This window comes from Symphalangus syndactylus, chromosome 2 (assembly GCF_028878055.3).
Source record: "Symphalangus syndactylus isolate Jambi chromosome 2, NHGRI_mSymSyn1-v2.1_pri, whole genome shotgun sequence".
Taxonomy (NCBI): Eukaryota; Metazoa; Chordata; class Mammalia; order Primates; family Hylobatidae; genus Symphalangus; species Symphalangus syndactylus.
Window position 1 is genome coordinate 8,180,070 of NC_072424.2, and position 67,573 is coordinate 8,247,642.

The 67,573-nt window shown below is 49.0% G+C and overlaps 1 long non-coding RNA gene across 1 annotated transcript; it reads left to right on the forward strand.

The window, feature by feature from the left end:
* Window positions 1-44,983: 44,983 nt before the first annotated feature.
* Window positions 44,984-54,706, forward strand: LOC129462500 (uncharacterized). Its single transcript, XR_008650865.2, has 3 exons — window positions 44,984-45,081; window positions 45,870-46,217; window positions 54,479-54,706. It is a non-coding gene; the product is annotated as an uncharacterized lncRNA (long non-coding RNA).
* Window positions 54,707-67,573: the final 12,867 nt, after the last annotated feature.

Sequence of the window (67,573 nt, forward strand, 5' to 3'; positions counted from 1 at the left end):
ATATTTTTACCAAATATTTTATTCTTCAGGAAGAGATCCACTTAATAATGGGGAAAATACAGGTTTGAGCTTTTGTCGAAATTGTTTCCTTTGGGCTTCATTATAAATTTCTCTGCCTCATTTGAAGCTCAGAGAACGTGGTATAAAATGACCCTATTTCCCCTCTAAAGTCTATGTGGCCACATCAAAGTTCAAATTACTTTTCCGAAGATCTTATTGCTTTTTCAGTTTTTCTGTGCTGTATTAATAATGTATGGGGTGTGTACATGACTTTCCTTCCAGTTGTTTCCTCACTGGAATAATTTGTAAACAACATGGAGGCCTTTAGGGCAGATGGTCAAAGACAGACACAGAACTCAGAGCTTACATGAGATCTATGCACGTACTTTCCACAGTTCCCACAGGGTGACTGATGGCTTAGCAGCCACACCTACACACACGTGCAGGCCTGTGCACACACGCAGATCTGCACACACATACAGAGACAGGAGCAGCATCCACACCATTTTCCACAGAACCCTCGCTTCCAGCCACGGTGCCCTGCTCCAGAGCTGGAAAATCACTAGAGCAGGGTGAACACAGCGCCTGGGGGTAGAATCTGGCTCTGTCACTCCCAAGGTATGACCCCAAGAGGACATCCAGACCCCCCTGGGCCTCAGTTGCTTGTCTGTGAATCGGGAAGTTACCCAGTCCGAGGCCGTGAAGCCCCCATCCTCAGTGAGGGTCCCACACCTTCCCCAACACACATCAGTCAAGTGTCTCCTTTCTCTGGAAAATAGCCTCGGACCATTGTCCTTCAAGGGCAAAAGAAGTAGGGCAACACTTATTGAATATTAATTATGTGCTAGTCAGTGCCCACGGGAACTACCTCTTATTTCATTTGAAACACAGTATAAGACACACAAAACACTAGTAGTTTAAAGTCATTTAAATTCTAAAGAGAAACCATTTCTAACACTCATTTTTCAAAGCATCAACAAAACCATCAAATAAGCCCTCAATAGAAGGCTGTGGTGACCAGCTGTCCTGATGGCCAAGAACAGGAAAGGGCCCCCTGGTGTGGTGTGTGTGGCGCTGTGAACAGGCACCCATACATGGGGATGTTCTCTTTGGAGAGCACTGTGGCAAGATCCACCAGTACTGTAAGTGCACCTGGCCTCGGATCCAGCGATTTCAGTCCTTGGACTGAATATCATGGAAACAATCACCTGCAGGCACCAAGATGTGGGCACCATTATGCTGACTGCCTGGTGGTTTGAAATAGCCAGCTATAGAAACTGCCACTAGGGTACTTGTTAAACAAATCATGGTTGCATCCATTTACTGTGAATCTAGGCAGCCTGTTAGTAGAAGGGTGTAGATCTCCAAGTGCAAATATGGAACAATTTACAAGACACATCCGGCGGATAATGCAAGCGGCAGAAAAGGAATGTGTGTTCATGTTCTCGTTAGCTTACATACGTGTGTAAGCGTGTGTGCCTTTGTATGCTGCCATGTATCTGGAATGACACCCACGGACCACAGACTGTGCTTGCCTCTCAGGAGATGCTACAAGTCTGCAATGGGAGGGAGGCTTTATACTCTGTTCCTAAATTGCAAATGTTTGAATTGTTTACCAATCTGGTGAAAAAATAAAATAACTAAACCATTCATTTGTTTAACAAACATTACTGAGCACATCTAAGTGTGCAAAGTCATGAACTAGATGAACCAAACTGGGCCCACAGCACTCTGTCTAGGGGAGCACAGGATCTTCTCCGCAGAAATGACCTGCAAAGTTGCTAGTTTAGGATTGCTGACTCCATTCCCTTCTTCAGGTGGATTTCCATGCTGGGACAGAGAGAGTGGTGGGGATGACTCACCTCTTTCCCAGGAAAGATCAAAGTGCAGCGCTCCCCACCACATGCATGGGCTTCAAACAACACATGTGCTAAGGAGAACCAGGCCTGGAGCATCCCCACCGCTGAGTATGACAGTGGTGTCGCCTTTCAGAACCAAAAGCCTGTGTTTCATCTGTGACCTTATTCAAGTTTCCAAAGTTTGAAGGATGGTATTGCTTTGTGCACCAACACAGTTGCCTTCCCCTGTGGGCCCCATGGAGCTCAGGCACAGGCCAGCTGCAGGATTTAGAGTCAATTCAGAAAACAAATACAGGAGAGATCCAGACAATTCCATTCTTCTCTCATTAACTAGGAAAAAGTGCATTGTGGCTTTCTCTGAAATAATATATATTTAGAGGAAAAATTTTCACCTGCCATTCTTGGGGTCCTATAACTCATAATTAACGAAAGGTGTGCAGTTTGAATAATGTACCCCAAAATTCATGTCCACCTGGAACCTCAGAATGTGACCTTATTTCAATTATGTTATTTCAAATCTGCAGTTCCTGTTGCCTCCATCCTTAAAAAGCTTGACTGTTCTGCTCTAAAAAGTAAATTCATCTTGATCTGGTCTGCTCTCTGCCTGGGGCTTGCAATAATCAACTTCCCCTCCCCCACAAGCCCCCAGGAACACCCCAGGCCTCTCCCTTCCCTGACCTCCCTCACCCAATCAGTGACCCTGCCTTCTGCTGAATTGCACACTCAGGGACCGTCTTCAGATGGCTACTTGACCAGGGGATTGAGGGGGCCGACCTCCATCTGGAGTCCTAAACCAAACAAGAGAGACAAGGGAGGAAGGAGAGGAAGACAGAAGGTCTGCCTTGTCCCTGTTGCAGAATGTGGCTTGGTGCCCTGCCACAGGGGCTTCCTAATCCCACGCATGGGAGGTAGGTGACTCCCACCCAGGCCCCTTCAACAACCACAGGCTCCCCTAGGGCTGGCCTTGGGCTAGCGCCTTTACTGTCATCACCCTCCAACAACTGGACCACAGCCTGCAAATCTCATCAGGCGTTTCATTTGGCACCAAGGGAGGATCTTGATAAGAAATCAGCCCTCCACAAGGCAGAGCAAACATTTTTACTTAGAAAGAAAAGCTGTAAAATTGAAGTGTGAAATGTGGAGCCAGTCTCCATCCTAAAGCCCTGCTGCCCCCAGGTGGGGAAATGGTTGTGGGATTCGTCTGCATGGCCGTGCACAGCCACCTCCACCATCGGAGAACAAGGTGGGGCTGGGAGCCAGGAGCAGGATGAGTCCATTCTCCTCAAAAAAGAAACCTATTCTTGCTTTAGGCATCTCAGGAAGCCCTCTCTAATGTCCCTTTTCCACTCCCAAACTATGTTTCTAAATTGGTAAAGAGCAAATGAGAAGAGGAAGTGCCGTACCCCTGGGCTGCACTGTGGTGCCTGGGAGCACCAGCACAGACAGCTCCACAGACAGCCCCACAGACGACAGAGATGACGGTGCTGGGAACACTGGGGGCTGCAAGAAGAGCGTGCCTGGCCACGGGACACAGCCACAGCCACCAGCAGCTGGGTGTCTTAGAGGCAGCCTGTGACACATTCAAAGACAGGAGTGACAGCTGGAGCTCATCACGTCTTGGGTATCCATAACTACACATTCTCCCAAGAAGCAGTCAGCATTTGGACAGTTCTTAAATGTTCGGACCAACTTAAAAGCCAGCTTGTTTATCACTGCAAATCCCTGGGCAATTCACCGGGGAAGATAAGATGCATCCCTTGCTTGTTATGTTCAAGACGAGACAAAGCACAAAACTCAGGCTGCAAAGGAAACTTGGTGTTTGCCAAGTTCGGAAGAAGTGACAGTTTATTAAAAAATATAGGCTATGCCGGAGAAAAGTAATATTGGATTTTATGATTATTTCATACTGGGAATTGTTACATAGTTGCAGGCCTGTTTATTACATAACTACAGATTGCAATAATATATTTTGTAGCTTATAAACAAGCAATTTTTACATAGCTATGTTTAATAGGTTGGTATTTTTTAAAGGAGGGGAAATCTTATGTTAAGAGAGAAAAACAAGCCTTTGGGAGAATAAAAACTATCATATTTTTCACATGATTTTCTTACAGTTTGACAGAACCTGTCTTAAACAGTGTCTATGCTGACACTCACGTGTATCAGTTTTGCAATTAGATCACTGGGTCGGGTGCTGGAATTGGTCCTTCCTGGAGCTTTTGTAATGCCAACAGGCAAATGCTCAGCCCTGTGGCTCTCTTGGGATTCCAGAGCTGTGGGATACTGTTTTATGTATTCACAAAAGTTCTCAGGCATCCCTACAGTCAGGCGCCATGGTGGACATGGCACATGATTCTCAGAGAAAACACACACACACACACACACACACACACACACACAAAGACCCTGTCCTTGCAGGGTTTATAGATGAGAGAGAGACAAACATCAGTCAAATAAGTCACGTGCTGTAATGCAAGCTTACAGCTGAGATCATTTCTAGAAAGGTAAGTATATGGACCATTAGGACCCAAAAGAGGCTGTCAATCAATAACCAGCCAGTTTCAAATTCTGATTGAAATGTGTCCTTGTTGGTGGAGTGCAGTAATATGATTCTCCAAACATGAAAGAGTATTTCCATAAACAACATCTTAGTACAAAATGGTCCTCAAAATCACGAATCTTCTCACTAGGAGAACCTAAGCCTTGTTAGCTGCATCGACAGCATCAATAAAAGAGATAAAAAATAATGTTAAATCTCCCAACAGACCCGCAACGTTCTTATCCTGGAGTACCCCTAACACATCCACCTCCTAACACAGCCAGCCACCGCCAATGCGGGCCCCCTTCCAGGAAGCCCTTTCGTGGAAGTTAAAATAAATCACTCCCTTGGTTTTGGGACATAACGAGACAAACAAGATCATATCCAGTAATTATTTGCCCTGGGTTTTAATAAGAAAATCAGCCTTGGCCGGGCGCAGTGGCCCACGCCTGTAATCCCAGCACTTTGGGAGGCCGAGGCAGGCGGATCACGAGGTCAGGAGATCGAGACCATCCTGGCTAACACGGTGAAACCCCGTCTCTACTAAAAAAATACAAAAAATTAGCCGGGCGCAGTGGCAGGTGCCTGTAGTCCCAGCTACTCGGGAGGCTGAGGCAGGAAAACGGCGTGAACCCGGGAGGCGGAGCTCGCAGTGAGCCGAGATAGCACCACTGCAGTCCAGCCTGGGCAAAAGAGCAAGATTCTGTCTCAAAAAAAAAAAAAAAAAATCAACCTTGTTGGCTAGGATACCTGTTTTAAGACACATGAACTCAGACCAGAAGATGACACAGACATTGCTTTTCAACACATCTGACTGTCAAGGGCTCCTTTCACACAGTGGTGTTTCTTTTGGGAAGAGTAAACGTTCAGTTCACCCATGCAGCTCCTGGGTGAGCACTGGAAGGAGCAGCACAACAGGGTCCCTTTGGAATGAGTTCCAATAACAAGTACTGTTTCAGGGCAATGCATGAGCCATTACAAACCCTGTTTTACCAACTGCTGCCCTCTTAGAGCTGGGTGTGCACCAGGCTCCGAGTCCACTCTCACGCCCTCTAACATGGACTCACTTTGACCTCAGAGAAGCAGCACTCTCAAGGCTCTGCTGCTGCAGCCAACGTGCTGCATTCATTTAGAGGGGAGGGATGCATTTGTTGTGTTCAGGTTGGACCTGGCACAATGAGGTCAGGAGCCATTAACAAAATCTGAGTGAGAGGACGGCCAGTGCCATCGCTCTATCTATCTGTGTCCAGATCACACTTCAGGGCCACACACTCGAGAAGCTCCATGGCTGATTAATGGCCACACCTCCATCATCATCTCCTTCCCCTCAAAATAAACATGGCTCTAAACTCAGTGCAAAAGGGAGGGTCACCAGAAATTGTGACAAGTCACTCCACAAGCCAGGCTGAGAGGCAGTCTGAGCACATCATTCCAAGGGCTGAGGAGGCCACGCATCTCAGCATGTGAGTCAGCCCTGCAGAGAAATTCAAATGGTGACAGTCGAATACCACTGTCTAAAAGTGGGACAGCTGGCTGGGAGCAGAGCTTCTCCTCTATTGTGGGTTAAACTCTGCCCCCCAAAAAAGAGGTGCTAAGTCCTCACCCCCAGCACCTGTGACTGTAACCTAATTTGGAGACAGAGTTTTTGCAGATGCAATCAACTTAAGATGAGGTCATACTAGACTCAGGTGGATCCTGAACCCAGTGACTGGTGTCCTTACCAGAAGAGGGAGATCTGCAGGCACAGACACATAGGGAAGGAGGCGATGTGACGGTAGAGGCAGAGATTGGAGTGATGCAGCTGCAAGCCAGCAAAGACCCGGGATGGCCAGCAGCCGCCAGACACCACAGAGAGGCAAGGACAGGGTCTTCCCTAGATCCTGCAGAGGGAGCACAGCCCTGTCAGTACCTTCACTGCAGACTTCTGGGCTCCCAGACTGGGAAAGAACAAAGTTCTGTTGTTGTAAATCACCTAGTGCATGGTCATTTGTTAGAAGAGCCACAAGGAACTCATCCATCCTCCAAGATAAGGCATCACAGTTTACTGCACAACACCTGTGTGCATGTTTATGTGTATTTCCAAACATGTGAACAATGGAATGATAAAACAAAAACTAACAACACACAAAAAAGCTTTCACTATAGAGTGGGGGTGAGGAGAGAGAGGAAGGGATAGGGAGGGAAACCAACCTTTCTGAATATGCCTGATTTTATGTCTTGACTTTGGAACTATGTAAATGTTTTCTATAAAATACAAAAAATAAAAATGCTCATCTTTAAAAACCAAAAATAAACTGAAAAAAAAAAAAAAAACTTAATGGTACATCAAGTAGGTGGTACAACCACACAGAGAAAAATTACTGTGAATAAACCCAAAACAAAGTAGCTCAGCTGCACAGCCCCATACGGTATGAGAAAAGCTGTGGGCAAAAAGGAATCTTCAACTGCATGCAGTCGTCTTATTTTTATTAATAATGTCAGTTTCCTGGTGGGCTATTCCCTGCCCTCCCTGATGGAGGATCTTACATTCCTGTCAATACCTTCATTGCAGACTTCTGGGCTCCAGAACTGGGAGAGAATAAAGTTCTGTTGCTATAAATATACCTAGTGCATGGTCATTTGTTACAACAGCCACAAGAAACTCATGCATCCTCCAAGACAGGGCTCCTCATTGACAGGTGTCTTGGCTGTGTGATTTGCAGGCCCTTTCTGCAGGAAGATGAGAAGTCCCCTCCCTGCTGCGCTCAGGATTGGCCTTGCAACCGGATGCAGCCAAAAAAAAAAAAAAACTGGCTGGAAGTAATGTTGCAAGAAATCTAAATGCCAAGTTCCAGTCCACTACATCTGTTTTTTCTCTGCCAAGACCATGGACCATGCTACATGGTTACTTTCAGTAATTCAAGAAAAAATAGAAAAATTAATAAAAATAGAAACAGTCTTCACCAGCCTGGGCCTCTGGGCCTAGCCCAAGAAGCAGGGCCACAGCTGACTCAGGTGGACACAGGGCAGAAGCACTAGATGAACTTTTGCTGCTGCAGCTCATGGAGATTCGAGGGCCATTTGTCCCTACAGCATGATCTAGCTTGTCTCTACTGATCATGGCTGGGTATACAATAAGCAGCGTAACTATTATCCACAATTAGGAAGGCAGTCATTGTGCTCTCGGTGCAAAAGAGAAACCAACATAAAATCAAGGTAATTGAATTTAACACCTTGTAATTTTTCATTTGAACTGTTATCAGTATAAGCTCATAATTTTTTTCTTTCTAAAAAGTATGCATTGCCTATCTTCATTCATTGAAGGCCTAAAACAATGCAAATCCAACAGCAATGAGCACCCCAGCACTCAGATGATGATCTCTAACTACCACTTCTCTCTAAAAAGAACAAAAGCTCCTTAGAGAAATGGCTCAAATCAGGTCTGGAGCAAGAAATGTTCAAGATGAGTTTGAGAATGTTTCATTGGCCCAACACACCACATACATGCATTTGCACACACACATGCACACACATGCACACACATACACACACACAATCAGAAGCCACTGGGATTTCATCTACATGAGGAGCAGATCAGATAGAACCCTCACCAGCCAACTAAGGAAAGATTTGAACATCAGAAAGATCAACGTTAATTGTAATGTGGTATCTTGAACTGGATTCCTCAAAAAAGGACAATGGTGGAAGAACTGGAAGAACTCAAACAAAGCCTGGAGTTTAGTTAACAGTCACATACCCATGTTACTTTCATGGGGTTGGCAAATGCCCCATGGTGACGTGAGATGGCAACGGTGGGAAGCTGTGCCGAGTGTGCACGTACTCAGCGCTGCCATGGCCACCTTTCTGCAAACTTAAAATTATCCCAATAACAAGTGTGTTTTTAAAAGTATAAATGACTTAAGTTAAACTATAAGAAACGGATATGTTCATGGATGCATAATGATGCCGAACAAGACTCGTTGGCCACCTACGAAGACAGCTAGGGCACCGACTCAGTCAGAATATTGATACATATTCTCTCTCTCGACTCTTTCGAGTAAGGCACCTCTCCTGCCTTTTTTATGGGACTCTATTTTCAGGTGAATCAAACAGTTAACGAAGGCAAGATTTTCTTTATTGACAGTGTACAGTCAGCAAATGCAAAAGGAATGACAGAATTAAAAACTTCCATGTTGCTGCTGTAACCATTCTAGAGGGTAGAGGAATATGGGAATATTTAGAAAAATTACACATGCAATTATTCTTTTGCATCTTCAGAAACCTATCCTGCTGCACGTTAGATCTATGCGCCATGCTATTTAACAGGAAAAGACTGGATTTAGCTAAAACGATCATTAATGGGGGGCTGGTTAATTAAACAATGATACATTCACAAAACGAAGTGCCTCAAAGCTATAAAAAAGAAAAGAGGAATTTCTCTATATAATTATATGGTGTGATATCTAGTATATTATTAGATGGAAAAAAGCAAGATTAACAAAAATACACATAATATGTTCTTTTAAGAAAGAAGACTTTAAAATATGTAAATCTATATTTGAATATATAAAAATAAATAATAAATGAAAAGATCATTTTAATGGCTAGCCTTTGGGAGGATAAGGCAGAGTAGAGGAGACAAGAAGAGAAGGCTGACTCCTGTAAATAGATCTCGTGTTACAGATTTGACTTCAGAAACAGGTAAATATTATACGTATCTATAAATGAAATTAAATTATAAATCAATCTCTACAATTCAAAGTCGAGGGCCTGGCGCAGTGGTTCACACCTGTAATCCCAGCACTTTGGGAGGCCTCAGGGCAGATCACCTGAGGTCAGGAGTTCGAGACCAGTCTGGCCAACATGGTGAAACCCCGTCTCTATTAAAAATACAAAAAATTAGCCAGGTGTGGTGACGCATGCCTGTAATCCCAGCCACTCAAGAGGCTGAGGTAGGAGGATCACTTGAACGTGGGAGGCAGACGTTGCAGTGAGCAGAGATCACGCCACTGCATTCCAGCCTGGGCGACAGAGCGAGACTCTGTCTCGAAAAAAAAAAAAAAAAAGAAGAAGTCGAACCATTTGAAGATAACTGTGTTTTGATTCAATGGCATCCCCTCTTAGAGAGAAATTATTTCAAGTAATTTTAAATCACAGTAAGATAATCACACATCCCTAGTGGGAGACAGTCTAAGGACAAAAAACCATGAGAAACTCAGACTGATTTCAGGAATCCCCTCATTAGTGGTGGTTGACGGGGTTGGAGGGGGAGTGATGAGCGTGTGTGATCCTGAGACGTGCACGTGTGTGTGTGCTGTGGATGATGCAAATCAGCAACTACGTCGATGTAACAGGGAAATGGGATTCACATAGAGAAAGGAGATATGGGCCGGGCACGGTGGCTCACGCTTGTAATCCCAGCACTTTGGGAGGCTGAGGCGGGCGGATCACGAGGTCAGGAGATCGAGACCACAGTGAAACCCCGTCTCTACTAAAAAATACAAAAAAAAAAAAAAATTAGCTGGGCGTGGTGGCGGGCGCCTGTAGTCCCAGCTACTCGGAGAGGCTGAGGCAGGAGAATGGCGTGAACCCAGGAGGCGGAGCTTGCAGTGAGCCGAGATTGTGCCACTGCACCCCAGCCTGGGCGACAGAGTGAGACTCCGTCTCAAAAAAAAAAAAAAAAAAAAAAAAAGAAAGGAGATATGGATATAACACTGCAGAGATGAAGTGAAAACTCTATAGTCTTTAATTTTAATTGAAACTACAGGTATGAATTTATAACTTCTTTTTTTTTTTTTTTTTTTTTACCTCCTGCCTCAGCCTCCCAAGTAGCTGGGACTACAGGCAAGCTCCGCCATGCCCTACTAATTTCTTTGTATTATTAGTAGAGACAGGGTTTCACCATGTTGGCCAGGCTGGCTTTGAACTCCTGACCTCAGGTGAGGCTTCCCAAAGTGCTGCGATTACAGATGTGAGCCACCACACCTGGCCTGTAACTTCTTTCTCTCTAAAATCATCTGTGTGTCTTTTTGCCCAGCCACTGAAAAAGTCTAAAGATGGTGAGCAGCTTAGCAGCAATAAGCATTCTTACTACCCTATTTCCTGTACTGCTACCTCCCACTAATACTAAGCAGCATTTCTCAGAAAAAGATCTGATTCAGTAAGATGTGCCTGGAACATTTTGTCTCAGCAGAAAGCAAAGAGGCTAAAAAAGATTGGGATCATGTCAGATGTACTCAGAATCCAACCAGAAGATGTCCCCTAGGCCACAGATGGGACAATTTTAGAATCAATAAAGATAACACTGCAGCAGCTCAAATAACATCAAATGACTCAAATCCATGAGTTCAGAGCAGTGATTTTTTTAAAACTCAGTGGTCACCTTTGGAGGATGTTAGAGAATCAAGTCATTATTTTGAAAGCTAGTTTTAAAAAGAAAGAAAGAAGTAAGCATTTCCCCAGCCTTTCCTGTATAAATCAGATCTGATTCCTGGTATGAATCCTGGTATGAATCGCATAACTAATAATCAATAAGAAGTTTCTTTTTGTAAAAGTATTGCATCTCATAAAGGAAGAAGCAACAATAGTTAATTAGAATATCACCATTTGTCAATCTCTAGCACATGAACCTGGGCAATGACTATCGTGGATTGAAACATCACAGAAAAAGATCACCAGACACTGTTGCTCCAGACGGAAGTGCACGCAGCTCCCTATTGCTAAAACAAACAAACGAAACCATTGACTGTCATTGAGCCTCTAGATCTAATTACCAACTTATAGGAAATGCAGAGAAAACACGTTAAACATACATACACATACATGCACACACACACGCCCCACTACAAGGCATGTAGTCAGAAAAATACACACTATGGGAGACTCTACCAATGAAATTTTTTTTTTCAAAAATAAATTGCAAGGGGTATGGGGTATGAGAGGGTAAGGAGAAGATGGAGACGGAGGAGGAGAAGAAAAAGAACACAAAGAACAAGAAGTAAAGAAGAAACATACAGATGAAAAGAGGCATATCAGTTGGTTGAAGTGGATCAAATTCATTTGGATCAAACAAACTAAAAGAAGAAGCATGAGACAACCAGGAAAATTTGAACTCTGATGGGGTGATATAAAGGATTTATTGGTGACATTTTAGGTGTGATAGTGGTGTTTTGATTCTATGGAGAGACGGAAAGGAAAAATGAAAAAAGTGGCCACCAGTCACCATTTCGCATCCCCAATCACCTATCAGATAAAGGTAAGTTAACAGAAGATTTTCTAATAAGGTTGATGGTGAATATTGAGTGTCAACTGGATTGAAGGATGGAAAGTATTGTTCCTGGGTGTGTCTGTGAGAGTGTTGCCAGAGGAGATTACCATTTGAGTCAGTGGACTGGGAGAGGCAGACCCACCCTCAATTGGATGAGCACCATATAATCAGCTGCCAGCATAAAAGCAGGCACGGAAACAGCCAACTTGCCGGGTCTTCTGGCCTCCATCTTTCTCCCATGCTGAATGCTTGCTACCCTTGAACATCAGACTCCAAGTTCTTCAGCTTTTGGACTCTTGGACTTCTACCACCAGTGATTTGCCAGGGACTCTCAGGCCTTCAGCCACAGACTGAAGGCTGCACTATCAGCTTCCCTACTCTTGAGGTTTGGGGATTGGACTAGTTTCACAGCTCCTCAGCTTGCACATGGTCAATTGTGGGACTTCGCCTTGTGATCGTGTGGGTCAATCAACTCCCCTTCATATATTCACCTATCCTATTAGTTCTGTCCCTTTAGAAAACCCTGACTAATACATAAGGCAATCAGGCTGCCAGCATTGAACAGCCTGCTCTATCCTAACATCCCTAAAGGTGGGACACCCAAGCCCACTCGGTGGAGACATGGCCAAACCTCACCTCCTGATGCATCCCACAGGAGTGCTACCCTATAGAAGATCTTGACTGCAAGTTGTCCAGATTCTTGGTGCATTGAACAAAAAGCTGAACAAGACGCACAAAACAACAAAAGAATGAAGCAAGGAAAGTACCGATTTATTGAAGTGAAAGTACATTCTATAGAGTAAGGGCAGGCTGGAGCAAGCAGCTCAAGAACCCCTGTTCTTTAGGGTTTTGATAAAGCTAAAAGAATTTGGTGGCCAGGCACAGTGGCTCACACCTGTAATCCCAGCACTTTGGGAGGCCGAAGTGGGCAGACCACCTGAGGTCAGGAGTTCGAGACCAGCCTGACCAACATGGTGAAACCCCATTTCTACCAAAAATACAAAAAATTAGCTGGGCGTGGTGGTGTGCAGCTATAATCCAGCTACTCGGGAGACTGAGGCAGGAGAATCGCTTGAACCCAGGAGGCGGAGGTTGCAGTGAGCAGAGATCGTGCCATTGCACTCCAGCATGAGGGACAGAGCAACACTCCATCTCAAAAAAAAAAAAAAAAAAAAAAAAAAAATTGGTAACACACCTAGGGGCACTTTAGAGGCCTCCAATTTGTTACATCCTATGAAGGATTGGCCCCCAACCAATCAGAGGCTGAAATAGAGACTTCTGTCTTGTTCCCCCCAGGAGTGAGGACATGGCCTGTGTGCTGCCCTATCTTGCCTAGAACTGTCTGCACCTGCCGTTCTCTTGCTTATGCCTTAACCCTTGGTTACCCTAATTCTCTAATTGTCTTGGCTTGTCCAGTCAAGCACATGCAGAGCCCAGATCCAGGTCTCCCATCACCACAGCACAGACACTCATTTCCATGTGACTCTTGTGACCACAAAACACAAATGCAAAGGCTCCCCGCTCCCTACGAGAGGATCTGACCTCCACATGGGGGAGGTGAGGGGACAGCAGGGGGAGGTGCTGGCTTTGCTTCTCTTCCTGCTGGTGTGGAACGATGACCCTAGGTGGCCCCGCAGCAGCCTCCCGCTGCCTCACCACATGCTCATGGGGCAGCGTAAGGAAGGGCTGGGTGCACCAGGAGAAGGGGAGGAGGTACATTTCTTCCTTCCCAATGCAAATGCTGGTTTAGCATTTCCATCATATCAGACGTGGGAGCATCACAAATAAAACAGGAAGCCAGGCCCAGGTGAGCCACACTCAGTTACTGGAGGATGAAAGGCAAGTGCCAGGCTGGGGACTTGTCTAAAATGAGGGAAGGACGTCTGTTAGGGACAATGTGTGGCTGCCTGGCCCAGAAGAGCAAGGGCCTGGAAATCAGATGCACTAGGTCGTGTTCAGCACTAAGTTCAAAGGAATCAGCCACCCACCCAGCAACTGGGACCAGGCCAGAGGAGACCACACGCTTGAGTCAATTTGCTTGAGCCCATGAGACGAGGAGCCCAGGGGAACGGAACGGGCCATATTGTTAGGGCACCTGTACCTGCAGCACTAGAAGATTCCTGGAGGTTGGCAAGTGCTCAGGAAACATTGGGTGAGAGAACGAGCCTGTCTCTCGCAGGGGCTGCTTTGTGCCCCAGAGCACAAGTAATGCCACATGACAGGCAGGGGGGCAAGAGCACTCTCACCTGTCAGTGAGGATCAGGGACACCTGTCAAGAGCAGGGGCAGGTGAAATGCCATGCCCAAGTGACTCTGCGGACTTCAGGCCACAAGGGACAGGGGCCTAGGAAGGAACGACATGAGAGGATCTTTTGCAAATATGCTCAGGTAGGGAGCCCGAGAAGTAACCAGAGGAGACAGTGGCCAAGAAAAGGGCCAGAGGCCGCAGGCTGAGGCTGGGGGCAAAGGGCCACAGGACGGTGCATCCTTGCAACAAGTGTGGCCTCATTGGTGCTCATGGAGCACTTTCAGGTTTCCAGCAAGCAGTCAGGGCCAGACACAGCACCCCAGGCCTGGGGATCCAAGGCCTGCTCAGCTCACATGGGGAGTACCTCCATGCTTCCTGCTGGGGTGGTAGCCAGTCAAGGAACCGCAGCAGCCCAGCTTTGAACACCCCCAGAACCCACAGCCCCTGCCCTGCTGAAGCTTTAGCCACCTAGACTCCTCTGCAGACCATCAGCTCCTGAACGCCAGATGGCAGCTGCTCTCTGTGTCCCTGTGCCTAGCACAAGATCCGCTGCAGATGGGGACTGGTAAATGCTAAACGGAGCTTCAACATTCTCCTAGGCTACCTCACACACGTGGGTCTCCAAAATTGTAACAATATCATCCACGCTTGCTTCCTTCACCTGAATCTACCAATTGCTCAGGTTCAAGGTAACCATCAAAAAGGCAGAAAACAAAATGAGACAGCACCCTGCAAAGGGAAAGGAAACCCCTGACGTTAGCATGACACCTGACATTTAGCATGTCCAACCTCTGCCCAACAGCAGGAAATAGTAATTCTGTGCATTATAGCCCAGAACAGCACAATAAAACATCTTTTGGACTGATACAATTCTAGTACTTATTATTATTTTAATATTTGCTTTTTCCCAAATTTCACTAGTATTAAATACTGACCCAATAAGAAAATTTTACTTCGTGTAGATCACTGGTTCCAAACCTGGCGGTAGATGAGACCTGCCCACAGAGCATGTTAAACACACATGCCCCAGACCTTCTAATTCAGCTAGTCTGAGACACCTGTATTGTAATGAGCTCACCAAGTGCTTTGGAAGCTGCCAGTCCTGGGAGGCATTTGGGAACTGTTGGGGTTACCAGTGAGAACTGTCCCATTGATGGGATCATATCATACTTCACCCTGATGTGAGTGAACATCTGTGGCCATAGACAGCAGTATCTGTAGTGACATCAGCAAACATTTGCCGAACATTTATGCTATGACAGGCACTTGGTAGGTACCATCTCATTTAACCTTCCTAACAGTGCCCTTGAGATATTTGTGGTTATTGTCTCATTTTAATGACATGCCAACTGAGACCAGAAAAGACAATAAGCAATTTGCCCAAGATCAAACAGCCAGTAAAGAAGGAAGCCAGGACACAAGCTCAGCCCAGGAAACCCAGGGCTTACAGTCTTACCAGTATGCAAAGTTAACTTTGAGGGTTTCATATAAGCCACATTTAAGAATCATTTGCCAGTGTAATAAAATGTAATTCTCCCCTTTCTGCAGTTAGTAAACTTTCCAAATATACTGCGCTGCCAAACACATTTGCAAAGAAAAACATATTGTTCCTCTTCCCCTTAAACGTAAAAAGGAGAGCGAGGGAAGTCACTTGAGAAAGTAATGTATCTGGCAGTTTTTATATCTAACACATCTCTAAATGTTCTACCTCTATTGCAGTGTTCCCAAATCTTAAGCCCTTGAAGAGCATCAAGTAAAAGCCTATAGAACTCAAGGAGGAAAAGTCCACTCATCCGAATGTGGCACCTCCATGGCTCACTTTCCATCTCCTCAAAAAGACAAATCACCGCAGCCTTCCCCAGGAGGGTTTCTGATGCCTCTTCCCTGCTTAGAGCCTGGGGCTTCTGCACACCTGCAAAGGGCAGCAGCCACTTCTAGCTCAACAGCTGCCATCTCCCAAGAAGACAAGAGAGCTTTTCAATAATAAAGGACTCAGAAAATCCTCTTTCAAAATTAACTGCTAAGAACTTCTGCTGCCAGCCACAAAGGATTTACTGCTACAGGAGTTGTCCTCTTGCCATAAACAACTAGAAAACCAGACAAATACATAAAACAACTGTTTTCTGGGGGAAAAAAAAAAGTGGAAAAAAGACAGTGCAATACTGTTGACCCTGATAGAAAGAAACAAACGAGGTGAATCCCAGATTAGTGCCTGGACAGTAAACTAGCTGGTTCCAGGCCATGGTGCAGGTGGGGAGGACCCAAACTGAGCTTGGGGGTCTCTCTGAATTGAGAAGGTCAGAGGCTGTGGAGGTTAAAGCAGCTAGAACCTGAGGAGCAGAATTCCAGACTGGAGGGAGCTCTGTCAAGAAAGACTTTCAGCAATCTGCCTAAGGCCTCCCTTGAGTCTTTGGCTAAATACAAAACTGCACATGGATCCCCCGCCCAGGCTGGGCAAGATCAGCAACTCCAGAAGAAGAGTGATCAGAATGCTATCAGACAAACAATTCCCAGAGCTCGCACAGGGTTGGAAATTGTCCGGCTTTCTCCAGACAGATTGGAGAGACCTCACAGGCATTCCACAGAGACCCCAGAAGTGTAATTCTTTCAAAGTGGAGCTAAATTAGCTGTCCAATAAAGCTACTTAGACCTTCTCTAAAACAGCTTAAAAGCGAACCTCAAAAAGATCACATTAATCCAAAGGTAATTTATATACCTGCCAGAAAAAGTCTACCACTCTTAAAGAAATGAAACAAAATCCTGAACTCAGCAAGAAAATGTGCAGCATCTAATCAAAAAGACATACAAAAAGGCAAGAAAATGTGACCCATAACCAGTAGAGAAATCCATCAATAGAAAAAAAACACAGAAAAGACAGAAATGATAGAATTAGCAGATAAGTACATTAACGTAACCATTATAAGTTTGCTCTACATGCTAAAATAGGGAAAGAAAATAGGAATGCAATGGGAAGTGAAAGATATTTTTTAAAACCCAAATAAAACTTCTAGACATGAAAAATACAGCATCTGAAATTTTAATAATATACAGAATAAGAACAGCAGATTAGACACTGTAACACGGCGAAACCCCATCTCTACTAAAAAATACAAAAAGTGTCTGGGCGTGGTGGCAAGTGCCTGTAATCCCAGCTACCCAAGAGGCCGAGGCAGGGAGAATTGCTTGAACCCAGGAGGTGGAGGCTGCAGTGTACCAAGATCACGCTACTGCACTCCAGCCTGGGTTTGGAGGCTTAATTGGCCCAATTTTTAGGAAAATTACATCAATCCAGGGGTAGCTGTTGGGATATTCATGATTAAAATAGAGCAAGACTCCATCTCAAAAAAAAAAAAAAGAAGTCATCAGTGAACTTGATTACACAGCAATAAAAACTATACAAAATAAAGTACAGAGAAAATATACGAACAGAGGCTCAGTAACCTGTGGGACCATACAAAGTGGTCTAATATATGTGTAATTGGAATCCAGTGAGGGAAGAAGAGAGAAAGGAGACCAAAAATAAATTTGAAGAAATCATAGCTAAAAATGTTCCAAATTAAGAGAAAACTATAAACCCAAAGATTCAAGGAGCTGAACAAATGCTATACTTGATAAATATAAGTAAATACACTAAGAAGTAATTAAAATAACACAAGCATATCATAATCAAATTGCTGGAAATGGGGTTAAAAAGAAAAACGTAAAAGGAGCCAGAGAAAAACACATACTATGTGCAATGGAATAAGGAATGATAACAGAGTTCTCACCAGAAATTACACAAGACAAAGGACAATGAATTATATAATTAAATTGCTGAAAGAAAAAAATGTCAACCTAGAATTCTACATCCAGTGAAAATATATTTGAAAAATAAAGGCAAAATACAGACTTTGTGAAACAAAAACTGTGATAATTAATTGGCTCTATAAAACATAGAAAACTCTACCAAAAAATATAGGAAGCTCTTCAGGCAAAAGGAAATGTTCTTACATTATACATAAATCCTAGAGCGAACAAATATCATCATCATCATCAGACAAAAATAAGCAAACAGTGGAGATAAAATTAAATATTAAGATTACTCAATCTAAAAGGACAGAAAAGAGGGAAGAGGATCAAGGAACACAAAGATAGGTGAAAAATAGAAAATAAATTAAAACATGGTAAACTTAAACTCAACTATATTGATTATATTGATAATTATGTTAAATGTAAATGGTCTAATCACTTCAATAGAAGGCATTAATTTTCAGACTTCTTAAAACAAAAAGACCCACCAGATGCTGTCTACCATAAATCCCAGACTGAAAAAAATTATATACGTCAAACTGTAAGAAAAAGAAATCTTTAGTGGCTATATTTCTGTCCAACAAAGTAGACTTCAAAAAGAAATACTACCAAGAATGAAGAGAAACTCTTGAAAATAAAAAATAGGACCAATTCACCTGAAAAATATAAAAACCGTAAGTATTAAGCACCTAATAACAGAGATTCAAAATATACGTAGTAAAACTGATAGAACTGAAAAGAGAAATCTACAAGTACTCTTGTTTCAGTAATTGACACAAGGAGATAAAAAAACTGCTAAGGACATAGAAAACTGAACAACACTAACACACCAACTAGAATTGACATTTACAGGACACTCTACCCAACAATACCAGAATTTGCTATAGAACATTTACCAAGATAGATCATAATCTGAGTAATAAGATAAGACTCCATTTACTTTAAACAATCAAAATATTACACAGTATATTCTCTGGCCACAAAAGAATCAAATTAGACATTACTGAAAGCTATCAGAAAAAAATTTCAAATATGTAAAAAATAAACAGCACACTCTACATATGCAATGGGTCAAAGGAAAAATTGTGAAGGAATTTAGAAAACACTTTATATTAAAATAAAAATACAACTTATTAAAATGTGTATAATACAACTAAAGCAATGCTTACAGAGAAATTTATAGTAATAAATGCTTATGTTAGAAAAAAGGACAGATTTAAAGTTAATAAAATAAACTTTCAACTAATAGAAAAAAAAGAACAAATTGGACACAATGTATGTAGAGGGAAGGGAATAATAAACATTACTGGAAAGCAGTGAAATAGAAAACAGACAATCAATAGCGAAATTTTATGAAACAATAAAGAATAAAACAATGAAACAAAAAGCTGGTTCACTAAAAGAAAATCAGTAAACTTTATTAATGCCTAGCCAGACTGATCAAGAAAAAAAAGAGAGAAAACAAATTACTATTATCAGGAACAAAAGAGAAGATATCACTACAGACCTTACAGACATTAAAAGGATAGTAAGAGATGATAATAAAAATTATATTCCTGTAAATTTGAAAACTTTGATGAAATAATTATTTGAAAGACACAAAATAGCGAACTCACTCAAGGACAAATAGATAACCAAAATAGTACTTAATCAAAATTGAATTTATAGCTACAAATGTTCTTAGAAAGAAAATTCCAAGCCCAAATCCACTCACTGGTAAACTCTACTAAATATTTAAGAAACAATGCCAATTCTATGTAGACTCAGAAAATAGAAGAGAACGAAACACATTTAATGAGCCCAGCATTGCTGTGTTACCAAAAGCAAAGTTATTACCAAAAAAAGAGACTACAATTCAATACGCTTATGCACATAGACTTAAAAATCCTTAACAAAATACTAGCAAATAAAATATAGTATTATGTAAAAAGGATGATAAATCATGATCAACTGGAATTTAAGCCAGAAATATAAGCCTTGCTTAGCATTTAAAAATTGAACAATGCAACGCTTCATAAAAGATAAAAAGCAAAACCTCAATGGAGGCAGAAAAATCATTTGATAAGAAATTAACATCCATTTGTGATAAAATCTCTCAGCAAATTATAAATAAAAGGAAACTGTCTCAACCTGATAAAGGGCATCTACAACTAACATCATACTTAATGATGAAAGGTTGATTCTGAGATCAGGGACAAGGCAAGACTGCCTCCTCTCACCACTTCTATTCAACATTATAGTGGAAGTCCTAGTCAGTGAAAAGGGCAAATAATAATAATAATAATAGGCATACAAATAAAAGGAAGAGGTAGAACTGTCTTTATTCACCAATGTAATTGTCTATATAGAACATTCTGAAGCCTACAAAAAAAACTACTAGAGACAATATTTAATTTATGAAGGCCTTAGGATACAAGGTCAATATATGATTGTATTTCTACTAGCACAGTATCAATGAACAATTGAAAACTGAAAAGCTAAAATAAAATACCATTTACAACAGCAACCAAAAAGAAAACTCATGAAATCTTTAGAGAGCCAGATATGTTCACAATTTGTACATTAAAAACTATAAAACACTGCTGAGAAATTTTAAAAGACTTAAATGGGGAGATGTACCATATTCATGGATCAGAGTACTCAATATAGCTAATAGATTGATGCTCCCCACATTGATATATGGATTTAATACAATACCAGTCAAAACCTTTGCACACTTTTCTGGTAGAAATTGACAAGCTGATTCTAAAATTTACATGAGAATAGAAAAGATCACAAATAGCCAAAACAATTTGCAAAGACTTTTTAAGTTGAAATTTGCGCTTCCCGATTGTAATAGTTATTATAAAGCTTTAGTAATGAAGAAAGTGTAACATTGGCAAAAGTATAGGCAGATAAATATAGAGCATAATAGGGAATCCAGAAATAGATCCACACATAAATAGACTTGATTTTTAGCAAAGGTGCAAAGGTAGTGCAGAGAAGAGAGGGCAATTCTTACAAAAGGTATTGAAATAAGTGGATATCAACATGAAAAAAAAGCCCTCAACCCTACCTCACATCTTATACAAAATAAACTTAAAGTCAATCATAGACCTAAACACAAGAACTGAAACCATAAAACTTCTGGAAGAAAACATAGGAGAATCCTTGTGATGTTGAGCTAGGTAAAGATTTTTTAAATAAGACACAAAAAGGCAACAACATGGATGAATCTCAAAGGTATGAAGCCAAGAAAAAGAAGCCAGACACAACAGAATACATACTGTATAGTTCCATTTAAGTTACACTCCAGAAATGACTCATGTAATCTACAGTAACAGCAGATTAGTGATTGCCAGGCATGGTGGAGATTGGCTGGGAACTTACTGCAGTGAAAGAAATGTTTGATATCTTTACTGAGGCTGTGGTTGCGTGGGTGTCTAACTAACGTGTCAAAACTCATCAAAATGTACATTACAATGGATGTGTTTTACTCTATGTAACTGTATCTCAATATAATTGATTTTTTGGAAATTAGATATCAAGAATCTCTAAACTTGACCTTTGGGTTTACATCAAACTGAACCCCAAGAAAAGTCAGGAGTTTCCAATCTAGTTTTCTTTTGTGGTGGTTGATTTCTGAGCTGCCAGTTTTACATATGTATTTGAACTGAACATAAAACCTGTGGTCATTTGGTGACCAGCTGCCAGTGAACAACTTTATGGTGGTGGAGTTATTGTAGCTTTTCCATCAGAATATAGAAAGTGATTTCTCTTTAGACTGAAACCATTTTTGCTAACAAAACCATATTAATGTGGGTCATAAAAGTGGCCATGCTAAATGCCCTTTACAGGGAACGTGGGGACAGCCAAGCCTCCTGGTGAGGACTCGGGTCCTCTTTCCCTCACTGCATGTCCCAGGCAGGGGCCTTCTCTGAGATTCTCTCCAGGCATGGAAGTCCTGTGTGCATAGCATCAAGTTCTACTGCTACAGTGCTGGCTCCTGGAGCTGTGCCCAGGGGACACACACCATCCCAACAGCACCCAGCCCTGCTAAAGCCAGGACATTTTTATCATGCCCATTGTAAACTGAGGCACAGAGATTCTGAGGAGTCTTCTGAGTGGCATATCCGAGGTCATACCAGGTTCCTCAAGTCCCATAGTCCAGAGTTTACTCCATGTCTTTGCTGTATCCCCGCCAAGGCGAGGCTGTCTTCATCACATCATCCTTCTTCAGCTGAGACTCAACCCTCTAGTCCTCTCCATTTCCCGCCTGGAGTTGTGCAGAGGATCTTGCATTTCTATGGCAATTCACAGTTCTCCATGACCTTTTCCACAAATTACCTTATTTGTTAATCAGTCAACAACCACATACACACTCCTTCCACAAGCTGAAGCCCCCTCCCCTGCAGCCGCATCTTCTCACCCCTGCAGCTGGGATCTCAGTAACCAGCCAGCCTGCCTCCCACCATCCCAGATGCAGACAAATCAAGTCACTTCATGAGCAGAATCCCAGCTGTCTCTTCTGTGTTTCATACTATAAATCAAACTTAATTCTGGAGGATTTTTCCTTAAGGCTGGTGATATTTACCCTTTAAAATGAAGTTTTACCCACTAGCCATCAACGATAAGCTGATATTCCCAGAGATTCAAAGGAATCTCTGAGGAACAAGAACATTAACAGAGCAAATAACCCAACTTCAACCAAATCCAGGAGGCCACTGCACAGCCCATCTCCATCACTGCTGAGTACCTGCTGCTTCCTGAAAGACAACTTTGGAAATGCAACATATTCAAAAGGCACGTGGCTGCTGCCTGGGGTTCCCCACAGGCAGAATTCATAAAATTCCAGACTCTCTCAGATGAAGAAAGCTTTACAAATTGTCGTACCTGATCACCTTCTCATGCTTGAAGGAAAACCATGTACGGTGGGTGCGCAACCTCAGCTTTATTGCCTTTTGTAATGGGAGGCTCACTACACCCAAGGCAGCATCAACAATTTTGGTCCACACAACCCATTGAAAGTGTTTCCTTACTTCATACAGAAATGACCTCCAGGTGGCCTACCAGCTTTGGTTCCGAATTGAGGCTTTTAGTCTTGGCCATGGCTAGGGAGAGGGAGGTGGGGCCGGAGAGAAGAGGAGGAGCCAAGGGGAAGCTGGGTCAGAACTCTGGTCCAAATCCCAGTGTCCAGGACCACAGAGGCCTAGGCACCTGCCAATGGGTGGGCAGCTGAGGTGGGGGCACTCTAGCAGTGGCAACGCCCAGTGAGAGAAATTCAGGCCCTATGACCTATGCCCTCTGGCAATACTCCCATGACTCTGTTACCATATATGGAAAAGAGGACTTTGCAGATGTAATTATGGTTACTAACCAGTTAATCTTATAATAGTGAGGTTGTCTTGGATAATCAGGGTGAACTCAATCACATGAGCCTCGAAAAGCAAAAGAGCAGAGCAGAAGAGAAAGTCAGAGAGAATCAAAGTGCAAGTAGAACCTGGCCCATCCTGGCAGGCTTGGAAAGGAGGAGAAGAAATTGAATTCTGCCAATAACGAGCAAGCTGGAAAGAGGACCTTGAGCCCCAGGTGAACTCCAGCCCCAGCCAGTACCTTGATTTCAGCCCAGCGAGGCCCTGGGAAGAGAATCTAGCCTTGCCATACTGGAATTCTGATTTACAGAACATGGGATGATAAATGTGTGTTACTTAAGCTACTAAAATTGTGGTAATTCATTGCAGCAGCTATAGAGGAAACAAATGCACTCACTCTTGGAAAGTTCTAACTGCTGGGTCCAACCAGCGTGGAGGACTCCATGCAGTGGCTGGAGGCCACGGACAGTGGACAGGTCCAGACCCTGGAGAAGGCGGCTGGCACCAGCTGGGCAGAGTTCCAGGGTCAAGGCCCCTCTGGGGTGTTGAATCTGGCACAAGGTGCTAATCCCTCCAGATATGGGAGTGGAAGCCCAGCCATGGGGGTAAAGCCTCTTGGCAGGACGGGGCAGCTGCAGGTCCATGGCCCACCCCAGGAGCAGTGAGAGGGCAGTGAGAAGCTAACTGCAAACAGTACCACTGGCCAGGGCTGGGCAGAGTGGTGCCAATAGTGGGAGCTAGACCTGGCAGGAGCAGCAGGGTACACTTGCAGGGCGTGTCTCATCGGCTGCCAGCACTGCCTCTCGCCAGCAGGCCTGCAGGAGTCATCATTCACCAGCTCTCGGCAGACCAGGAAGTGCAGGGGTAGTGAGAAGGGGGCCCAGGCAGACTCTGGGGCCACTCTGCGAGCTCTGTCCATTTGCTCTGCTTGCAGCCATGATGGCAGTGGTACTGACCTCCACTTCTTCTGTGACAACGTCATGAATGGCCTTCCTGGGTTTGTATCTGGGGACATACCAGAGCACAGAAAATACTACATACACAGGCACCTAATTACATGTCAGATAAAAGCACAGCTGGCAGGGCCCAATGGACACAAGAGGGTGGCCCCTAAGTGGCCAGGTCACCGTGTGGCCTGCCTGGACAGGATTTTGGAAAATGTAGAAAGCCAGGGAAGAATGAGGGACTGGAAAGATGCAGCTTGCTGGCTGCCCAACTCCCCAGCTGGGCCACGGACTCCCCTAGCTCTCCTTCAAGCCATCCTTGTTCTCCACAGGGTCCTCTTCATTTTAGGAAATCTTTAAAATGTAAATAAACCCCAGCAACCACAATCACATGCACGCTATCACCCAGAAATAACCACAATTCCTGACTTGATGTAGAGTCTTCCAGAAGTTCATCCCACAATGCCTATCTATATTTTTATATTGCTCACCTTGGATCATAATGATTTAATGTTCTATTTGTCTACTTAACGTTTGCTTATCTTGCACCTGTTTCCTTGCACTAAATGCAATTTCTTTCTCATCCAGACCCTTCTGGAGCTCCAGCCAGCAAGGACAAGCTCCAGAGTTCTTGTCTAGAGTTCAGACCTCATTCCCCACAGGCTAACTCCAGGGCATCTTTTCTCCGTAAGCCCTCTGTCCTGCAGAAAGGCTAACCTTGCAGGCAAGCACAAAGCCTCATTTACAAAGTCTTATGAAAATCCCAGCCCTGCAGCTTCTGGGAACCTGCAAGACCAACACTGGCGGCAGGTGGGCTCTGCCTGGGGTCACCATGGGTGGGACAGTGGCAAGCATGCCAGCCAGAGGAGGAGGTGGCCACCATGGGCTGGAGCCCCAAGGTCCCCCACCTGAGCACAGCCTGTGTAGGATCACATCCAGGCGTCACCATAATCAGCAGCTGAGGTGCCCCTGTCCTTTCTGCATGGGATCGCTCTGCATCCCTGCACTATTCAGGCTGATTTTATGGGACATTTTACAATGTGACCACTGCTGGGTATGATCCAGGAACAACTGGCCCTTGGAAAGCACACGTTTTTACGGTGCTTCCTTCACATTTGATTTCTATTTGTCTAAAATGACCCTCAATAAAATGAAAACGTGCATCGTGAAGTCACAAAATTGTTCACCCTTATGGTATTTCAGGCGGCTGCAAATATCCACAGACCTTGTTACCTGAAGCCTGGACCCAGTGCTCAGTGGAAGTGCCCATAAAAATTAAATGACACACAAACAGTGCCTGCAGACTCGGAAAAGGACAGAGCGTCAGGTAGCGCGAGACACATTTTCACTGACTTCTGTGTTTTAGAGATGCCTCTCGGCCTCCAGGGCCAGGAGAGGATGGGAAGTCTGCAAAGCCAGAGCCAAGAGAGACTGCCGAGGGCCAAAAGTCCTTCTGCAGGTTGCCCGCCGTGCGCAGACTCTCCTGCCATCCCCATCGGGCACACGCCTTCTGTGCCAATGCCCTCCTTCCAAGTCCAGTCTCGGCACTGACATTTAGCATCGCCATTCCTGGAACCTGCTTTCCTGCTGGCACCACCTCTGCTCCGGCCTACAGCCAGCCCTGAGAACCAGCTCTGCCCGGCATGGAGAAGAGAAGGTCTGGCCATAGGGTGGCGTGAGAATCAAGGCAATGACGGGGGACAGCACTTGGCATAGAGCCTTATGCATAGTATACTGAACAGTCTCATGACTGCCATCATCACTGCTGCAAGCACAGACTGCCCTGGGCTGAGCCTCACCATGGCCTCCACGATCCTCCCAGTTTCTTCCCCTTCCCCAGGGCAGCTGGCATCTCCTTAAAGCATCCACCTTTAGGAACTCCAACTCCTGTCTGCCTAGGCTGGGCTGTCACCCTGCTGGGCTTCAAAACCGCCTCTGCCCCTCCCTGCACAGCTCTCACCACCCTGTGACCACTGGCATCAGCAGCTCTGAGCTCCCACTGGGATGAAGGGAGGGAGGCCCAGAAGTGCCCAATGCAGCAGCGGTGTTTAAAAGACATGCACCGCATCCAGTCAGAGCTGCAGCATTTATATGCACAGACTGTGTTCCCAGAGAAATTCTACAACAAACCTCTGATGTCACGTTAATTTTAAAAGCTCTTCTGTTTGTATTACAGCAACCTGCCCACTCGGGGAAGACGTTCCTGCTCCAACACGAGAAATTTATTACAAATGACGGAGGAAAACATGGTTCCCAGCCATTAAGAAAACAAACCGTATGATCCCCAAATAAGGGAAGATTTGCTGACATTTTAAATGCAGAACAGAGAAATGAAAAAAGGAAAAAAGTAGTCTTTGTAGAAAAACTAATTTATGTCAGTTGTATATGTGAGAGGCCCCCAAATACGCTAGATCCTATGAAGAACAAACAACTTTGTCACAGCCCTGCCAGCATTTCCAGCTCAGAGGACAGGTCGTGGACATTGCCCACACTGAACCTGGCAGAGATGTAGGCTTTCATTGACTTTATGTTTCAATTATTGCCACCTTAAGTTGCATAAGCTGTAAAAGCAGTGGCCCCGGCAGCCTCCTCTAAAATTAGGTGTGATGGTTTCCTTCTGTCTCCAGCCTCAGTAGCTTCAGAGTTGATAGATAGGCATGTGCTGGCCATGGGAACCAGAAAACCTCCCTTTACCCCAAACAACTAGCAAAGCAGGATTCCCGTCCCCTGTGTGCACATCAGGAAGCTGAGCCCCAGGGTGAGCAGGGGCCAGGCCACTGGGGCGGCAGAGCCAGGCCTGGCCTGCAGAAGGGCCTGGCTAAAAAGTCCTTAAGAACAGGAGGCCAAGGAGGGTTAGGAAGAGTCCAAGCGGCCCCAGGTGCAGGAAAAGCCCAGGGTGGAGTCGGTGCCAGGCTGGGAGGCAAAAGTCTGCATCCCGGGGGGAGCTGCACAAATCGATGTGGTCAGTGGAATTACAGATGCCTACGATTCAACATCCACGACCTGTGCATGAATCACCTTCCATGGCAGTGGGGACTTAGCAGCTGTGGCTGAGCTGGGAGATGATCCTGCATCATCTGGGGGCCCAGTGGGATCGCAAGGGCCTCCTCACAGTGGTGCAGGAGGGTCAGGGCCACAGACGTGACAACGGCAGAGGCAGAGGGTCGGGGGCCAGCCCCATGCCGAGCCGGGGGCCTCCAGGAACGGACGCTGCAAGGAACAGACGCCCCTCCATGCCTCGGGGAGCACAGCCTTGTCACCCCATTCTGGACTGCCGCCTCTTGCTAGATAACAGCTGTGCTGTCTGACGCTGCTCAGTGTGTGGATATTTGTCCCAGCAGCCCCAGGAGGCTCGCATGGGCATCAGTGCCATCTTTGGGGTGCTCTCCTGTAACCCCATCAGGCACAGAAAGAACTGAGCTTCCCCTTGCCTCTCGGAAGGACACCCTCACCCAGGAAGATCCTGGATTGTTAGAGTCTCCAACCTCCCGAGGCACAGGACAGAGCTTCCCAAGGATGAAAGCTCCCAGCTCTGCTGGGACTAAGAGAGACCGAGGCCCCACGAAGACAGACGACTCCCCAGGATGAGAGGACTCAGGGTCCGGGCTACTTATGCAGGTGGAGGCAGCTGGGGCCTCTGGGCTGTGGGCGCACAGCCACAGTCACTAAGGAGCAGGTTCCCTAGAGGACACAGCTGGGGCAGGGGCTGAGCAAATGGCAGGAAGGGCTCCTGCCTGGGGCCACCTGCCCTGCCCCACCCTCCCTTAAGTGGAGGCTGGCTGAGCCTCTGCAGTGCCTCTCCCAAGCCCCTGGGAGGGAAATTTGCAAAGCCTCACCTCCCATTTTGAGAAGTGGGATGCCCATCCCCAACCCCACCCTACCCTCACCTTAAAGATTGAAACCTCTCATCTTCCCTGATGATCTTGGACAGATGGACAGCGTCCTTTGCAGGTAAGGGCACTGAGCAGGGTGGAGCTGGGGTGCAGTCCTTTTATCCCCCATCATCTCCTTGGAGTTAACCATGAAAGTAACTGCTCTGCGGATTTCAGGGAGATTGGAGTAGAGGGAGCGGTGGGGTTGGCTCAGAGCAGAGCATCATGGAACACACAGCCCCCCGCCAGGTGCCCCATCCTGCCTGGGGACAAGTGAGTGGACACAGCCGTGAGAGTGACCCAGGTGAGCAGATCTGCCTGCCTCAGCACAGCCGCCCCACACAGGACCCTCAGCCATGTCTCAGCCCTGCTCTGCTCATCTCTCCCCTCCGGGAATGTTGAGGACCAAAATGTTCTTTACACCCACACCTATTCTTCTGAAAATGTGCATTTTAAAGAAGGCCCTGGGGAAGGTGACGACAAAATCCCAATACCGCATCTCCAGTGGGGGAGGTCAGGTCCTCACATCTGAGAAACGGGCTTTGCGGCGTGTGGGCGGGAGCCTTCTGTCCACTTCCCGATCACCATATGCCCCCAAGGACTGAACTCTAACCTTTTTTCCTTGCTCAAATCCCTGTCTAAGAAGCCTGGGGAAAGTCACCCTAACAAGCCATAAAATTGTGTTAAATGGGTCTCTTTGGCCCAGTATATCATGGCCTTCTTTCCAACCTGACTCTGGCCTGGCCTCACATGACAGACAGCAGGCCCCCTTATCTTAACTCAAGCATTCCTTTCTACTGACTCCAAGGTTTTAGACAAAGCTCAACTCTTTCAATCAACTGCCAAGAAAGAATCTCTAAACCCACCTATGACTTGCAAGTCCCCACTTCAAGATGTCCCACCTTTGAAGATAGATATACACCAAACCATGTATTGATTTATGATTTTACCTGCAATTCCTGCCTTCCTAAAATGTATAAAACCAGGCTATAACCTGATGGCCTCAGGAGCACTTTCTCAGGGCCTCTTGAGTCTGTGTTTCCCCAGGCCGTGGTCACTCATAAGGCTCAGAATAAACCTCTTCAGATATTTTGGCAGAGTTTGGCTTTTTCATTGTCACCTCATACTCTTCCCTCCTTCCCATCTCTCCATGTCAACCCCCTCTTGGAGCTCTTCCCACCTGCAGGACCCCAAAATGCCCTTCACTGACCTCCCCTACCCACACTGTACCCCTGGGCCCTCCCCTAATCCTGGATGACATAGCCAGAAAGTCAGCCCAAGTATGGGGTTCCCCTCAGCCAAGGCCTTGAAAGCATTATCATGGCCTTCAAGAACAGAAACATCCAGCAGTAATTGGCTTTGGAGGTTTCTATCAAAACAGAAAGAATGAACCTTCCTAGTGGGGCAATATTAGTTCAGCATCAAACAAACAGAAAATCACCCTCGGCCTATAAATGAATGCTTTCCTCCCAGGGCTGCTTTCCTGTCTGGGTCTAAATAAATAACAAGGGCATTAATAGAAAACACAGCTATTTACCTTCAAGAATAGAATTTCAAATCCCACAGAACAGTTGCTGGTGTTTCAAGCTTTGATGAGAAAAGAATAAGTTTACACCAAATTGTATTTTCAATATGTTAATTAAATCAATAAAGAATAACTGTATTTGAGTTTCCTGATCTAATAATAAAAAGATATGTTTGGCTGACTATTTAAAGTGCTTGATAGAATATTTTATATGCTTTATTTGCATACTGAATAAATGCAAGACTAACATTTCAAGTTTTAGTAAACTGCTCAGAATTCCACGGACGAAGAGTTCTATACAATTGCAAATGATGCCCCCCTGTAATTAACTCTTATTGTTTAGAAAACCAAGGCTATAAACATCTATTTAACCAAACTTCCCATCACGTGCTTTTTTTTAAAATTACACTTAGAAATCTATGCACTGAGATTGTCATTTCAACCATAGTGAGATGATTTGACTAACTTGCATAGGAGAATCACAAATTGAAAAGAAGACAATTAGCAAAACCGAATTCTGAAACTCACATAAAAACATCAGAGACCATTAGGTTTGATTAACAAGCATTAGTTTTTACAAATCTGCCATTTGTAAACTTGCAGTAACACTGGCTCTGTGACACACTTTACCCATAAATCAATGGGAATATGAAGAGCACAAGCCACATATAACCAACCATATATCATGTCTTCTGTGTCTTAGTCTTACTAAGCTTAAAAAGCACCATACAATAAAGCTTTCATTCACTGAAGCTGGAGAGAAAACAGTGCTTCAAGTTAACTGTTGTTGCACAATGAATCACTCCCAAAATTTGAGGACTTAAGACAACAACAGGATTCTATGATTAACTCTCATGCTGGAGGTTGACAGGGCTCAGCTGGGTGGTTTTCTTCTGTGTCTCTTCAAGCTCATTCAGTCACCTATCTGGAGGCTGATGCTGGCTGTCAGCTGGGCCCTCAGTGGGCGCTGTCAGCCAGAACATCCACACGTGGCCTCTCTGTTATCTCTGTCTCCTCACAACATAACTGGGCTCCAAGAGCAAGTATAACAGTGAAACAGCAAAGAACTAACGTAGCTAACATCATTTTTGTTTAAGGGGCCTTTACCCATTGGTTTTTATAACTAAGTCTGGGATTAAAGGGGGAACTACATATACAACTAACTATGTTTTGTTAAAGATTTATAGGAGCATTGTGACCTGACAAAGTTCCCAACCTCCTTGGACCCTGGCTGCCACCCGGATTTCTGCAGTCATCAGTCACCTCTGGATCTCAACCTCCTCCTCTTCTCCCTGTCCTTAACATAAAAGGAGCCTAAAATTTGTACTGGCATACAACGGTACTTTAGGATGCTAGCTCACCACCTTCTCAGTTTTGCTGGCTCTCCAAATAAACCTGTTTTTCCTCCCAACAACCCTTGTCTCTCAAGTCTCGCTTTCCAGAGGCAAGCTGCTGAACTTGGGTTCAGTTACATCCTGAGCATCCTAAGATGGAAGACATAATGCTTTTTATGACACAGTCTCTCAAGTCACATAGTGTCACCTTCCCTGGAGACACAGTCCCATCCAGATTCAAGGAGAGATAACCCAGATCCTGCCTCTCCAGTGGAGGGTCAATCCGCATTGTAAGAAAAGCATGCAGGAGGGAGAGCAGTTTACGTTTTTCAGCTCCAGTCCGTTCGGATCACACACTGCCTGCTCCCCAGCCTCTGTCCCCAGCTCCAGATCTGCATCGCCACTCCAGTGCATTTCCTCGTGTGCATCCCACAGGCTGCTCTAACCCAATTCATAAGTGTTATGGGCTGAACTTTGTCCCCACAGAACTTACATGCCAAAGTCCTAACCCCTCAGTACCTCAGAGCAGGACTGCATTTGGAAACAGGATCCTTAAAAAGATGGTTAAAGTTAAATGAGGTCACTAGGGTGGATCCCTAGTCCAATGAGACTTCCATCCTCCAGAATTCTGGGGGAATAAATTTCTATGGTTGAAGTCACCCAGCCTGTGGTCCTTTGCTATGGCAGCTCAGTAAACTCCCACCCCAAGCCAAACCCATCTCCCCACCATTCACCGTCTTAGAGAATGGACATGTCTCTTCGCCAGAACCCTAGAGTCCTTCTAGATGACACTAGCTCCTTCCCCACAGGTACTTAGCCACCCACTCCTGCCACACACTACCCACACCATAACTGAGCCCATCTTCCATCCTCCCCTGCTGTCACAGCTCTGATCCCAACGTGGACAGCTACAGCCCCTGCCCCAGCCATTCAGCCTGCACCTCCAATCCACCCAGAGCCAGTGTGGCCTTTCTGAAAAACAAAGCCAATAGGTCACTCCTCCAATTAAAATGTCCCCATGGCTTCCCACTGCCTTTGGAAAACTTCCCAATGCCCAACCCTGACACCCAGGCCAGGAGAGACAGTGGGATGTATGCATATGGGTATGAACACCAGAGCCCTGTTGCCAGCTCAGATATTAGCCCCACCTTTGCCAGTAGTGAGCCCTTCTGTGGGTAACACACCTGTGCCTGCCTCAGTTTCCTCAGCAGGACAATGAGGCTGACCCCACCCATGCAGAGAGTTGCTGGATGATTAAAGTAGCACATGGAGAGTGCCAACATCAGTGATGCTGCCAAATGCTGGCTGTCATCACTGATGGTCTCACTCCTGGCTCCTCTTGTGTCCTTCCCTTTGGGGAATCGGCTCCATCACATCACATTGCTGTGGTCACCTCCTGTGTCCATTCTGACTCCTTCAAAGGCTGGCCCATGGGAGAGGCCTTCCAGGCTCCACTGGAGGGGCAAGCTCACTCAGGACCAGGGAAGCCAAGCAGGGCAGTGGTTGGGTGGGGTGTCTCCTCTCCAACTCAACACTCTTCTTTTCTGCCTCAAAATGTTCCCCAAAGCTATAAAAGCCCCCATAGCCCATGCAAGTCACAGGCCCAAACTGGACTCATTTATCCCAGAGAACTTAAGACTTATTTTCACATAGAAACCTGTCCAATGTTTATAGCAGCTTTATTCATAACCTTCAGAAACTGGTAGCAACCAAGATGTCCTTCAGTCTGGGAATGGATAAACACTGGTGCATCCATGCCATGGAGTACTGCCCAGGGCTCAAAAGGATCATGCTGTTAATTCATGCAACAACGGGGGCAGGTCTAAGTGGAGGGGGCCAGCCCAACAAGGCCCCGTCATGTAGATCCCACCCACGTGGCATTGGGAAGGGATGGGCAGCACATCCGCACTGGCAAAGGACAGTGTGGCTACTGCAAAGGGAACGCACGGCAGAATTCCAAGGACACGGAATTATCTGTGCACTACTAGGGCAGTGGAGGCAAGATCCTAGGCAGTTCTCAAAACCCACAAGACTGTGCATCACAAAAGTGAAGGTTCACATACACAGATTTTACAAAACCAACCAAGAAGACAGAAGGTGCCAGAAAGGAATGCAAGCTGGGCCAAGTGAGGAAAACACTTTTTTTTTTTTTTTTTTTTTTTTTTTTTGAGACAGAGTCTCGCTCTGTCAGCCGGGCTGGAGTGCAATGGCATGATCTCGGCTCACTACAACCTCTGCCTCCCGGGTTCAAGCCTCAGCCTCCTGAGTAGCTGGGATTACAGGAGCGCACCACCATGCCCACCTAATTATTTTTTTAATTTTTAATAGAGACAGGGTTTCATCCTGTTGGCCAGAATGGTCTCGAACTTCTGACCTCATGATCCGCCCACCTCTGCCTCCCAAAGTGCCGAGATTACAGACATGAGCCACTGCACCCAGCCCTATGAGGGAAACTCTTGCAAGCACACAACGTAAGCTGTCAGAAGGGGAAGGGCAGTGGACCTAAGGCACTTTGGAAAATGGTGTTTTGACTGGAAGCTCTAAGGCTAAAGACAAAAACAGCCATAAATAATCACTATACTCTCCTTGGAAAAGTTGTTACTCACAGAAGGGCTGAAAAGTCGGAATCTGCTTTGCATGTATATGACATGGAATAAACAAGTAAAAGAATGGTGGGTGGTGGCAGCCAGGTCCTCACTGGCAGAGAGGACAATGACAGATAAGCAGAAGGAGGGCCAGGATGGGCCATGCACCCCTGGATTAGAGGCGGGAACATAAGCACGGACTCAGGTTTTTCTCACTCTAGACAGAGGGCACCCAGAGGCAACAACACCCTACAAACATACTGTTTTCTAAATGCCATTCTTCAACAAAAGGAGCTGGGACTGCTTGGAGAAATGACTGATTCTGGAATCAGGACGGAGAAGATGTGAAATGGGCATGGAGCCTCTTTTGGTGCCAGAAAGGAAGGAAGCGCTCTAAAGAACAAAAGGATGGGAACGTCAAAGGAGGCAGGACCCAATCTGAAAACCTAACCATCCAATGGCCAAAGCTGGAACAACGTGAGCAACAAAATAAATAACACAGGATTGAATCACAACCAAAAGTAGCAAATAAATATGCATGAGTTCCTAGTGATATAAATAAATGCCTGATACAGGGATGAATAAATAAATAAATGGGAAGAAGAGAGATCTTCTTTACAGAAGAATTTTTAATAATTTATGCAGCTATTTTCCTCTCCAAGGAGTGGAGCTTACTTCCCCTCCCCACTCTGAGCAATGGCCGAGCTCAGTCACTTGCTTCCAAAGGATAGAGTGTGCATGCGGGGGAAAGTGGCTGGACAGTGGAAAAACCTGGCAAATGTGACCCTGAACAAGTGTCAAGGCCACCATCCCCAGGGATGAGTCAGGTTGAGGGTATGACCCTCTGGCATGATGTGATGAAGAGGACAGTTCACCTCCGTGGTCTTCCTCCCAAAAAAAAAAAAACAACAATGAAAAATAGAAGGAGCGTCTAGGAAATGCATGGCCAGCACTCCTCAAAACTACTGAGCTCATTAAAGACAAGGAAAGTCTGAGAAATTGTGACAGACCAAAGGAAACTCAGGAGACGTGACAACCAAACGCAATTATCATATCCTGAATTGGATCCTGGAAGAAAAAAAGAACTAGTGAAAACCAAGTGAAGTCTGGAGCGTAGTTCATCGTAATGTGCCAGCATCACTGTCTTAGTTTTCAGAAATATACTGGGAGAAGAAGATGTAACATTAGGGGAAACGAGGAGAGGGGCACACGGATACTCTCTGTACCATCTTTGCAACTTTTCTGTAAATACAAGATTATTCCAAAATTAAGTTTACTTAAAAAAAAAAAAAAAGCATAGAGGTTTGGCATACTTGGGATGTCTTCCAAGTCTCTTGTTGAGAACCACTCCCGCTTCCTTCCCTAACAATAACCAAAAACTAACTAGCAATTCCCCACTCAGCCCCTCCTCAGCCCTGCCTGCCCCTCCCTCAGGCATGTTTTCTTCTAATAACCCAGGTTCACACGAGGCACTGGTGCTGCCGTTATTCAACAAAGCAACCAGGTACAGTGGTTGGTTTTGCTTTTGTTTTAATCCAAATGATTAAATCAACTGCATTAAAAAAAATAATGATAAAAGCGCCAGGCACGGTGGTTCACGCCTGTAATCCCAGCACTTTCGGAGGCCGAGGCGGGTGGATCACGAGGTCAAAAGATCGAGACCATCCTGGCCCACACAGTGAAACCTCATCTCTACTAAAAATACAAAAATTAGCTGGGCATAGTGGCGTGCACCTGTAGTCCCAGCTGCTCGGGAGGCTGAGGCAGGAGAACCACTTGAACTCGGGAGGTGGAGGTTGCAGTGAACCAAGATCGTGCCACTGCACTCCAGCCTAGCAACAGAGAGTGAGACTCCATCTCAAAAAAAAAAAAAAAAACAAAATAAAATTAAAAAGTAGGTTTGACAGTGCATTGGACTACCCTGTTCTCTGGAATCTTTGTGAATGGGTGGCCACAGCAGTTTCCCAGGAAGACAGGGAGGGGTAAACAGTTCCCTCTCGGTGCTGCCCTGTTGCATAATGAGACTGTGGTGATTTTGCAGTCACGTGGGATACAGGACCCAGGGGACAGGGAGAATCAGAGCAAGTTGGAGACAATTATATAATTGGCACGCTAGTGTATTTTTAAAAAGACATAAAATGTAAATTACCTGGTTGCAAATTACACTTTGACTATTTACAAAATGTGTGACTTTGAGTGCTTCGCCGTAACTCTCCAGGAAATGAGGACACCAGTACCTGCAGCAGCGGCAAGCCCTGACTCGCAGACGAGTGGCTTTGGGCTTTTAGAGAATGGCCAGAGAGTGTCCCTCTGGGGTGAGAGGATTCCAAGAAGTTATTGGATACATAATCATTTTGTATGAACTCTGGATGCCAACCACCTAAGACTCCTGGTCTTTCAGAGGATCATACGAGCATTTCCAGGCATCTGGGCCCAGTGCTGCCGCTTTGACTTGCTGCCAGAGAAGACTACCTGGGTGTGGTCACAACCACAGCACTGGGTGGACAGCACACCCCTTGCCCCTGGCAGAGCAAGCCCTTATCAGGTATTAGCTACACCTTAACACAGCACAAGCCACGGGAACATTTCCATGACACTGTCACACAGTGGCCGGGACGGCTGAATGAGCTAAGATCTGTGATGCGCTGTGCCAGTCAGGACCTGCAGGGGAGAGAACTCACCCTACCAGGTCCAGAGGAAAAGTCGCTCATCAAAGTACAACTTTGTTACAAGAGAAACTTGGGACTGTAACATCCTCCCCCTATACCAGAAAGACGTTGAGAGACCAGAGAATGACTGGGGCCAGTCCAGCCTGGTGAGTAGACGCATTGTTTATTAGGACTTACTTTTGGGGCACTCCCGGGTGGCAGCAGGACTGTTCTAGAGATCCGCACCGCCTCCCATCTCTAAGCTGCTTTTAAGCTAATTTCCTGGCTCTTTGCCTCCTGTGTTTGAATGATGAGACTGTTTTTCTTGGTAGGTTCTCAGATCCTCTCCAGGATGTTTGGTTTCTCAGGGACACCTGCTCCTGGGCCGGGCACCATGATCTTGGCTCACTGCCCAGCCTTCAGGGTTCAGGCAGTGGACAGATACCCTTAAGTAACCTGGTGGGACACCTGTCACACCACAGGCTGAGATGGAGACACACCCAGAGGCTGGCCATTACCTCCCAAGGCATAAAGGCCAAAGGTCAAAAGAAGAGCACGTCCACCAGTGCAGGGATATCCAGCCACGAGAAGGAAAGGCTGCCAGGGGAGACTGGCACCACAGCACAAGGGAACAGGAAGAACACTCCCCATTCTCTCCTCAAACTCCCAATGTCCAGCTGGCCTCAACCTAAACTCTGAGCCCAACTTAAAACCCGCCAGTGAGGGACCAGCGCCCAGGAGATGCTGCCCTCAGAGGCTGGGCTTCAGGGGCACCAAGGAGGGCAGAGAGAAGCGGAGAAGGATGGGCAGGGGGCTCAGGAACAACTCCTGCAGCCATCGTGTATGGGGGCGTGAAGACTTTGGCCTGACAGGGATGTAAAGCTGCAGTGAGTGGAGGAGTCCGCCACTGCCTTATATGAACGTATGAGTCAAACACACACATCAAAAGCTACAAGGGGTCGTCACATGTGCTGGGGTCCCAGAGGAACCTTTGCTTCTTCACACCTTTCTCTAGCTCCATATTCTCACAATAGATTTTTCATATTTTATATTCAGAAAAAGACTTGTTTCTAAAATGTAATATAAAATATACACACATTCACACAAACAGATTGAATCATAAGCAACTGCTATTGTTGCAGATGGCTGAATGTTCAACTTAACACACACACATACATATGCATTTACACAGTTACCTACAGAGACACACACACACACACACAATTAGACACACACATCCTGAGCACCCCAAAATCAAGATGGAACAACAAATGTCAACTGGTGTACAGGGGTTGGCAAGACAGTTAGCTGAGTCTTGCGTCTGTGGCCACACCTCTGTTGATGTGGGATGTTCTGGCTGGTCCTCGAACCATCGGCCCCTCTGTGTCATCACAGAGCTTGGACTCTACAGGGTTGACCAGGCCCAATGCCTGCATTCACCTGTTACATCTATGATGCCTCCTGACAGAAAGCCTAACAGAGACTCCTCCATTGCAGAGATGTTTTTCTTCTGCTGTGACTACTGGCCAAAGGACAGAGTTTTACCCAAATGTGTGCCTTGTGATCACCATCATCCTGCCCACGGGGGCAGGCTCGAGCTGCGGTGGGGACACCACTATGTCCCCTGTGGCTAGCAGGCTTTGGGAGGGGGCCCTTCCATTCACTGCACCCCCACGTGTGTGTGTGCTCATGGCTGACGAGGGCTGGCCACCGAGCCAGAGTTAACTGGAAACATCACGTTATTAAAAAGATATACCTTGTGATGGGGAGCTTGTTACACAGCCGTGATTTTGCAGGAAGTTGATGGCAGGACACTTCCTCAGCCCTGAACAAATGTCTCCCTGGCCACGCATTGTCAGGGAGTGCGGTTTCCCCGCGTGAAGATCCACGCTTGCTGTGGAAAGTTCCCTGCAGAGGTGATAGATGGCCAGCCCCATCAGGCCCTGCTACGGAGAACGTGTCCTAACTCAACGCCCTCCACCCAGCCTGCCCATTCACCGTTTGAGAGACACTTCTCAAAGACCCGCAAACGCTCTGAGTGCCTCACGCCCATTGGTCCCAACTGCAGCAGAAAGCCCTTGGACCTTGCACCTGCCCTCGGCCCTTCACCCACAAGCACACAGCAGAAGCTCTGTGTCGGCTCCCTGCCTGCAGAAATCCCTCCAGGGCCAATGGCCTCTCAGGCCTCAGGCTGGCAGGGCCAGCATCAGCCACAGGCCTTTCAGAGGACAACTGTCCTCTGTCTGGGGCTTTCTTCACTGACATGTATTTATTCCCTATATCTCTCTAAACTTTGTTGCAACCCTTCAATCTCTTAAAACTATAGACCAATTCAATTTAACAGAGTTTAAGTGAGCAATTTAAAAAAACAATTTGCAGCCAGGCACAGTGGCTCACACCTGTAATTCCAGCACTTAAAGAGGCCGAGGAGGATGGATCGCCTGAGGTCAGGAGTTTGCAATCAGCCTAGCCAACACGGTGAAACCCCATCTCTACTAAAAATACAAAAAATTACCTGGGCATGGTGGCAGGTGCCTGTAATCCCAGCTACTCGGGAGGCTGAGGCAGGAGAATCACTTGAACCTGGGAAGCGGAGGTTGCAGTGAGCCGAGATCACACCATTGCACTCCAGCCTGGCCAACAAGAGCAAAACTCCATCTCAAAAAAAAAAAAAGAAAAGAAACAATTTGCAAATCAGGATGCCCCCAGAATCACAGCAGATTCAGAGAGACTCCAAGGATGTCTTGTGGTCAGAGCAAATTTATAGACAAAAAAGAAAAGCAACACACAGAAAACGGAAGTGAGGTACAGAAACGGCCGGGTTGGTTACGGCTTGGCGTTTACCTTATTTGAATACAGTTTCAACAGTCAGCTGCTGTGAGTGGTTGAGGTACGGCTGCTGGGATTGGCTGGGACTCAGCAACCGTTACAGAAGCCTACTCCCGGGTTAGCTTTTCAGTCTACCTACTAAGCCAGGTTACAGTTTGTCCACAAGGACTCAGCAGGTATGGAAGTACAGAGGCTGTCTCAGGCCATATTTAGTTTGATTTAACACTTACTTCCCAAGCATACTTTTTAAGAACGTATACCAACATGAGGCCCATGACTGACTCGAGGGTTATACATCAAGCAGTCAGCCTCACTTTGGAGCCTAGAGCCCATCGGCTCAAACACCTCCCAGCTGTGTGACCTCAAGCAAGAAACTGCACCTCTCTGGCCTCAGTGTCCTCACCTGCAAAAGACAGGTAGTGCCCGGCCCGCCTCCCAGGCTGTTGTGAGGCTTGGCCCAGTGCCTGGCCTGAGTGAGAGCTCAGAAAGCACCTGCTGTCACTACTGCTCCTCCAGGCCCCCGACACAGGACTCCACTGAACACACCGTGGGGTGGGCCAGTGAGCAGAATGTGAGCGGCCCTGACCCTATTAACAGCTGCTGCACGACCCTGGACCAGCCACCTACCCCGTATGGGCCTCAGCTTTCCCATCAACAAAATTGAGGGCTTGGGTCAAATCATTTCTGAAGTCTCGTCCGGCCTTCACATTCCTGTTGGTCAGATCTAGTAGGATCTGGTTTTGTCTCTGCGTCTACCTTGGCTACAAAAAAAAAAAAAAAATCAAAAATGGGCAAAATCCAGATACAATTCATCAGACAATCGAAGTCAGGTGCCCAGATCACAAGGAAAATTCCAGTGCTCTAGGGCAGGCCACAGCTTCCCAGGGCAGGCCACAGCTTCCCAGGCCAGGGAGGGGACTGCAGTCAAGTCCTGGTGTGGCCAAAGACAAGCGCCATCATGGACATCCACGGCTTTAGCCACTCCAGACAAAATCTGGCAGCAACAGCTCCCTTGGGAAGCGTCCCTCCCACAGAGGCTTCTGGGACAGAGAAGTCCCAGTCCAAAGCAGTGCTCCTCTCCGCCAGGCCCTGGCCTCGTGGCCAGCAAGCAGGAGCAGCAGGCCTGGTCACTGTCTCAGCACCACCCCAGCACACAGAGTGGGTCCTGTCAGGTCTCGTGGAGGCCACAGAAGAGCCAGCCAAGAAAGTAGCTGCCGTCTACCCTGGGTCCTCCCTCCCGGCCTGGACAAAGGCCTGCTGCAAACACCACGAAACAAACATAAGACAGAAACGTGCAGTCGCTTTAGGACACGTGCAGGCAGACTGTTTCAGACCAGCGCGGCGCAGCGACCAAAAGTACCCCCTCCTCCAAAATCAACATATGCCACTGCCAGGAAGGGGAAAATGGTGCCGCTGCTGTAGAAGACAGGACAGCGGCTCCCCAAAAAATTAAAAAGCACAAGGCACAGTGACTCATGCCTGTAACCCCAGCACTTTGGGTGGACTACTTAAGCTCAGGAGTTTGAGAGCGGCCTGAGCAACATAGTGAGACCTTGTCCCTACAAAAAAAAAAAAAAAAAAAAAAAAATTTAGCCAGACATGGTGGTGCAAACCTGTGGTCCCAGTTACTCGGGTGGCTGAGGTGTAAGGATCGCCTGAGCCTGGGAGGTCAAGGCTGCAGTGAGCTGTGATCACAACACTACATTCCAGTCTGGGTGACAGAGTGAGACATTGCCTCAAAAAAAAAAAAAAAAAAAAAAGGAAAGAAAAGAAAAAGAATTAAAAACAATTACCATATGATCTAGCCATTCCACTTCTGGATACATATTCAAAGGAATTAAAAAGAGTCTTGAAGAGATATTTGTACAGCCATGTTCATCGTAGCACTATTCACAATAGCTCAAATGTGGAAGCAAGCTAAGTGTCTATCAATGGATAAATGGATAAATAGAACGTGGTGTATCCATATGATGGAATATTATTCAGCATTAAAAAGAAAAGAAATTCTGATACATGCTAAAACGTGGATGAACTTTGAAGACATTATGGTAAGTCAAATAAGCCTGTCACAGGAGACAAATGTCCTATGGCTGCACTTATCTGAGGCCCTCATAGAAAGTAGAGGCTGCCAAAGATGAGGGGAGGTGCACGGGGAGTCCGTGTTGAATGGGAACAGAGTTCCAGTTTGGGAAGAAGGAAGCATTCTGGAGATGGACGGTGGGGGCAGTTGCACAACACTGTGAGTACGCTTCATGCCACGCAACTGTACACTTCAAACTGATTAAAATGGTAAAGTTTGCGTTATGTAAACTTTACAATAAAAAAAGAAAAAGAGAACACAGGTAAGGAGACAGACACGGGAGAAGCGACCGAGATGCTGGGGAATGGCCAACCCAGAAAAGGAAGCAGAGTCAGGCGGGCACAGGGCAAGCAGAAGGCAAGCCCAGCAGCTGGGGGTCCAGAGAACCACAAAAGCACCCCCAGGAGAAGAGCTGGCGCTGGGCAACAGCCCTACAAAGAAAGCTCGGTGCCAGGTGCAACCACGCCAGTCCAGTGAGGACGTTCCCCACTGCACACCCAGTATGAAGGGCCGATAGCTGCAGCCGGCAAGGGGCGACCACGGGGCAGCCACCAGGCGCAGCCGCCTCCCTCCTGTCAGCGTAAACCATCTTCTGCGTAAGAGCTCCAGAATGCACTTCCCCAGCACCTGCGCATCACCGCGCTCCAAAAGAAAGGGGATTCTAGGCCGGCACGGTGGCTCACACTTGTAATCCCAGCACATTGAGAGGTGGAGGCGGGCGGATCACCTGAGGTCAGGAGTTCCAGACCAGCCTGCCCAACATGGCAAAACCCCGTCTCTACTAAAAATACAAAAAATTAGCCAGGCGTGGTGGCTAATTACAGCCAGGCGCCTGTAATCCACCTACTCAGGAGGCTGAGGCAGGAGAATCGCTTGAACGCAGGAGGCAGAGGTTGCAGTGAGCCGAGATTGCGCCACTGCACTCCAGCCTGGGAAACAAGAGCAAAACTCTGTCTCAAGAAAAAAAAAAAAAAAAAAAAAAAGAAAAGCAAAAGGGATTCTAGAAAATGATACCTACTGCACGTTATTTGTCTTACCATTTTAAAACCTACATTTACATCACAGAACATTTTAAAACACACAAGAAAATGGAAGTTATAAGTAACCACACCACCCAGAAATGCCCCTCTGACATTTTGGTGTACGGTATATACTTCCAGACTCATCCACGTACACAGACACATATGTATATACACCTACAAATTCAGGCATATTATTTTTATTTCTCATCTTTAACCAAAATGAGATCGACTGTGTCTAATCTTTTGATGCCATTTAGAACTTTATTACAAGCTTTTGCCAAATGACTAGCTCTTCCTTTTTCGAATGTTGTATTCTAATGACTGCATCATATGCCACCGTAAGGCTCAGCCGTGTTTCATGTGCACTAATTCATAATGGAGAACACTCAGGCTATTTCCAGTTTCCGACAGGAACACTGCAGAGCTGTGCACCCTCTCAGCCGAGTCTAAAGGACATTCATATTTCATTCCCAGCTGAGAAATCTGTAGCTCAAAGGACGCATGCCTGCCCCTTGATGTATGTCGCCCTCCAGAAAAGCCACGCCAAGTCCCACTCCAGCAGCAGTGTGCGACAAAGCCGAAAAGGAAGTCAACTTTGACTCAATTAAATTTGCTAAATAAACGCATATGAAGCAAGGGCACAAAATGAAGGTAACCAGGACAGGATGCAACACCTCCGGGGCCTATGGGGATTCCCAAGGTTGTCTGTCCAAAAGCTCATCAGATTCTGCTGTCAACGTGGAACGTTTAGTGCACACAGGCTGCAACTGATTGGGGAAGCAACTACCAGTGAAGTGCCTCTGCACCTGCAGGCCTCCCCCACCAGCCAAGGCCACACCTTGCCAGGCCAGGTTAGGACACCCAGGATGGCCGGGCCAGCCATTCACCTCCTGGGCCCTCTTGGCCTCCAAGGAAGCTGGAGCTGGTTTTCATAGAGCTGCCAGTGAGCAAGACCAGTCCTGTGACCCCAGCCCACAGGGGCACATCAAAGGCCTCCCCTCCCAGGCTGCTTCTGATGGTGTTGATGGCATTGATTTTGTGTCAGAAGTTAGCAGGATTCTGTTTTAATTGATGATCTTGCAGCTGACCCCTGGAATGCATTATTAATGAATGCCGCATCTCCAACAGCCGGTACAGCCCTCTCAGGGCAGTGTGTATCTCCTGGGCCCACAGGGTACAGAACCAGAAGCCCAGAAGGACCCAAGAGGCAGCAGTCTCCAATCGCTTCCGGCACCACTGTCATCAGGCCCCGAACCCAAATCCCCTGGGCATGCATTTAGCATGCACATCTAGGGCCCCAGCCTAGGAGGTGCAGATACAGTAGCTGGGGATTGGGCCCAGGAACCTGCATTTTCAACAAGCCCCTACTAAACCAAGTGGCCCCTGAGTTGGAGTCCCCACCTTTGGGGACACTGCTGCATGTCAGCTTTCTCTCTGGTTTTCTTCTTTTTCCTTCTTTTCAAATTCACCTGGCTAGAACATTAACCGATATTTTTGAAATATGTGCACTATATACCGAGGGCCAGTGACAATAGGACTGTTAAATAAACACACTACATACTGAGGGCCAGTGACAATAGGACTGTTCCATGGATACACTATATCCCGAGGGCCAGTGGCGATAGGACTGTTAAGTGGACACAGCTAGATCCACCCCTCTCACCCTCCTAGGGCTCTCCAAGGCTGACCACAGGCCTGGAAACGTGCGTTTTTAAAACTCTTCAGGTGATTCTGACACTCACACAGGTTGGGAACCCATCTATGATGTGATGAGTTTAGAAGCGAGACATGCTGACATACGTCCTAATCACTCCCTCTTGGACTCATAAAGCATGGCTCCCAAGGTACACAGCACACCACCTTCAGCCCCGGAGCACGCTCTGAAGGCAGCAGAGGCGGCAGCAGCAGGCCTGTATCTTACGATTCACCAAGTACAACTCCCCCTAGAAAATACGCCCTCCCATGCCCAGACCTTCCCTCTCCTCCACCTCCTCCTGAGTGGCGATTACTGCACCAGGCCTTCCAGACCCTTCTTCACCTCCGTTGGAGGTGATGGTTTGGGACACCAGTGAGACCTCCTGCCCTGGTCTGCTTTGGATTCAGTCCTGTTTTGGGATCTCTGCTCTAACCTCCACCTATTTCCTCACCACGAGCAGTAAAACACAAAGAGGAATCCACCACCTGGAACACACAGTTTCCCAGAAAGTCCCTCGGGAAAACAGCTGCTGCTGGGAGGACCGGAAACTGCGCTTCGCTACCCATCCCCAGACCCCGCACAGAACCTCTTGGTGACCTCTGCAGTAGACAAGGATTCCAGCAAATGCACAGAGCGTGAGCCAGAGGCGGCCAGGGACGAATAGGGTCCTTTGTTTTGATTTTTCCAATCGCGTGGTAAGCCTTCCATTTGGAGTCAATTCAGAATTCTCAAAAGGACATGGGTCTACAGACTTAGGAAAGGCCCCCGAGACCCCCCTGTAATCTCACCCACCATGCCGGGCCCTGCGGGCTGAGGACCTGGGTGCTGGAGAGGCGCCTCCCTCCCCAGGGCTCTCCAAGGCCCAGCGGCGTCGCGCAAGCTCAGGAGGCCTTGGCGGGAGCGAGGGTTCTTGTGGGAATGGAATGGGCTCACACGTCAGAAGCCCTGGTCCTAGAGGCTGAGTAACCGACTCCGTCCACCCACCGTCTAAAGCAAGTGGTTAGACAGCCCTGGGCAGTGAGACCTCGCAGTCCTTTAGCAGTCCCCACTTCACTTCCCTGTCAGGGGGGGCCTGGGTCTCAGGTTTTTTCTTGAACCTAGGCTGCCTGTGACTGAAAGGTTCTCCCCGGGGCCTGAAAGCTGAAGGGAATGAATAACTCCTCCCTCCTCGGGCCCAGTCCCAAGGCGCGAGAGCACTTGCACCAGCCGTGAGCGTCAGCAAAATAACAGAAGCAGGAAGAGAGTCGGCCGGAAGACACGTACCCCCTGAACACCGAGAGAGCGGCCATCCGGGTACCGCGTAGCAGTTACCTCAGACTGAGACACTTCCTGTTTACGGGAGACTATAAAACCCCTGCCCCGCCCTCATTTGGTGCTGACGCCATTTTAGGCCTCGACCCGCTTGCACCTGGGCGCCCGTTAAGACAGCGTGTTGCTCCATATCGCCTGGTGTTGTCTGTGGGCGCGCTCTCGGAGTTCCAACCAATACAAGAGCCTTGTAGTGACAAGGCCCAGGTCATAGACGGGGTGGCTTAGGATCCAATTTCAGTTCCCTCTGCCCTTTCTGTCACCCTTTTCTTCCTTTCAAGGATCCAAATTCCACTAAACCTGACCGTATTTTCCTGAGCCCTCGCCTCTCACAGCCCCAGAGAAAGTTCAGGCCAGGAAACGGCTTCCCCCAACTTTGGGACAAGTTTTTAGGCAGACAAGCTCTGACTGTACCAGATATCCCAGCAGGACCTGCTAATATGAATCCATTAGCGAATATTTACTATAAGTTCTTAAGTACATGTCCTTAATTTTGCCAGTTAAGTTGCCAATTGCTATGGTAATGAGCACTGTAAAAACCCTAGAGCAATAAAAGCCCTTAGATTTATGACAGCTGGGAAAGGCCTGGGGTAGGGGGCTGGGCTGTTGAGGTCAGGAGTCACTCTCACATTTGTTTATTCCAAAGGGCGATGTTTATTTCTGTGTCCAGCCCTGTGCCGGGCACTGGGGACTGGCGGGGGGAAGATGGGAGGACATTGATGTGAGCCCCGTCCTGCCGCAGAAGGAGATCAGAGCAGGAGAGCACCGGGCATTGGAGGCTGTCTGGAGGCCGGGGTCCCTAGTGGGCGGAGAGGGGGGCCTGATGGGAGCTTCCCGCCCCCCACCCCAGAAGTCTGTCCATCAGGCATAGCAGACGCCGGCTAGGGACCCTGGAAATGTTTCATTTCTGGCAACAAACAAGATGGCGAACTTCTTCACTATACTCATCTTTGCACCAACACAATCTAAAATACAATTTTTAATGTCTTTTGTAGAGTAAGGGCCCAGGAACGTCATCATGAGGCCCTGGGAAGGGTCCAGGCAGAGGAGGGGTCCCAGTGCTCAGAGAGCTCTGATGCAGCCCAGACCACGGTGCTCCTCCACCCACCCGATGCCTCCTGAGAGACGAGGTGGCTCCAGCACAGAGAAAAGTGGGAGAGGGACAGAGACTCCCTCAGTGGCTCCCCCCAGGAGAAGAAGCTTCTAGAGCAGGCGGCTAGTTCTGACCTGGGAGAGTGTTGGAGGAGCAGACCCTCCCGCTACTTGCACCCTGGGGTCTCCAGGGCTACCGACTGGCCCCAACAGCACATCACCCACAAGACTGGTGTGTTTACACAAAGCAGGTAACCCCAGCGCTGAGTGGCCACCAGGGCTGCATGTGGCTGCGTGTAGCTGTGTGCAGGGCCATCACCCTTGCCCACACATCAGTTGAGCAGCCTTGGAGGAGGAGCGGCCTTCCCAGGAACCAACAGCTCAGCCACTCCGGGCCAGAGGCTGGAACTGAAGGGGAGGGAATTGTCCACAAGGTACCACTGGGGGTGGGGTCCTCACTCTGTTACACCCAAAGTCAAGCTAACCCCATTAAGGGGGTTTAGACCAAGCCGTGTCAAAGAGCAAGCTCTGGAAGTAATGCCAGTTGCCCTGCAGGAGCATCTGCACCTGAAGCCCCCACCCCAGGTTGAGGTAATCCATTTGATGAAAGGGACAGGCACCTGTGGGAAGGGCGTGCATGAGCATGGCAGTGGCGGCTGTGGCTGACATCAGAGTTTCTCATCCCACCTCAGTCTCATCCCACCACCATGGCTTTCTTTCGCCTACGGAATAAAGTCCTCCTGTTTTGTCATGGGGTTGAAAATCAAAGAAAAATGACCCAGGTGCATCTCAATCAATTTATAGAGGTTGAGTTTGCCAAGGAAAAAGGAACACAAAACCACAGGACCGTCTGTGCTTTTTCCAAAGAGGGTTGGAGACTTCAGTCTTTAAAGGGGAAATAGTGGGCAGCAGGGGAAGGAGGAAAGAAAAAAAAAGTGGGGGGGGGAGTAGATAAAAGAGGCAAGCGGTTGCATTCTTTTGAGGCTTTGATCAGTGTTCACCGAATCCACATTTTACCTGGGAAAGGAGTGGGTAGAGGAACTGTCAACTGTGCATTTGTCTGGCGCTCAGTGAAACTGCATTTTTACATAAGATAAAATAAACATAGAAGACGCAGTCAAAGGTGCGTAGAGGAATGACTCAGGGGAGTAGAGGAATGACTTCTAGTTCCATCTTTGGCCCTACTGAGCGGATAAGCTGTTAATTTACACTGTCAGGGTGAAACTCAACAGAAGTCTGTTTTAGGATAGAGATCTTGGGGCCTGAAAAGAACTTGCTTGTGAGGAGCCCCCACGGGGAGGTAGGCGGCCTCCATCTTTGCAGCTATTTAGGAACAAACTGGGAGGCAGTTTTGCATGATTTGGTTCCTAAGCTTGACTGTTTCCTTTGGCATAGTGAGTTTGGGGTCCTGAGATTCTTATTTTCCTTTCACAGAGTTCGCATTCTCACCCCAAATTATCTTCCCTGCCTAATAAACTTCACCTTGTTTTCTTCCTTCAACCATTAAGATACCTACAGTTCCCAAACATTCGATGTTCACTTACAGTCTACAATTCCATATGCATCTTGGTTGATGTAATGAATTGAATGGTGGCCCTGAAGAGATATGTCCACATCCTAACCCCAGAACCCATGAATATGACATTATTTGGAAATAGGGTCTTTGTAGATGACATTAAGGATCTCAAGATGGAGTCATCTCAGATTACTTGGGTGGGCCCTCAATCCAATGACAAGTGTCCTTTTAAGAGCCAGAAGAGAAGACACAGTGGAGAGGGCCATGTAAAGACGGAAGCGGAGGTTGCACTTATCCTGCCAGAGCCAAGAAGCACTAGGAGCTGTGGCTGCAGGAAGTGGGGAAGGACCCTCCCCTGGGCCTCCAGAAAGAGGACAGCCCTGCAGACACCTTGACTTCAGACTTCTGGCTTGCAGAGCTCTGAGAGAATAAATTGCCATGATTTTAAACCACCCAATTTGTGATAATTTGTTATGGCAGCCCCAGGAAACGAATACAATTGACAAACATACAGCGTGGCTAGGGGCGAAACAATACCCGTTATTATATTCCTGCCATGACAAGCACATCTGGGGAGAGAAATACACATAAGAAAAAAGAATGTGAAAAATTGCTTCCACTGACCCACTAGGGGAAATAAGAGCGACTCCTCACCAACCCTAGAGCAAGTCAGGGGAAAGGAAGGAGGCCTCTTAAAAGCAAGAGATTCAAAAGCTCACAGTCTCTGGGGGTAACATTTCAGAGCCTCTTTCTGCAACCCACAGGCTGAACATTCAGAATTGCTTGTTCCAAGAAAGGATTCTCAAAGTCTTGGGGTGGTGCTTTTATAACAGCTATGGAATTGCAGAACAACATGCATTTTAAAATAACCTGAAATCACTGAGCCTGGTTTTGTGGAATCCTCTACAAGCTGCCAGTGAAGAGGGGCTGGGTCCAGGTGACTGGCCTCAGTACTCTGGGTTTGGACCCCTGATGGCTCTGCACTAGCCATCCCCACAGGCCACAGACCATGTGGCCTACGGGACATCTGAGAACACCCAGACAGGTTTCCTGAGCTAAACAATCTTCTCTGTGAAACACACACAGGGTCTTCTGGGATTCCCATCGGTTTCAGGCTGTATTGCTTTGGGGATTTTTTTCAGAGCAACAAGTTTGTATTTTCTAAAGACGTGAATAATTTCAAACAAAAGCAATGATGAAATATACATGAACATTACCGTGCATGGCTTTTTAGTTGGAAAAATGTCCTTATAGTTAGAAGAGCTGTTTCACAGGGTTGTATTGCTGAGAGCCATTTGATTAGGTTATAATACAAGAGAAACAACATTTACAGAAAACGCGAATCCAATAACCACATCAGGATCAGGAAATAGCATTGTACTAACCAACGAGGAAATGAGAGAGCTGGACCCTGGACACAAAATGAGGAATCGGTATCCCTGCATCAAAATCACTGCCTGAATCTTGCGCCAAAGCTCAAGCCTGGCTGAAGGATGTTGTGCTTCCCAGGAGGATGCCTGGCCCCTGCTTCATGGGAGACATCTCTGAGCTCCTCATAGACTCATCCATGTCTCTGTTGCAGCCATGCCACAGTTCAACCCCTCACTCTGCCCTGACTGCTCCCATGTCTCTCACAGGCATCGTTCCCGAGCCTTCTCAATAAATGTCCTGTGCAGATCTTCATCTTAGAGTCCTCTTCCCAGGAATCAGGCCTGTCCTGGATGAATAACCCCCCATTCCCATTTCAGGGATTCAGTTTCCTCCTCAGTCTTCCTTGAGATTCTGAACTCTCCCTCCTTAAAGTTGTTTTCAGATTGTGCTATTATTTCCATTTCCTTGGGTGTGCCTCTTCCCATGTGTACTGTCTACCAATTGATTCTCGGGGCTGTAAGTTTCTTGTGATTTGCAATTTTTGTTTGCAATGTCTCACGTGGGCATTGCTCCTCTCACCTGACTCTGCAGTTGCCTCGGCCTGGCCCCACAGGTTGCATGGTTAACAGCAGCTCCTCCAATAAGCATTGGAGGCTTGGAAAGTCTTGCTGGTCACTCCCTCTGGTCCCCTGTCCCTTGAACCCAGTGCTTCAGCCTCTGCTCACCCGCATGGGCCTTCTCCCTCCTGGACCTGCAGTTTGCCCTTGCTTTTGAATATGGGGTTATTTCTTCTTTTTTAAAACAGTTTACTTATAACCTGTGTTAGGAGCAGAGGGGAGAGGATGACTCCTGGCTCCACTCCCTCATTGGGGCTTGGAAGTCCAGCCCAGTCTTCAATAGACAGATCTTCACATTAAAAGCTTCACCTGCATTTAGAGTCAAAATCAGCCTCTTCTAAGTTGTAGTCTTTAGTCTTACCTCTACCCTCCGAAGCCACCCAGAAAAATTTCTGCTCCTCCTCCATGTGCAGTCCTTCCAACAGGTGATAACTGATGATGTTTCCCATGCCTTTCCCGGACGAAACATCCCCATTCTGCCTAAAGCATGGTTCTAAAACCTTTCATCCACTTGGAGATCTTTCTCTGGATGCATTTCCATTTGTCAATTAATGTTTAATTCTCTTACTGTAATTTTCTTAATTCTCAATACAAGTATTTCCTTCTCTACTGAAAAGTCTATGCAGACTCTCAATTTCATTGCCAGAATATTTTCATGTGCAAAGAGCTGTGCACCCCCAGCCCAGAAACACCCCCCACACACAACATCCCCAAGAGACAGCCCACCTGCCCTAATCGGGGCTATCCCAGAGATGGGACATGCTGACTTCCCAGCCAGGTCTCAGGCCACTGGGCAGACGCTGAACATGTTGGTTTTTGCTTTCATTGAACAGAAATCTTCCTCCCATCTAAAGATGAACGTACAAGAACATCTGTTAGGACATTCCTTCTCATTGAAAAGTAGAGGCAGGAGAGGGGTGGGGGACAGGCACCTAAACACTCATCAAGGAAATGATTAAACACAGCGAGGTAGATCATGCCACGGCAAGAACACATCCACAAATGCTGACAGTGTCTCTCTAGTGACACAAACATGTCCACTACATGCTGCTGCCGTGTGTGTGTGTGTGTGTGTGTGTGTGACTGTGTGTGTGTGAGATTGTGTGTGTGAGATTGTGTGGGTGAGTGTATGTGTGTGAGTGTGTGTGGTGTGTGAGATTGTGTGACAGTGTGAGTGCGTGTGTGCAAGTGTGTTAGTGTTGTGTGTGTAAGAGTGTTAGTGTTGTGTGAGTGTGCGTGTGAATGTGAAAGTGTGCATGAGTGTGTGAGTGTGTGTATGTGTATGTATGTGTGTATGAGTGTGTCAGTGTGTATGTGTATGCGTGTGTATGAGTGAGTGTGTGTGAGAATGTGAGTGTGCGTGTGAGAGTGAGTGCACGTGTGCGAGTGTGTGAGAGTGCATGTGTGTGTGAGTGTGTGGGGGGGACAGGTAGTATAATGAGCGCTGAGTGGCTTCAGTGACTCTAAACATGAAAGCAAGCATTGTATACGTATATGTTTGTATTTGTAAATACATAGAAAAAAGATCCCGAGTCTGGATTCCAGATGAAGCCTGCCCAGGGCTGGAGTGGCTTTCTCCCTGCAGAAGACCAGAGAGGAAGGACAGAGTGTGCAGCTTTCAGTTCATTTTACACATAATTACCTCTGTATTGTCTGAACTTCAATGAGCATGCATTACTTTTGCAATTTATAAAGAAAAAGGAAAACATATTCTCCAAGGCCACATGTCGACGAATAACAGTTCTAATAGCACAGTGAGTGTCTGCCATCTGCAGACCTGAGCTGAGGGCACCATGTGCCTGTGCCTGCTGCCCATCCCACAGTGCACCCCGCAGCAGGAACCACCGTCCCCTTCAGCAGACAGAGAGGCAGAAGCACAGAAAGGCCAAGTGGTTTACCCAGGCCACACAGCACGAGGCAGGCAGGGCCAGGACTGGCATCCCGGGGAAGCCAACCAGGAGCCCATATGCCAGACCTCTGCTCCGTGTGACCCCAGGACTCCCTGCCTGCCACGGGCCTCTTCAACCTGAGCTTGAGCAGACAGCTTTTAACCCATGCGCAAGAGGCCTGGAGCATCCAGCACAGCGGCCTCCTCCTTCAAGTGGCGCCCACACGCCCGGCTCCCACGTGGGCCTTGAGGGCCCCAGTGACTCGGCCTCACTCATCTGTGTTCATGGAACTCAGCACAGTGCCCCACAGCAAACGCATGATAAACCCACGTTCTGTAATAGAATGTTCTAAGATTAATTCCACAAACACGTTGATAGACATTCTGTATGAAGCTCAGCATTGGAATATCGTGCTGTTCTTGAGTATGCACCTTGGTTGTATGACTTTAATCAAGACTCCCAGATTCTTTACTTCTCAGTTGTCTCCCAAACATGACGAAGAGCACCTCCCAAGGTTGTCCTGAGGAGTAAATGAGAATTAAACCTACAGGAGGCCATCGTCCGCAAAAGCGTTTCCATAGCCAGCATAGGGTTCAATGCTGTCGTTCAGTTGGCGCCTTGTTGCTGAGGAAGAGATGGGGGCAGCAGGTGTTGGGACCTAATGAAACGTCACTGCCATTTAGTGACATGAACCTGAAGCCCCCCTCCCCCGTAGCAGACCCCAGGCCTCACAGAGGGCAGAGCTAAGCGACATTCCCCATCTCTTATGACTGTGGCACCAGAATGCTAAGGCCAGGCAGGTTACACCTGACAGTTCCTCTTGTCTTAAACATCACCACAATAGCCCGTCTACCCTGATGTAATGCAGACACCAACCTCGGACGAGGACCCCCCTGGGCAGAATGGAGAACCCTGGCCCCTCCCTGCAGGAAGGCTTAGGGAGGACCCCGCCGTGGCCTCAGCAGGTGATCCTTCCACCCGCTCCTTTCGTAACCGCCTCTCCAAGCACATCCCAGCCCAGGTGCCTTCTCAGGTGAACACAAATGCTGCTCTGCACAGAAGATTCCTGACACGTATATAGACGCCGCATCTGGCTTGCTGAGTTAATTATCAGAATGAGAATAATGGAGCAGACAAAATGAGCTAACGCCACTCACCATGGCAGCGGCAAGAGAAAAATAGAGCCCCTCGAAGTTCTGAATCAGACTCAAGTGAACCTGTTTTTCAGTGTCTAATTAAATACCCCCATTCCTTTGGAAAATAAATTTCCATAATTCTTTCCTCAATTAGACGAATAAACTGTTACTTAAGTGTCTTTCTCTTTACACTTTTTCTAACTCCTCACTCTCAGCTCTTAAAGCCACATGCCCACATTCAGAAGCTTGGTGAGGCAGGGACGGAGATTTTCAATTCTCTCTCTGTCCTCTGTCCCCTTCCATCCTCCCCATTCGGGTCTCCTCCCCACCCTTTCTACCCTCTCTTCAGTCCATCCCTGGCTGGGCCCGGCTGAGGGGCTCCAGAGGCCCTGGTGGAAGAAGGCCAGTGCAAGGCCCAGCTCCTCCACGGACCAGCAGGGTGGCCAGGGACCACTGACCGGCAGAGCGTGAGTCCCCACCAGGAAAGAGGGAGAATGCACACAGGGCTGCCGTGAGAACCCAGGGAGACCTCAGGTGAGAAGCACCTGGAGTCCACTGCAAACCAAACTCATGCTACAAACACCTGCATTGTCCTTGGGACCAGCACGATGCTCTGTCTCACCCGCTCCCCGTCCAGTCACCCTCAGGGAGACCTGTGCTCTAAGGGAACGCCATCAGCACTTGGGGCTTAGATCAGCAGACCTGGGGTCTAATCCCTGCTACATGCCATCGTACCTGTCCTTACCTCTCTGAATCTTCATTTCCTGTCTGCAAACCGGGAGTCCTAGTCATCCTCCGTTTTGCTGTGACACTAAAGTGTACACAAACTGCTAGCTTGGGGCCCAGAACACCCAGGCCATGAAATGGCCCCCATGACTAAATCAGTGCACCCTGAAAAGCAGACACACATCACACCTGAGAGTCGGGAGGAGGCAGGGTCAGCGTCTGGACTTGTCTGCTGGAAGCATCCAGACCCTCGGCTGTCAACAAAGGCCCAGCAACCCATATTTGATGAGGAGACTTTAATTGTTAACTTTGATGCATCTTTTCAATATCCTAAAACCCCTAATGAAGATGTGCACAAGATTAACAGATGGAATTAGAAAGAGAGGCTTTTGTTTCATTCTATACAGAATCAGCTTTATTGTACTTATTTATAAAACCTTCGCATTTTCAAAGTCAAGGAACACAGAAAGGGAAACACAGCATGCCAGAGGACATCACACGCAATTATCTTTGCAGGAAAATGAGGACAAACGCATGAGATAAATCTCATTGCCCACTGAGTAGTGAACCTCCACAAGAAACAAAAAAATGTCTCAAGTTTATGTTTACAACAAGTGCCCTTTTATGCTGCCTTCATAAACACTTTGTGTTTATGACACAGAATTTTATCAGGGTGCCAGCAGCAAGGCAGGGGCCCAGGCCCAGGCCCAGGCCCAGGGGAAGTCCTCGGGGAACCTGAGGCAGGGGCATGGTCTGTGAGACCAGGGCCATCAGCTGTGAAGATGCCTGGCTACAGGCATGCTGGTACCTGTCACCCTCCCCAGCACTGTCAGGGCTGGCAAGGGCCTGGGGCAGGCAGAGCCTAAGAACACCCATCCTGGCAGCCAGGGCCAGCGGGGACAGGCGGGCAGTGTAGGGAAGGTGGGCAGGGATGGACCGAGGGCAGCCAGAGCTGGTGAGAATGGACAGGGGCAGGTGGAGGCAGGAGGGGCAGGCAGGCCTTTCTCGAGCCGATATTCTGGAGCTTAAAGAAAAAAAAAAAAACTATATTCATCTGCTGAATATTTTTGTGCAATTCATACAATAAGAGCATTAAAAATAACCAGTGGGAATTGTTTTGACTTTCAAGAAGCCCTCTTAAAAGGCGACTGAGATGAGAGCGTCCTCGTGGGAGGTTAACAGTAAGATCTTCCTCGTATTAAACACTGATTAAGCATTAGGAATGAACGGTAATTCTCAGTTCTCTATTGGAAACAGGTTAACCGTGCAGAGTTTGAAGAAATCAGAGGAGGTCAGGTGTTTCTTCCCTGCGATCATTAGCAACCGGCCACAGCCACCAGCAGCGTGTGACAGTTTGTCAGTGATGACAAAACAGAGTGGCAGCAGCTTCCCAAGGGACCTCAGGGCACTGCACAGCAGCAAGAGGACACCTGGCACCACCGCACCGTGTGAGCTGTGTGGGCTCTGCAGGCACCGTGGGGGCTGTGCGGGCACCGCGTGGGCTGTGCAAGCACCATGTGGGCTGTGTGGGTGCCATGTGTGCTGTGTGGGCACCATGTGGGCTGTGCAAGCACCATGTGGGCTGTGTGGGTGCCATGTGTGCTGTGTGGGCACCATGTGGGCTGTGCAAGCACCATGTGGGCTGTGTGGGTGCCATGTGTGCTGTGTGGGCACCATGCGGGCTGTGTGGGCACCGCGTGGGCTGTGTGGGCACCGTGGGGGCTGTGCGGGCACCGCGTGGGCTGTGCGGGCACCGTGCGGGCTGTGTGGGCACCGTGTGGGCTGTGCGGGCACCGTGGGGGCTGTGCGGGCACCGTGGGGGCTGTGTGGGCACCGCGTGGGCTGTGCAAGCACCATGTGGGCTGTGTGGGCGCCATGCGAGCTGTGTGGGCGCCATGTGTGCTGTGTGGGCACCGTGCGGGCTGTGTGGGCACCGTGCGGGCTGTGCGGGCTGTGCAGGCTGTGCGGGCTGTGAGGGTAAAGGACAATGAGGGCAATTTCATGTTATGTGTATTTTACCACCATTTAATTGATTTTTTGGAAAAAAAAAAAAGATTTGAGGCCGGGCGCGGTGGCTCTCCCAGCACTTCAGGAGGCCGAGGTGGGTGGATCGCCTGAGCTCAGGAGTTCCAGACCAGCCTGGGCAACACAGTGAAACCCCGTCTCTAATAAAAATACAAAAATTAGTCGGGCATGGTGGCGGGCGCCTGTAATCCCAGCTACTCGGGAGGCTGAGGCAGGAGAATCGCTCAAACCCGGGGAGGCGGAAGTTGCAGTGAGCCGAGATTGCACCACTGCCCTCCACCCTGGACGACAGAACAAGACTCCAGCTCAAAAAAAAACAAAAAAAACAGACTTGGTTTTGTTGCTGGGTTTGGGGGGTTTCTTGAGACAGGGTCTCACTCTGTCTCCCAGGCTGGAGTGCAGTGGTGCAATCATGGCTCACTGCAGCCCCAACCTCCCAGACTCAAGCCACCCTCCCACCTCAGCCTCCTGAGGAGCTGGGACCACACCCAGCTAATTTTTGTTTGTTTTTTGTAGAGACAGGATCTCATTATGTTGTCCAGACTGGTCTCAAACTCCTGGACTCAAGTGATTCACTCACCTTGGCCTCCCAAAGTGCTGGGATTACAGTCATGAGCAATTACACCCAGCTTAAAAAGATCTGGAAGCAGCCACGGTCAAGCTGAACCTCCTTACTGCCTCGCTATCTCCCTTCACCTCGCCAGTTCCCCTCTCATCTCCTCAAATCCACCCTCACCTCCCCCAGATCGGCTCATACCTCCTCAGATCCACCCTCACTTCCACAGATGCCTCCTCACTTCCTCAGATCCATCGTCTCCTCCTCAAATTCACCCTCACCTCCCCAGATCTTTCCATACCTCCTAAGATCCCCCCTCACCTCCTCAGATCCCCCACTTCCTAAGGTCCCCCCTCACCTCCTCAGATCCCCCCTCACCTCCTCAGATCCCACTTCACCTCAGATCCCTCCTCACCCCCTCAGATCCCCCCTCACCTCCTCAGATCCCTCCTTACCCCGAGTTCCCCCCTCACCTCCTCAGATCCCCCTCACCTCCTAAGATCCCCCCTCACCTCCTCAGATCCCCCTCACTTCCTAAGGTCCCCCCTCACCTCCTCAGATCCCCCCTCACCTCCTCAGATCCCCCCTCACCTCCTCAGATCCCCCTCACCACCTCAGATTCCTCACCTCCTCAGATCTACCTTCACCTCCTCAGATCTACCTTCACCTCCTCAGATCCCCCCCTCACCTCCCCAGATCTCTCCTCACCTCCTCAGATACCCCTCTTTCTCAGATCCCCACTCACCTCAGATCCCCTCACCTCCTTAGATCCCCCCTCACCTCCCCAGATCCCTCACCTCCTCAGATCCCCCTCACCTCCTCAGATCCCCTCTCATCTCCTCAGATCCCCTCTCATCTCCTCAGATCCCCTCTCATCTCCTTAGATCCCCCCTCACCTCCCGAGATCCCTCCTCACCTCCTCAGATCCCCCTCACCTCCTCAGATCCCCCCTCACCTCCTAAGATCCCTCACCTCCTCAGATCCCTCCTCACCTCCCCAGATCCCTCCTCACCTCCTCAGATCCCCCTCACCTCGTCAGATCCCCCTCACCTCCTCAGATCCATCGTCTCCTCCTCAAATTCACCCTCACCTCCCCAGATCTTTCCATACCTCCTCAGATCCCCCCTCACCTCCTCAGATCCCCCCTCACCTCCTCAGATCCCTCCTCACCTCCTCAGATGCCCCCTCACCTCCTCAGATCCCCCCTCACCTCCTCAGATCCCCCCTCACTTCCTAAGGTGCCCCTCACCTCCTCAGATACCCCCTCACCTCCTCAGATACCCCCTCACCCCCTCAGATCCCCCCTCACCTCCTCAGATTCCCCCTCACCTCCTCAGATCCCTCCCCACCCCCTGAGTTCCCCCCTCACCTCCTCAGATCCCCCCCTCACCTCCTAAGATCCACCCTCACCTCCTCAGATCCCCCTCACTTCCTAAGGTCCCCCCTCACCTCCTCAGATCCCCCCTCACCTTCTCAGTCCCCCCTCACTTGCTAAGGTGCCCCCTCACCTCCTCAGATCGCCCCTCACCTCCTCAGATCCCCCCCACCTCAGATCCCTCCTCACCCCCTCAGATCCCCCCTCACCTCCTAAGATCCCTCCTCACCCCGAGTTCCCCCCTCACCTCCTGAGATACCCCCTCACCTCCTAAGATCCCCCCTCACCTCCTCAGATCCCCCTCACTTCCTAAGGTCCCCCCTCACCTCCTCAGATCCCCCTCACCACCTCACCTCCTCAGATCCCCCCTCACCTCCCCAGATCTCTCCTCACCTCCTCAGATACCCCTCTTTCTCAGATCCTCCCTCACCTCCTCAGATCCCCTCACCTCCTTAGATCCCCCCTCACCTCCCCAGATCCCTCACCTCCTCAGATCCTCCTCACCTCCTCAGATCCCCCTCACCTCTTCAGATCCCCCTCACCTCCTCAGATCCCCTCTGATCTCCTCAGATCCCCCCTCACCTCCCCAGATCCCCTCTCATCTCCTCAGATTCCCCCCTCACCTCCCCAGATCCTTCCTCACCTCCTCAGATCCCCCTCACCTCCTCAGAACCCCCTGACCTCCCTAGATCCCCTCTCATCTCCTCAGATCCCCCCTCACCTCCCCAGATCCCTCCTCACCTCCTCAGATCCCCCTCACCTCCTCAGATTCCCCCTCACCTCCTAAGATCCCTCACCTCCTCAGATCCTCCCTCAGCTCCCCTGATCCCTCCTCACCTCCTAACCTCCTCAGGTCCCTCCTCACCTCCCCACATCCCCCGTCAGCTCCCCAGATCCCCTCTCACCCCCTCAGATCCCCCCTCACCTCCTCAGACCCCCCCTCACCTCCTCAGATCCCTCCTCACCCCCTCAGATCCCCCCTCACCTCCTCAGGTCCCTCCTCACCTCCATTTCCCCCTCTTCCCCAACTAGGTGACCCACTGGGCTTCTCTTACCCAGGACTTTCCTGGCTTGAGGACTAACATTCCCATGTCTCAGGCACTTCCTCGGTCTCGGCACACTGGGACAGTGGGTCCCTCTATTCACTGGGTCTTCTTCCTCAGAACTGGTCATCACCCCACAGACTCCTCTCCATGTGTCCCCCAGGCCTGAGGCAGCAATCCGCTGCAGTCCGTATCACAGCCACTGCCCTTGGCTCACATTCGGCCTCCCTCTGGGCTGTTCCTGGAGCCTCTGCCCTCCTCTCCCCCTGGGATTGGTGTTCCCAGATAAGAAAAGACAACCTGAGTCTCCCCAGCCATGGAGGCCCTGCCTCCTTCCCTCCGGGCACTCACCATGTGGCCCGTCCACTGACCAGAGCCAGCTCATGAAGGACCTTGAGGCCTCCAAGGACATCCATGGGGCTGCTGTGCAAACTCCCAGCTCAGCCCAGGGGCTCCCCAAGGTTCTGTCCTGGGCCAGGCCCCCTTGTTCTCTCAGCCCAGACTAGGGGTGTAAGCCAAGCGGGACATCTCCCCTTCTGCAGACCAGGCCTCCTCAGACAGTGGGTTCCAGCTGGAAAACTGGCTCAGGCCCAGAAACGTGGCCAAAAACTGTGACCGTGTCCTGGTGGTGACCCCCAGCCTCCTCATTTCTCATGGCCATAGAGACTGAGCAATGCCCAGCAGGCAGCCCGCTCTCTCCTGGGGCCACATGTCCCCCTTTCAAATCTCCCCACAGTGCCCCATGGGTCAGGGCCTCGCTGCCACCCATTGCAAAACCGTATCCTTTCTCTGTGTACCTATCACAGTGACATCCTGCCCCACCCACCCCAAATGGTGAGCCCTGCTCTATGGCACGGCTTTGGCCTGCAGAAGAAGCCAGCGCTGGGCTCCCCAGGGGCACTGGAGCCCTCACCAGCAGGCTCTCCGCAGAGCATACACGTGACCTCATGTGGACATCCATGTCTCTAAGCCTCTGGCCCCCTCCACTCTGGACCATCTGGCGCTTCTTCACTCAGCCAGGCCATCGCCCCTGAGCCTGCAGGAGCCCTCCGAGCACTGGGGCATGCCAGGGCATGGACCCCATATCCCAAAGCTCCCATAGCAACAGATTCTCCTCTCCCATCTTCCTATATGCCACCCCCAAGTTCCAGTCCCATGTGGCCTCTCCCAGCTCCTGGCAGCACAAGCTGGCTGGTCCTGCAGTGCCCACAGGGTACAGGGCCCCTGGGGGCTCAGGAGGGGAGGGGAGGCCAAAGTCTGAGGGAGGCTGTGCTGCCCTGCAGGCTGGGCGTCCACGTGTGGTTTTCAAGCAAGGGGAGTGCTAGCTTTAAATGGAGGGTGGGGACAGAGAATCAGAGGATTCCAAAGTTGTCCCCATGCCGTAGCTGGGGGTCCTCTTGTTTCCCCTGACCTTGCAACTGTGCTGCCTGGGCTAAGAACTCAGGCTCACCCAGCGCTCTGCATAATCTGAGGCTTGGGCCAGGCCTCACCCTCGTTGCCCTCACTGCTTGGGATCCCTCCGGTGCTCCAGGGGCCCCTGTGGCTCAGTGCTCGTGCTCACCACCCTCCACCTTCACCATCCTTCCCCCGGGTGTCACCAGCCCAGGAGCTGTCGCTCCACTTTCCTATTATTGCTGCATCCCGACAGCAGTGAGAGCCTCCATTCCGCATTAAGGGCAACTGAAAGCAGAACTCTGTTGGCATGGGGTGAAGGGATCTACAGGGAATGTAAGTACATAAGTTAGCACCTCAGCCAGCCATCCTGAGATACACAAATACCTTCAAATCCAAACTCTCTAGGTATAAAGCAAGTAAAACGTGATCGCAGCAGAGCGTTCCTGCTTTCCGCCTTCAGGGACTCCTTCTAAGTCCCTCTGGGCATGGGTGGGATTTTTATAAAGCTCTAAAGTCTCCCTTCTGAGTGAAGTTGAGGCTAAAAACCAGTGCCTTTTACAAGCAAAGCTTTAAGACCTGAAGCCACCATCTGCTTTTTTTTTTTTTTTGAGACAGAGTCTCACTCTGTCTCCCAGGCTAAAGTGCAATGGCACAATCTCGGCTCACTGCAATCTCTGCCTCCTGGGTTCAAGTGATTCTCCTGCCTCAGCCTCCTGAATAGCTGGGATTACAGACGCTTGCCACCGCACCCAGCTAATTTTTGTATTTTTAGTAGAAACAGGATTTTGCCACGTTGGCCAGGCTGGTCTCAAACTCCTAACCTCAGGTGATCCACCCGCCTCGGCCTCCCAGAGTGCTGGGATTACAGGTGTGAGCCACCACGCCCAGCCCACCATCTGCTTTTGATGCAGTCTTTCAGGAGAAGGAGGGCCTTCAGTGGTCAGAGGAAGGGGCCGGCCAGGGTCACCTGGAGACCGTGGAGTCACACCTATCCCAGAACCTGGTCCTGGGGCAGCAGCGCCTGGTTGCAGCCTGGGCTTCTAGGAACTCATGATTAAAAGCTAAAGGATGTCTTAGGCGTAATAAGATTTTTATATGTATGTTTATGAAAAGAGCATCATGGCATGTGTCCCTCTAGTAAAGGGCATTTCCATTAACTTGCCTCATGCTTCTCATGGCTACCTGACTCTGGAATGCACAATGCACTTACAAGTAATGACACCAAACTGCTTCCTCAGTGTTCTGCAACTCAGACTTCTCACCGAGACTCACTGAGCTTTTTCTTGGAGTACCATCTTACTGAGCACCTCTTTAGCATGGAGTTGCTACAGTAAATCCAGGTGTGCTGGGAAACCTCTAGAGGACATTTTCTTTCCCTATCTGTAGCTTAAGGATGAAACAGAATACATTTCTCAAAGAGATCCAAGAGCTCCTGAGGGGAAAAAAAAATTCTACTGGTCAAAAATTTGGTGTCTTTTTTATAATTTGTATTTTTAGCTATATTTGAAATCAATTACTCACATTTTTGCACAGGTAGCCAAACATGTTCTCAGCAAAATTCTTTTTTCTTTTTTTTTTTTTTAGACGGAGTCTTGCTCTGTCACCCAGGCTGGAGTGCAGTGGCGTGATCTCGGCTCACTGCAACCTCCACCTCCTGGGTTCAAGCGATTCTCCTACCTCAGCCTCCCAAGTAGCTGGGATTACAGGCGCACGCCACCTCACCTGGCTAATTTTTGTATTTTAGTAGAGACGGTTTTTCACTATGTTGACGAGGCTGGTCTCGAACTCCTGACCTCAGGTGATCTGCCCACCTCAACCTTCCAAAGTGCTGGGATTACAGGCATGAGCGACCACGCCCAACCTGCAGCAAAATTCTTAATGAGCAGCCTGTCACTATGTTGTTGACTTTTGTGCTTAGGGGGAAGGATATGCCACTATACTTGGATTTAAAGGACAGCCACAGAATCTGGCACCTTGGCCTGGTGATGCTCCCCCCCAGACAATGCTCCCCCCAAGGTGATGCTCCCCCCCAGGTGATGCTCCCCCCGAGGTGATGCTCCCCTCCAGGCGATGCACCCCCCCAGGCGATGCTCCCCCCAAGGTGATGCTCCCCCCCCAGGTGATGCTCCCCCCGAGGTGATGCTCCCCCCCAGACAATGCTCCCAAGGTGATGCTCCCCCCGAGGTGATGCTCCCTCCCAGACAATGCTCCCCCCAAGGTGATGCTCCCCCCCAGGCAATGCTCCCCCCAAGGTGATGCTCCCCCCCAGGCGATGCTCCCCCCGAGGTGATGCTTCCCCCGAGGTGATGCTCCCCCCAGGTGATGCTCCCCACTAGGCCATGCTCCCCAACAGGCGATGCTCCCCACCAGGCGATGCTCCCCACAAGGTTATGCTCCCCGCCAGGCGATGCTCCTCCACCAGGTGATGCTCCCCTACCACATGATACTCCCCTGCCAGGTGCTGCTGCCCGCTCAGGTGATGCTCCCCCACCAGCCAATGTTCCTCCACCAGGCGATGCTCCCCCACCAGGTGATGCCCCTACCAGGCCATGCTCCTCTGTGGCTTCTACTCTGCAGAATACCTGCTCAGTTGAGCTGGAAGATCATTCCCCGTTATGGTTGTTAGTGGAGAAGCTGGTAGCAGCATTATCCCCCTTCAACAGAATAATTTTTATGTCAAGGGTCTCAGCCATAAGCAGTAGAAGAACTCAGTTCCCAGTTTGTATCCTAATAAAGGAAAGATTCTGTCTGCTCACACTGCAATGAGGCCCTGCCTAGAGAAGAATCCTCCATCGAACCCCTGATTCCAGGCTGACCCAGAGGATTTGGGGCAGACAGGGAATGTGGAGGACAGGGAATACCCCCTCCACCTGGAGAGGGGCAGCCTGTCAGCCCTGACTGGTGCTCAGCCCACACTGTGCTGCTGCTACCAGGAGAGCAGGGATGCCCCGCAGGTAATGGGGTGGCAGGGGCCAGGCTGGATGCCCACCACGGGCAGTGGCAGGCGAGCTCAGACCTTGGTGCCACACTGTGGCCTGCTGTGTCCATGGATGCCCACAGGATCCTGTAGCAGAGGGCAGCCATTCCAGAGCAGAGGCTGCACAAACACGCTCCCTGCAACCTTCTGCAGCTGAGGGTGCTGTGTGAGCATCCTTGGAGTCTCTCCTAGGCAGCAGGGCCAGTCCACATGCTGTTGGAGGCTGGAGACTCCAAGCTTGGAGCTCCCGCCCTGGCGCCCATCTGGGCTCAGATCCTGGCTCTCCACAAGATGTCCTTGGGGGTCACCAGCAGGATACCGGAAATGAGCTTGCATCTTCCCACATACATGCATGCACACATGCACAAACATACACATGTATAAACACACTGTGCACAAGTGTCCCTGGGCATGCACACACATCCATGCACCCACAAATTTACACACCCACGCACATGCATGGGCACCCACCCACACACACACACACACACACATGCACACCAGTGCTGGTCATCTCCCCGCAGCTTAACTATGCTGGTAACGTGAGTGGACACCAGTCTTCTCTCCCTGCAGCCTGACACTTCCACAATGCACCTTTGCAGCCCCCATGAAGAGGTGAAGCCTCTCCCAAGCCCTGGACGCCGGGCATGGCCCTAGCTGCAGCCTGGGCTCCAGGGGCTCGCACACATCTACTTGCCATCTTGGAGTCTGTGAGCTCCCTGCGGACAAGCCCAGGCCAGCTGTGGGGAGGATGAGAGGCCTAGTGGAGCCCAGCTGAGCTGTCAAGCCGGGGTTGTCGCAGAGCAGCCAGCCCCCGGCCAACCCCACGTGTGTGAGTGCCCCGCCAAGCAGAGTCCACAAGCCCAAGCTGGCAACAGACAGGAGCAGAGAACTGGGGTCGGGGTTCTGACTGTTGTTACTGTGGCAGAGGGAGTATGATACAGTGGGTGGCGACAGTGACTCTCCTATTGACATGAAAGCATAGTGAACACCCAGCACACCCAGAAAGAAGTGAGTCTTACTAAATGGCCGGGCTGTGCAGGGTGCCCGGCCGCTCCCCTGCTCCAAAAAATAGAATCCATGCTGCGAGAATCAGGTAAGCCCCACCTGTCCACACGCAGCCTTGTAATAGGAGCCTAACGAACGCCACAGAGAGCTCCTGAGAAGGCCTGGCCTGATGGGCAATGGGAACCTGGCTCCCTGTCCTGTTCCCATCCTTCAGGCCTGATGCAAACAGGACGCAGGTGCCTGTGGGGCTCCTGGCACGGACCCATGGCACTCTGGGCCAAAAATGGCTTCAAGGACCACCCCTCGAGTCCAGCCAGCCACCTGGGCTCATTCTCGAGGTTTGGCCTTGGCCTCTTCTGCCAGTCCCACCTATGTCAGTGTCAGGTCACTAGGACTGCAGTCCTTGAAGCCTCTGTCCCCAGGCCAGCAGCCACCACCCACGTAGCCTGCCTGCACCTGGGTTTCCAGCCCTGCACAGTTCCTCCTGCTGCAGTGGCCCAGGCCAATGTATTTCCAGCAGCATTTCCACGTCCATCACCCCTACCCTGCCCAGGAGCTGAGGGGCTCCCAGTCACTGTGGGGTCAAGGGCTAGCCCCATACTTACTATGGATGGACCTCCATCCACTGCAGGCCCCTGGTGCCAGCTGCATGGGGTCCCCCGAGTGACCAAGTGACTCGGCATGGATGCTGGACATGCACAAGCAGACGGTGCCTGAAGCCTCCATGGACCCAGCACTGGGGAGCAAGGGGACACCGCAGGAGGGGATCCTGCACCCAGGAGGGAGTGGGGAGGGGGTGCTGAAGCCAAGGAGTGCCACAGAGGAGCCGGTGTGACTCAAGGACCCCAGCAGAGCCCCTTCACAGCCCCATCCCCAGCTCTCCCTGGCCTGGAGGGCACCACATTCCCAGCTCACCGCTCCTTCTTGCTCATCTCTGAACCCATCCAGCAGCAGCCCCCAGGGAGCCAGGCTCCCAGTGCCACTGTCACTAAGGGCCACGCCTGCCTTTCCATGCCATGTGTATCTTCACTCCTGCCTGTGTCTAGCCAGCCCAAGGCCGAGGGACATCCTTGTTTCTCCTTCTGTGCCCCCACAATGGCCAGGAGCCAGGGGCCGAGCCTGCCAGACACCTGAGAAATGATGGAAACGGACAAGCCCCAGATCACCCTCCTCACTTTAAATCTGCAGCAGGGAAGGATTCAGAACTAAATATTCCATCGGCCTGGAGGTGCCTGGCCAGGAGGTCCGGGAGAATTCAGAACCTCCCCCTCCCCCCCCACTCTCTCGCTCCCTCCTCTTCCCTCCCCTCCCCTCCCTCTCTCTCTCTCACTCTCGCTCTTTCTCGCTCTGTAGCAGCATGCCACGTCTGACTCAAAGCCCAGTGGTAACAGTCAACGAAGGCCAAGGCTCTGTGGAGACAAAATCTCTGGGTCAGCCAGTGACCACCCTGCCATTTCTGTCCCTGCTGGTGGCCAGGCCACAGGAGACCCACACAGGGCTCAGCCCAAACCAACACCTGGCCACTTTCCAGGGGGTGCCTCGAGGACCCCTGGGGGCTCCTCCATCATCTGCATGCCCAGTCACCAGCCTGGGACCTCCAGGGGCCTGCAGGGCAGCAGGCGTTGGCAGGAGAGGAGGTGAGAGAAGCCACAGGTCCCCATCCTGTCCCCAAGCACAGCCCTGAGCAGGCTCAGGAAAGACCAAGGTAGGAAGCAGGGATCTGAGTCATCGAGCACCGTTCCACATGCCAGGGATGCAGGAGGGAGGAAAGGGCAGCCAGACGTCCTGGTAGCATGAAGAGAGAGAGAGATAGTGAGGTAGAGATATATAGACAAAAACAGAGCGATACAGAGATACAGACACTGAGGCAGAGATATAGAGAGACAGAGAGACACAGACAGAAAGAGACTGAGAGAGAGACAGAGACAGCGGCAGCGAGTCTCCCGCGAAAGCCTTCCCTTAGTCCGAGGGAGAGCGTAGGGGGAAGGCGGGCTGCGGAGGGGGAGGAGTGTGAGGGAGGCAGTGGAAGGGGTGGGCCAGGCAGCATCCAGGCAGGGGTGGGACGTCCTGAGAGAGCCGGGCAGGGCAAGTGCACCTGCTGTCACTCAGAGGCCACTTCTGCTGCTGTGGTGAGGAGCCCTGCGGACCCAGCTTGGGAGGGCCTGGGAGACGCCACTGCAGGCTGCGGGAGGCGTGACCTGCGGTATGGTTTAAAAAGACCCACCCCCAACCCGGGAGAGCTGGGTGGGAGGGGAGGTGGCTGTGGGTGAAAGGGTAGGAGGGAGCCTTCGGTGATGGCTGTTCTGCATCTGGCTATGGGTGCTTGTGGTGGAATTGCCTAGAACTCAACGTGCCCACACACACACAGACCGGTGCACATAAAACTGAAGCTAGAACAAGGCTCGTGGTGTACTAGTGGGATATCCCGGCTGTGCTACTGTGCTCCAATTTTGCAAGATTCTCCTGCTGTGGGGAACAGGGCAGGGTACACAGGATCTCTCTGTACCATCCCTCGCCATTGCCTGTGAGCCCATAACTCTCTCAAAATGTATTTTAAGCATCCCATCACTGGCACATGGAGAAGAGGATGTAACAGCCTACGTGGATGCCTGGAGATGAGGCAGCTCTGTAGGAGACCAGGACCTGGGCGGGATGGGCATGTGGAGAAGGGGTCAAGGGCAACACTGGGACCCATGGGGACTGTGGGCAGATGGGCAGAGGGAGCGGGGCTTCGGAGAAGCAGGGACGGGGTGGATGCCAGGGGCTTTCACAGGTGAGAAGAGAGAAACAGGTTTCCACCAAGGGTGCCCAGTCCCAGGGCTGTGTCGCCCCAGACTCCAGCTGAATTCCCCCAAAAATAGCAAGGTTTTGTGTGGAAATTAACCGAACTTATAACTTTGACAGGTCATTTGAGTTTGGGAACAAGGCTAGTTTGCCAAAATGATTCTTCCCTCTTTAATTAAAATCTTTTATTAACTGCCAAGCTAATACCTTCCCCTAAGACAGACAAGATAATGAGCCCACATCCATCAAGCCAGGCGGGCAGCCATCCACAAAGACTGGGGCGGCCTCAGGAGAGGGGAGTCAGCTCCCACAGACACCCCGCGCTCTCGCTTCAGGGACAGCCCCAAACGCAGGCAGGAGTCCTATTCAGGACACACATCAGCCCTGTCAGAAAGTCCCTGCCAGAAACAGTGTGGCTCAGCAAGTGGCCTCCAGCCCAGCACTTTGCAGGTTGCAATGTCCCCCACCACTTCTACTGCCATGCACTCGGAGAGGCCACAGGGCCACCTGAAGGGCAGGGCCCGGTTCCAGTGGGTCCCAACTTGCTCTCTCAGTCACTGAGTAGGGCAGGGTTTGGAGGCCAACAGGAACCACCCCTGGGCCCCAGGAGCCTCTGTTAGGACCATAGCCATTAGCACAGACAGGGCACCAGGCAGGGACAAAGGCCCAACACCGCCCGGTCCAGACCCAGCCCTCCCTGACACAGGGGAAGGCTCTGGTAGGAGACTGTCCACCAGCCTGGTTCACCCCTCAGTGGCGGCCCTAACCCCATCTTTATTTCACTTCATTAGAAACATTTCAAACACAGACAAGCATAGGGACCCACAAAACAAGTGCCCAAGTGTACACCAGCAGCCTATAACCACACCCTCCTGACCCCTTATGCAATACCTATGAGTCTACACTGACACAATGATGGAATAGATGAGTAAATGCACGGAAGGCTGTGTGCAGTGGCTCATGTCTGTAACCCCAGCACTTTGGGAGGCCAAAGTGGGAGGATCAGGAGTTCAAGACCAGCCTGGGCAACATAGCAAAACCCCGTCTGTACAAAAAATACAAAGAAATTAGCCAGGTGTGATGACAGCTGTGGTCCCAGCTACTTGGGAGGCTGAGGTGGGAGGATCGCTTGAGCCCAGAAGGTCGAGGCTGTAATGAGCTGTGTTCGCACCACTGCACTCCAGCCTGG